The 55,506-nt window shown below is 50.4% G+C and overlaps 4 protein-coding genes across 8 annotated transcripts in view; all 4 read left to right on the top strand.

The window, feature by feature from the left end:
- Window positions 1-300, top strand: C2CD4D (C2 calcium-dependent domain containing 4D; the record flags this gene model as incomplete). The annotated part of the gene is made up of 1 exon (XM_011937962.1): window positions 1-300. A coding segment is annotated over one exon (300 nt), but the record flags the coding sequence as incomplete, so codon positions are not given.
- Window positions 301-6,446: 6,146 nt separating this feature from the next.
- RORC (RAR-related orphan receptor C) lies at window positions 6,447-32,384 on the top strand. Of its 4 annotated transcripts, XM_011937901.1 has the most exons (12): window positions 6,535-6,588; window positions 7,185-7,390; window positions 8,886-8,915; window positions 21,309-21,394; window positions 21,788-21,929; window positions 23,165-23,677; window positions 23,896-24,017; window positions 24,979-25,111; window positions 25,269-25,376; window positions 25,547-25,657; window positions 27,167-27,276; window positions 30,844-32,384. In XM_011937901.1, exons 2-12 carry the CDS (start codon window positions 7,225-7,227, stop codon window positions 31,003-31,005), a joined length of 1,683 nt encoding a protein of 560 aa, XP_011793291.1. In that variant the 5' UTR covers window positions 6,535-6,588; window positions 7,185-7,224; the 3' UTR covers window positions 31,006-32,384. The 4 variants fall into 4 exon arrangements, with proteins under 4 accessions (XP_011793293.1, XP_011793292.1, XP_011793291.1 ...); XM_011937903.1 differs by lacking the exon at window positions 7,185-7,390 and having other exon boundaries at window positions 6,447-6,588; window positions 25,269-25,340; XM_011937902.1 differs by lacking the exon at window positions 7,185-7,390 and having other exon boundaries at window positions 6,447-6,588.
- Window positions 32,385-33,007: 623 nt separating this feature from the next.
- Window positions 33,008-38,208, top strand: LINGO4 (leucine rich repeat and Ig domain containing 4). Of its 2 annotated transcripts, XM_011937900.1 has the most exons (3): window positions 33,174-33,220; window positions 34,379-34,385; window positions 35,751-37,535. In XM_011937900.1, the coding sequence occupies exon 3, from the start codon at window positions 35,754-35,756 to the stop codon at window positions 37,533-37,535; it is 1,782 nt and encodes a 593-aa protein (XP_011793290.1). In that variant the 5' UTR covers window positions 33,174-33,220; window positions 34,379-34,385; window positions 35,751-35,753. The 2 variants fall into 2 exon arrangements, with proteins under 2 accessions (XP_011793288.1, XP_011793290.1); XM_011937898.1 differs by lacking the exon at window positions 34,379-34,385 and having other exon boundaries at window positions 33,008-33,220; window positions 35,741-38,208.
- A 9,346-nt stretch (window positions 38,209-47,554) lies between these two features.
- Window positions 47,555-55,506, top strand: part of TDRKH (tudor and KH domain containing) — a 26,573-nt gene continuing 18,621 nt past the window's right edge. Inside the window, exons 1-2 of the mRNA XM_011937897.1 lie at window positions 47,555-47,754; window positions 55,144-55,292. Of these exons, the coding sequence (XP_011793287.1) occupies window positions 55,169-55,292 (124 nt within the window). The 5' untranslated portion in view covers window positions 47,555-47,754; window positions 55,144-55,168. The remainder of the gene's footprint in view (window positions 47,755-55,143; window positions 55,293-55,506) is intronic.

Genomic DNA, 55,506 nt, shown 5'->3' with positions numbered 1-55,506 from the left:
GGCGGCGGCTGCTGCGTGGTGCTGAGACTGCGGCCCCGTGTCCGGCCGCGGGAGCAGCAGAGCCGCGTGGTCAAGTGCAGCGCCAACCCCATCTTCAACGAGGATTTCTTTTTCGACGGGCTCGGCCCACGGGACATGGCCGCCCGCAGCCTGAGGGCCAAAGTGCTAGACAGGGGCGCGGGACTTCGCAGGGATGTGCTGCTGGGGGAGTGCGAAACGCCCCTCATTGCGCTGCTGCCCCCGCTGGGTGGGGGACTAGGTCCTGGGTCCTCCCTGGCGCCCACGCATCTCAGCCTGTAGACTGATTCTTTCCACCCTGCCTGGCTTGTATTTATTTTTGCTAATAAAATGTCCGCTTGTCCCTAACCAGATCTTTCCCCTTACTGGCACCTTACACGCTCGGGCGTAGAGCCTGCCCATCTTCCCTCTATCCCGGCCATACGCAGGGAGAAGATGCTCATTCAGACGGTGCGAGTAGAGCAGACCTTAAGCAGTGGTTCTCAAACTTGAAGGAACATCAGAATAACCAGACATCAGAAATCCTGGAAGAGCTTGTTAAATATGCAGGGTCCTGGGATGCATCCCCATGAGATGGTCCTTCAGTAGATCTGGGCCAAGTAGGTCCTAAGGTCCCCATCCAACAAGGCCCCCAAACTATCAGGGAGCCGTTCAATCACTGAGTCACTCTGACAGAAACCAACACAAGCCACCTTCCATTTGGGGGTCCCTTGAGGCTGCACAGAGGAAATTAACACTCCCCTCCTGTGCCCCTCTAAAACTCACATCTGTCCTGAAGACAGATTAAATTTCTGGGTCTTGGGAGTGAGTCAGGGGATGTCAGATGAGTACACTGTGCCCTTTAGTCTTCCTTCTTCCCTCTTCCACACCTGTGCCTCCCTTAAGGGGTGGGGCAAGTCTGGAGCCAAGAACCAGAAAGCTGCTTGGGTACCAAATGAATGAGATATAATGTCCCAGGGATTGAAAAGGGGGGAGGAGGGGTACTACCAAAGTGTGAGAACTGTTCTCAGGAATGCCAGAAGAGGCTCCTCCAGCCAGAAGGAGGTGGGGGTGGGGGGAAGTGGATAATTGTAGGTCACATCGTGTTTACCTCTACCTGAATGTCCCTGACGTCAGCAGTGACCTTCTTCTCTCTCCCTCCACCTTCCCAGGAGCCGGTTCCTCTGGACTCAGGCCAGGCTTGAAGGAGGGAGGGAGGAAGGGAGGTAGGCACTAGGCTAACCCAACTTCTTTCTCCCTTTCCCTTGGGCCCTTTCTCATTTTTCTTGGTGCCAGTTGTGGCCTGCATCAGGGCTAAGCTTTCTGGATCTGACAAAACCTCAGCACCTGGACATGTTAAATTCCAGCACAACACACACACACACACACACACACACAGAGCTTCATTTAGACAGCTCTCCAGTTCCTTCTCCCTTCCTCCATCGGGTCCCCACCACCCAGCCCTAGGCCAGAGAACTATTACTGCAGGTGTCCACCAGGTGGTGGCATTGACCAAACAATCCTAAGTGCTAACTACTACACGTGGATTATAACCACGTGAGGAACTGTTCCAACAATTAAGTCAAGCCATTTATTCCTCCCAGCACTTCCTATAAAGGTGTAAATACTATTGTTATCTAATGTGACCTTGGGCCTCACATAACTAGTGAAGGGAAGAACTAGGACTCACATAGCTAGTAAAGGGAAGAATTCAGGGAGTCTGGCTCCAGAGTCTGGACTCTCAATCACTTCACAATAATACCCCCAACTGCCAGCTGCAAAGGGGCCTCCTTCCCTAAGATGGTAACTGCAATGGTTTCGTACCCTGCTGGTTTAAAATCCCACGTTTGAATTCTGGGAAGTCCACCTACAGATTTAGGTCTACCCCTAGTACTGGATTTTTATTTCAGCCCCCAAATTCTCCTGTAACAACCCTTGGTGAGAAACTGGATTTGATGCCCATTTGGAAGTATCTGGAAAGAAAGTTAGAGGCCGTAGAACCTTCATTCATGCATTCCTTCAACAAATACTTTGGGAGGGTCCATCAGGTGGCAGGCATTGGATACAGCAGTGATTAAAACAGACATGGGGATCAGTAAAGTGACAAAATAAGCCATTAAAATGTAAAGAATACTACTTGGTGATATGTTACAGAGAAAAATAAAGCAAGAAAGGGAATAGAAAAGAGGGGTCAGATAAAGAGAAGGGAAGATTATAGGGACAGAAAGAGGGAGGGAGGAGAGGAAACTTTTTTTTTTAACCACGGTAGTTTGGACCAGGTCCTGAACTTTATCTGTGTTATCTCCGTTAGTCATCACAACCACTCAGCAGGGTAGGTATTATTATTCCCCTTTTTTTTGGGTGGTAGGGGACGGAGTCTCACTGTTGCCCAGGCTGGAGTGCAGTGGCGCAATCTCAGCTCACTGCAACCTCCACCTCCCGGGTTCAAGTGATTCTCCTGCCTCAGCCTCCCGAGCAACTGCGACTACAGGTGCATGCCACAACACCCAGCTAATTTTATGTATTTCTAGTAGAGACGGGGTTTCACCGTGTTAGCCAGGATGATCTCCATCTCCTGATCTGGTCCTGTGATCTCGGTCTCGATCTCGTGATCTACCCGCTTCGGCCTCCCAAAGTGCTGGGATTACAGGCGTGAGCCACCGCATCACAACCACTCAGGAGAGTAGGTATTATTATTCCCACTTTACAAAGAAAGAAATGGATCGGATAGGTTAAGTAAGCTTGCCTGGGGATCAGCTCTGGCTGGAGGGAAGGGTTCTGACCGTGACTCCACCCAGACACCCCCACTGCCACCCCAACTGCTTAGGGGAGGCTGTGAGGAAATCCAAGGCCACTCCTCCGAGGAACAGTTCACTCAGCTTTCACAGCCCTGAGGCTCTGTGATGGGGGCCCCAGCATTGCTGGAGGAATATCCTGGGTAACTAAAGTACCGAAACATGACAGTGAGGTGGACGGAGGGATGTGTGCAAAATAAGGTCCTAAGAACCCCTCCAGTGTGCAGACTGCTCTGGCCCCAAAGCACTTCTATAAACGCTAGTCAGAGGCTAGGTGTGGTGGCTCACGACTGTAATCCTAACACTCTGATAAGTGGATAAATGTGGGAGGCTGAGGCAGGCCGATTACCTGAGCTCAGGAGTTTGAGACCAGCCTGGGCAACGTGGTGAAACCCCATCTCTACAAAAAATACAAAAATTAGCTGCATGGGTGGCATGCACCTGTAGTCCCAGCTACTTTGGGAGGCTGAGGCAGGAGGACCACTTGAACCCAGGAGGTCAATGCTACAGTAAGCTGAGATCATGCCACTGCACTCCAGCCTGGGTGACAAAGTGAGACCCTGTCTCAAAAAAAAAAAAAAAAAAAAAAATCCACTAGTTAGGATACGTACTATTGCCCCATTTTTACTGATGTGGTAGCTGAGGGCTGAGATTTCCCTCAGGGCCCACAGCTAGTAAATGGCAGACCACCTTCTTACAAGTGATTCTGCTCCAGCATTTAAACCCTTCTTGCCTCCTCCAAGCCTGTGTGACTATAAATGTTAATTGGTAGAGGAGAGGTACAAGCAGGGTCACTGTGGAAAGTTCAAGGCCAAGAGCTAGGGTCAAACTCCCACAGTTCCCTCCACCCACAGTGGCCTTTGTGACAAGAAAGGGGCAGGGTGGGGACTGTGAGATCTGGAGGCTACCAAAGTTTATAGAGCCTGGGCTGTCCTTTTTTTTACTGGTTGAGGCATAACCCATCCCTGAGTCACTCCAATGAGTTGAGGCATCCCCAGGCATGGAACCCCCTAGAACCCAAAGAAAGGTGGTCCCTAATCACTGGATCAGGCATCCCAAGGAGAGGGCCCTCCAAGGATGGGGTTGGGGAAGTGTGTGCCACCACAGACTACCTGGGCTCCACATATTTTCCAACTTGACCCCCAGGCCCTCCCTGAAAGGGCACACTTGTGATGAGCTTTAAATGGTTTCTGTGGTTTGGGGGTGGGGAGGGAGGGAAAGAGATGTTGGGGACTGCTCCCCAGTTCCAAGCCACCACCGCCACCTCCCATCCCTTCCAGAGTGTTTGCCCCCAGCATGGAGATTTCCCCAATAAGGGGACTGGGCACGTGGGGATGAAATGATTCTCTGATCCCTATTAGCCCCTTCCTTACATAAGATTGTATTTGAAGAGGAAATGACCAGTGCCCTGCTTTGAAAGGACCGATTCCTCCAGACAAGGGACTGTGACTGCAGCAAGAGGGAGAAAGTTTAGGCAAGAGGGGGAACTTCCCAAAAGGATAACCAAGGGACCTTCTTGCCCTGGGGAGAAAAAAAACTCAAGCTATCCATGCTTAAGGCAGGGGAGAGGTAGAGAATGCCTAGGAAGCATGTGACACTCTTAGGCCGAGAGGCCAGGACTCTGTCTTCTCAATCTCCAGTCACTTCCTCCCCACCCTACACAGCAGCACAAAGTGGCACAACCGGGGGAGGCAGCCGTGCCTGCAGTGTCTAGGGATGCCCTGTGTCCATCTGCAAGCATTCGACGTGACCTCCACTCTGTGCTTGCGCTTGGTGGGTAGTAGGAGAGGTAGTCAGGAAGGGCCCCTGGAGACCCAGAGTCAAGAGGAAGAGAGACCTAAAAAGGAGAAAAGATAGAGAGGGGAGAGCTGGAGAAGAGCCACAGACAGGCAGGAGCCGGCAAGGAGAGACAGAGAGATGGGGGATAACTGAGGAGTTCTGGGCAGGAGGGGAGCAGAACAGCATCTCCCCTACACTCCCCTGCACTCCCACCCCTGACATGCTGGCTCCTCCTGTCAGCTGGAGGGTGCGGGGTGTGGGGGGGTACCAAGTGGGGGGGTTGTTGGGTGAGAGGTGCTGGGTGGGAGGGCTGCTGGGTGGGGGATGCTGCATGGGGAGTGCTAGGTGGGGAGTGCTGGGTGGGGAGTGCTGGGTGGGGGTGCTGGGTGGGGGATATTGCGTGGGGAGCGCTGGGTGGGGGCTGCTGGGTGGAGAGTGCTGGGTGGAGGGTGCTGGATGGGGGCTGCTACAAAGCACTTGACCTCTCACTCCAAACTTGCCCAAGGGGCAGAGCCCCCAGACCAACATCCTGTTCTGTGCAGAGACTCATACATGGATGTGTGCACCCACATTTACCAAAAGAACACAGAGATAATCAGAGCCTCAGAGGCATAGACACACACCCAGACTCCCAGTGCAGAAGGTCCCCAAAACTTCCCCTCCTCTTTCTCACTACTCATCCACTGTCAGTGACCCTAGCAGTTGAAAAGTCCTTCTCCACTTCTACCTTTATCCCTCAATCTGTAGCCATGGGGAGACTCTGGAAGCTACCTAAGAACAGAGGTGCTGATGCTAGCAGAGTGTGAAGCTCCAGGGTTGGGCAGGAGTGGAGGATGGCGAGAAGACAAGGCAGAAAAGGGAAGGGACAGCTGCCTGCCCTCTCCATGCCAGGTGCCACGTGCACCAGATGGGGGGGAGTGGGTGAGTCACGAGGCTGTGGCATGGCTGACTCCTGCTCTGCTGTTTACCAGCTGGGAACGAGAGCAGAAGGAGGTGCCAGGGAGCCTCTTGCTGCAGCCTGGCCCCTGGCCAGTTGCCTGTTGGGTAACCAGGAGAGCCAGGCCCAGCTAATCAAACTCTGGGCCCAGGCTGTGCAGGAGAAAAGCAGCACCAGGATCCCCGGAAACCTCGTCCTCCTGGCCTCCCTCAGAGCCTTCGCTGCAGGCCTCAATGTGGGCCACTCAGTCTGGGAGCCTTTCCTTCTCCCAACGAGTCCAGTGCAGGAGCTTTCCTCTCCTCTTCCCCACCAGGGCTTCTCTGCCTCCAGGCACTCCTCCAGGCCTGTCCCTTGTCCCAGCAGTTGAGGAGCACGTGGAAGCATCAGGGGGTCAGGGAGTCCTGGCAAGAGCAGCAAGGGTTACAGGCAGGGGCCAAGCAGGCAGCGGCCTCAGGGAACTGAACAGTCACTGGGAGGAGTCTGACTGCATCTTAGAGAAGAGACAGGGTCCCCCAAACCTGTCCCCTCTATCTCCCCTATGCCTGTCACCTGTCTTAGGTAGAAATCACAGGATTCTGAAGTCACAAAGACTTGGGTCCAAGTCATAGCTCACCCATTTATTGTTCTTGTGTGAGTCCTTGGGCAAAATCACTAATATCTCTGAGCATCCCTCCACTCATTGATCGATCTGGAATAATAATGTTTCCCTGTGGTGGGTGTTGTGAATATTTACACAAAGTAAAAGCATGGATTTACATAAAGGACCCTGCAAAGGACCCAGCACACAGTAAGTGATCAGTAAATGCTACTTCCCTTCCTTTCTCCTGTCCTGTTTCTCAAGGCTCTATGCGCTGGTCCACTGGTCTCTCCTCGTGTCCCCTCCTGGTGCCAGGACACTCTGCCAGCCACTCATTTTCCCTGCCTGCTGGAGGGCCAGGTGCTCCCGCCCTCCACCCTCCACCCTCCTCCCTCCCCTGGGCCCTGCTCCCTGCCCTCCTGGGCAGCCAGGGCAGCCAGGACGGCACCAAGGGAGCTGCCCCATGGACAGGGCCCCACAGAGACAGCACCGAGCCTCACGGGGTAAGAGGCCCATGGCCCTGCCTGCAGGTGCAAGAGACTGCCGGAGGTTCAGAGGAGGGGAGAAATGGGAAGAGAATGGGCAAGAAGTGAGGAGGGGAGGGAGGGACAAGAGTGCAGAGGAGGAAGGCCTGGGTTGGGGGGCAGTGCAGGAGGGTAAAACCGAAGGAGAAACTGAAGGAGGGGCTGGGAAGATGACAGGAGAAGAAATCGGAAAAGGAGAGAAATAGGAAGGAAAGGGAGAAGTGGGAGAAGGAAGGAACAGGTTGGAGGGTAGATGGGAAGAGAAGAGCCAAGTCAGGGGAGCCAGATCTAGATCTAGCAAGGGGTTAGAATGTGGACAGGCCCTCCCAGGTGTTGGCCTGCCCCAGGAGGCACGGGGACACTGCCTCCTTGATCAGGCCAGGACCCCAGGCAGCAGTGGCTGGGAGGCTGGCTGCTCCACTTTCTGTTCATTCACCAGTGGAGAAACCTGTCCTTTAGGAGTGACAGACTTGGGGAGTGTGGCAGGGGGAACCACACCCTGTCAGCTGCCCACGACCACATAGCCTGGCCCTTTCCTCCCACCCACCCAAGGGTGTGGGATTTCATCTCTGCAGAGAATGTGGGGGCACTGGGCCATCAGCAGGCAGGGACAGAATGTCAGGCCGTCCTTGGCCCCACCCATGGTCCAAGTCAGGAACCCCCTCAGAGCAGGATCCCAGGGCCACAGGCTTGGTCAGCTGTGAGCATGGAGGAGGAAAGTTTGAGGGCCAGAGTCACCAAGCTCCAGGGCCACCTGGTGGAGGAAGAACTGGCTGCCTGGGTGAGCAAGGGGAGCACCCCCACCACAGGACTGCTGTGAGGTGTAAGGCTAGAGGCCAGGAGCCGTTGCCACGTCAGGGAGGAAGCTGGGTGGGGCCAGGCAGGAGCAAGGGGAGGTGGACGGGGCTGGGTGGGGCCTCACCACCTTGGGGCAGTCTTTTCTCCTTCCTCACCCCAGCAGAGCCCAGAGCCCAGACCATCAGGACACTGGCCTCCACACAGCTCAGTGACCATGGCCTGCCAGTGGGGAGCATCTCCTGGGCAGAAGGGCATTGTGTGTGTGTGTGTGTGTGTGTGTGTGTGTGTGTGTGTGTGTGTGAGAGTCACGTGTTGAGACTGAACAGCAGAAGGAAGAAAATAACAGAACAGAGTCAGAGGTTAGGGAAGCTATAGGGGGTGTAGGGTATGGTTGAAGGGCTTTCTGAGACAAAAGACTGACCCTGTGCTCTGTGATGAGCTGCTATGTGGATGTAGGAAATGGACCAAGGTCTGGCAGGGGAATCCTCTTTCCAGGGGCTCCCTGGCTAGGTGTTTCATAGATGCTGACTGCATGAATGGGTGATCCCCTGCAACCATGCTCCAGCTAAGGCCCTCCCCTCAATGGCTGCTCCTCCTGGAGGTCCACGCATTCCTGTGACCTCCATCAACCCACTCATACTCCCTACTACCTAATCTCCACCCAGACCCAGCCACGCAGCAGCAGCAGAAAAGGGACGCCTTCCTTTTCAGGCTGGTAGGCCAGGGAAGCCTGGCCCGTGGAAGCCAGAGAGGGGTCTGTGTTTATAGCTCTCCCTTCCTCTTTCTCCAAACACTCTCTCCCCCTCCTCCCAACCCTCACATCTCTAAGCCCTGGTGTTTTCAGGCATAGATAAGCAACCAAGAGATTTCAGTCCCACGGAGATTTAGCTGTGGCTGTAGGATATTTCTTGTGCACCTCCAGTGAACCAGGTACTGTGGAGGGCTCTGGAAATTACAAGGTGAATCAGACTGACACGGTCCCTGCATTCACAGGGCTTTACAATTTGGCAGGGAAGACACATTTCATAGACAATGACACAATTACAGCAGTTAGGTGACAGGTGACATGGTGAGTGCCAGGAAATAAAATGCAAGGAGCTAAGTGTGTCAGCACAAGGGCAGGGGAAGGGGGTGTGTGTGACTTCTCCAAGGAAGAGACATAATCAGAGACCTGAGGGAGAAAGAGAAGTTGGCTAGATTAAGGGGTACAGGAGGGACAGGCATTCTAGGCAAAGGAGTAGCTTGAGGGAGCCCCAGAGGCAGTGAGGAGCCTGACAGTTCTGGGTACCTGGAAGAGGGTCAGCATGGCCCAAGAGCAGAGGAGGAGATAGGGGCACTGCAGGGGGTGGTCTGTCTGCCCTTCAGACACCAGGCTCTGAGGGAAGGAGTGCAGCAGTGGGATCCTAGGAGTGGGGGAAGTGTCTCAACTCCTCATGGTCTTCAACCTTTGACGTCCACCCCCTCTCTTGTCTTTACAGAGCTGCTGGCTGCAAAGAAGACCCACACCTGTGAGTAGGTGGTCCAGGGCAAGAAAATGGCTGGGGCACAATGAGATGGAGAAGAATTCAGCAAGTAATCTGGTGGGGGACTGAGGTTGGACAGAGGTGGAGGAGTCAGGAAGAAATGGCAGGCAACAGGAAAGCAAGGGGAGGTGCGAGGAAACCACAGATCAGGGCAATGGGAGGAGATGAGGAAGAAGCCTAAGCATGAAAGGAAACACTGTAAAGAAACCAGGAAAGAACAAAGGAAAAGGGAACCCCCTTGTGAAAAAAGGCGAGGAGAGATGCTGGACAGAGGCAGGGAGATGGGAGGGGGTGGGGGCGGACTGCCAGGCCAGGGAAGGAAGGAGATGGAGGTGGGGGAGTGTGCAGAGGCGAGGTGGCCTCAGGAACTCAGCGCTGCTGCCATAGGAGGCAGGGAGCCTGCACCAGGCTTTTTGTTGTTGTTGTTGTTTGTTTGTTTGAGACGGAGTCTCACGCTGTCACCTGGGCTGAAGTGCAATGGCACAATCTCAGCTCACTGCAACCTCCACCTCCCAGGTTCAAGCAATTCTCCTGCCTCAGCCTCTCGAGTGGCTGGGACTATAGGCACCCGCCACTACGCCTGGCTAATTTTTGTATTTTTAGTAGAGACGGGGTTTCACCATGTTGGTCAGGCTGGACACAAACCCCAAACCAAAAATGATCCACCCCCCTTGGCCTCCCAAAGTGCTGAGATTACAGGCATGAGCCACCATGCCCAGCCTGCACCAGGCTTTGTGGTGCTGAGCCAGGTTTGGTGTTCATCTCTGTGGTTAACACATTCTGAGGTGTGAACAAGCCTGAAGCCAGCCTGTGCAGGACTAGAGAGCAGGAGAGTTTTATCTCTGTAGGAAACAGACTGGACAGGGGCACTCTGTGTCCTGGGGCCCTGAAAGCCAGACTACAGCAGGTAGGAAGGGCACTAGAGTTCAGAGTGGACTTCCCAGTGGACGCTAGTGAATAAGCATCCTCTCTAGGAACCACTCAGCACATCAGCTCTCCTCTCCTAGTTTGTGGCAAAGGCTAGTCCCCCAGAGAATGCACACAGTCCCAAAGCTATACCCACCAGGGCCACGCATGCCCTTGTGTAAGCATAGGTCCCTGAATCGACGAGAATCCCTCCAGGGGAGGAGTAGCCACACCATTTCTCCGTGGCTGTCCATGAGACAAGTAGAGACATCTCAGAGAGCAAAGCATTGCCCTCCTCCCTGAGCTGGGCAGCCCAGGGCTGAGGGCCATCCAGGATGCTACCTCCTCCTGGGTGGGGGTTGCTTTGCTCAGCATAATCCTGATCAGTGTCTCGCCTGCCCCTAGCCACAGGGCCCCACGGAAATGCTGAGCAGGGCCCCAGGAGGAAAGCGGGTCAGGGAGTGACGCGGGTGAGCTGGGGGAGGGGGGTCATGGACCATATGTGGGTGGGGGGAGTAGGGGGACTTTCGGAGCAGTAGGAACTGCGAGAGGTCAAAGCCTATTCCTTCCTTTAACCCCTGACCTCAGAAACCTCAGCCAGAACCATACCTCCTTATCCCTTTCCCAACCCACCGATCCTCATGTCCCCACCCCAAGAGTCCTAGGGATCCAGGCTGACAGCCTCTCCCCAACTCCACAGCCCAGCTCCTGAAGCCCCAGGAAGGCCCAGGAAGGCAAGGAAAGGCCTGTGCCTGGATGAGAGGGTCTAGAGTCCCAGCAAGATTAGATACCTCTCAGGAGTTTGCCCCACAGAATCCAGGAGACATTAAGGCCTCTCCCAGGCTGGGAGACTCTGAAAATTGGCTCCTGAATTGAGACAACCCCAAGATGGGGGTCCCAGATGGGGAATCTGGGGGAACTCCCTAGACCAAGAGGGAGCCTGAATACTGAGGGGCCCTGAAGAGGGACTCTCAAAGCCAGCGTACAACACAGAGCACATAAGAGGCTGAGAAGGCCTCTGGAATTATTTGGCCTCTGAGAAGGACCTCCCTCCCCCAGGCCAAAAAACACTCCAGAGAGACTCACATGCCAAGGGACCTCCCGAACTGAGACACCGTCAAAGGCAAACTTGAACCAGAGAAACCCTCCCATCCTTCAAGTGGGATCCGAAGCCAACCCACCTGGGCTTGAATCCTGATTCTGCCGCTTACTAGCTATGTAACTTTGGACAGGTTCCTTAACCTCTGCGTATCTCACTTTCCTCCTCGAAGTGAGGATAATGGTAGCTACTTCATAAAGTTTTTTTTATTTTTTCTTTTTGAGACAGATTCTCACTCAGTTACCCAGGCTGTAGTGCAGTGGCATTATCTCAGCTCACTGCAACCTCCGCCTCCCGGGTTCAAGCGATTCTCCTGCCTCAGCCTCCTGAGTACCTGGGACCAAAGGCGCTCGCCACCATGCCTGGCTAATTTTTGTATTTTTAGTAGAGATGGGGTTTCACCATGTTGGCCAGGCTGGTCTCGAACTCCTGACCTCAGGTTATCCACCTGCCTCGGCCTCCCAAAGCGCTGGGATTACAGGTGTAAACCACCACCCCCAGCCCACATAAAGTATTTTGTGAGGATTAGATAATCCACATAAAACATTGAGAACCATTTCTGACACCTAATAGTAAGCACTATTATGATTATGAGCATGATGATGGTGATGATGATCATTATCTACACCCCAATTTCAGCAGTTTGGCTCCTAAGGAAATTTCTGATTTCCTTCTGCGGATTGTGGGTATTTGCCTGGTGATTATCACTGCTTCTATCGTTTCCACGTATTCCCTAGCACAAGATATACGTGGTGTCTGCAGGGAGGAGCATGGGCATGGGGGTGGTAGGACAGCCCTCCAGGCTGCACCACACTGGGCATGGCAGTTGGCAGTCCTCAGGGTGTCAGGTGGCACATGCCACCACCCCAGGCAGACATCCTGTGACTTACCTCTGAAAACATCCCTGTCCCTGAAGTCACCTGGCAAAGAGGGTCAGGCTCGGAAGGTCCTCAGGGGGAGGAGGAGTAGAAACCTGGCCTCAGGCTCGTGTGAGCTCCATTCCGGCTCCCCAACCAGAGCTACCCTGGCGGGTGGAAACAGCTTTTACCGCGTGTGGCTGTCGCATGTGGTTTTGGAATTTTCCAACGCCCCCTACGATTGGTTGCCCCTCCCCTCACACCCTGCCCCAGGCCCAGATTGGCCACGTGGGGCGCCTGTCATCCTACTCACTGCACCCCTTGGGGGTGGGGTGGGGGGTTGTCACTTGGCCACCTGTGTGGTGCGGAGCTTAAACCCCCCAGCCCAGAAGCACTGGGGGAGAGTTAGGTGCAGAGCTTCAGGCTGAGGCACTGCTGAGAGGGCCTCGCCCGCCTCTGCTGCCAGCTGCACCCCACTCTTGGACCACCCCCTGCTGAGAAGGACAGGGAGCCAAGGCCGGCAGAGCCAAGGCTCAGTCATGAGAAGTAAGTGAATGGGGCCACCTGGGGGCGGGGGAGCCTGGACCCTGTCGTCACCCCTCTGGAAAGGAGGATGTCTTGGGAGCAGTGTGAGCAAAGCTGAGTGCTCCTCCCTGGCAGGGTACGTCCTGGTCAAGGTCAAGATCTGTTGGGAGATGGGTGGAGCAGCTGGGGAGTCCTGCTGGCCAGGCAGCTCCCTGACAGCAGCAATGGTAAGAGGACTGTTGAGGATTTCCTGAGTTCCAAAAAGAACCTCCAAGAGTATCTGAGGTATCCGGGCCCCTCATTTTACAAAAAGACTGAGAGCCAAGGAGGCTGCATAGTTCGCCCAAGGTTACACAGCTGGTATCTGATGGAGGCTGGTAATTACTAGGGGCCCTGAACGCACTCTCCTGGCTCCTGTTACAGTGTTTCCCTCTGTGCCTGCAGCCTGCTTGTGAGGAAAAGGAGGCCAGAGCCGTTGCTGTGCTCTGAAGCAACAGGACGGCAAGAGTCAACTGAGGTCGGCAGGCAGCAGGGCTCAGAAACCCCGCATCCAGGCCTTAAAGCCACCAGGCTTTCTGCCCAATCCAGGGACATGAGGACTAGGTGGAATCCAGTCAGGGTGCACCCGGGCACATGCCTTTGTGTGTGTGTGTGTGTGTGTGTGTGTGTGTGTGTGTGTGGTTCTCCAGGGTCAATCCTGGAGAACTGTCAGTTCCACCCATTTGACGGGGGAAGCAAGGCAGTGGAGATGGGATTGGAAAGACCTCAGCCTCATCCTTTTCCTGGCTTGGAGCCCTGGGCCAACAATTGGTGGGCAGATGTCTGGGGTTCCTGTGCCTTCCAGCAGAGCAAGAGTGGGCAACCTCAGGAAGTCCCCTGTACTCGTTGTGAAGGGAAGCCAGGGAAGCCAGAGAAGCTCTCGGAGCACAAGGTGAAGGAGGAAAAGGGAAGCCCCATGCCCCTATGGCTGAGGCCTGAGGCAGCCCCAGCTTCAACCTGGGGTCTTCCCACAAGCCACAGACGGGAGGCCGTATTGAGTCCTGGAAAGACCCCTGGACTGACAGTGTAAGACCAGGCGCTTGTGCCCCCTGTCACTGGCTAGCCATATAGGCTTAGACAAGCCAGGTCCCTGGGCCCTGGTCTACCAAACGCAAAACAAGGGAGCTAAATTTTAAGATAAAGCAACAAAACCAACTATGGAGAGTCTCGCAGTTCCAAAGGCCCAGGGCCAAGAGAGAGCCCAGTGCCCTGAGACAGGCATCCCCAAGGGTGATGAAGGAGACTCAGCTCTCCCAGAAGTTAGAAGGAAGGGAAACCAAGGAAAGAAAAGAGTTCCACTTCTGTGATGGGGACTGAGGTCACAGTGCAGACATATGAGCTGGAGTGGATAAGGAGGGCTGGGGAGAAGAGCCAACAGCTTCCACACAGAGAAAAGGGCCCCTTGGAACTTCAGTGTCCCTTCTGGCTTCTCTCTGTTAGCAGCAAACGCTGGCAAACTGGTCTTCCCAGAGAGGGCCCCTAATGAGCAAATCAACCCTGGGATGAAATGACCAGGTGTGCTTCTAGCCCAGCAGCAGAGCAGGAGTCCCCAGCAGGGGATGAGGGAGACACTTGGCCAGCTCTTCATTATACCTACCCCCACCACACACACACAGCCCTACCCAGGCTGGGAGGTAGGAGAGAGGGCCTCCGACGACGAGGGGGTCAGTGCCACTGGTCCTTCTTACTTTGACATTTACGGGTATCTCATAGCCCCAAGTTATCTGACCCCAATGAATGCCAGCCACCACCAGCCTCTCCAACCACCGATGGCGAGAGTCAAAGCATGTGGGGTTTGGGACTGTGACACACCCAGAGACCAAGGGCCTGGCAAAAGGAACAGAAACAAATCAAGAAATAAGGAGAGATGCAGAGGCCCAACTCAAAGAGCAGGTTTCTGGAACATCTGCGGAGACAGTAATGTCCAGCTGGAGGTGTGGATGGAGAAATACCAATAGAGCCAAACACATGGAGGTGCGGCTGGGCGCAGTGGCTCATGCCTGTAATCCCACTTCGGGAGGCTGAGGCGTGAGGCCAGGAGTTTGAGACCGGCCTGGGCAACAAAGTCAGCCCCTGTCCCTACAAAAAAAATTTTTTTAATTAGGTGGGCATGGTGGTGTGTACCTGTAGTCCCAGCTATTCTGGAGACTGAGGCAGGGGGATGGTTTGAGCCCAGGAGTTCAAGGCTGCAGTGAGCTATGATCAATGTCACTGCACCCTAGCTTAGGTGACAGAGTGAGACCCCGTCTCTTAAACAAACAAAAAAACATGAAGATGTGAAGCCCAGAAACAGAGCTGAAGTGCACAAGATCACAAGGCACATAGACAAAGGGAGAGGTGGAGAGAAAAGATAACTGGCAGTAAAGGGAAGACAGGGAGACACAGGGTCTAGGAAAGTGATAAGGGGGAAGTACGGTGGCTCTGACAAGGATGGCACCAGTGCCCTGCCATCCGACCTGCTGCTGTCAAGTGGAGAGAATGTGTCTGTATGCCAAAGAGACTCCCAGCCAGCCAGAGGGAGGGTAGCCCAGACATCTTCCCCTAAGGGCATGGCCAGTGTGGCACCAATAGGCACTTAGGCCCTGGCATTTGGCCTGGATGGGGAGATGGGAGGCCGAGGGGTGCGAGATCACTGTGAGCTGATCTTTCTTAGGTTTGGTCATGATCATGAGGAACAGTGGGCCAGAAAGGACTCCAAGTCCCCAGGGTACACAGATATCACCCTGAGAGCCCAGGGTCATCTGAGGACTCTGTGAAGGGCTTCTTCCTTCCTTGCATCACTCCAGCACCCTTCTCTTTCCCCATCTTCCCATTCCTAACAGAAATACCAAACCCCCGAGCCCAAGGCACTAGACTCTGAAAAGACTCAGCTTGTCCCAACAAAATGAAAATATGTAGTCCCTACCAGGAACTCCTCCCCATCCCCTGCCTCTGTGTTGCTGACTCAAACTAACAAGTAACAGGACTTTCTAAGGGCTAAGGGCTCTCCCAGGCAGGCAGCCCAAGGCCCTTGCTCCAGTTTTCATATGGCTAGTCCTTTCTGAGGCCTCACCTTCACGCCTGCTGCTGCAGTGCAGCCCCTTTCCTGGGGCTCTAAGGCTCAGAAAGGATGGAGATGTCAATTTTGGAGGAGGGACAGTGACAAGGCAGGGCCTCAGGGCCAGAGCCAAGGTCTTTCTGGGTCCACTACACTCCTGGGCAGCAAAGGTGCTCTGGGAAAGGGGACAGACGGCCGTGGAGGCAGGGAAGGCGCTGATAGTAGATGGTAACGTCTGGGCTCCCACTCGCCAGAGCTTCCTCCTGGTGATTCATCCCCTCCCCCATTCACTGGTTGTTTTCACTCGCCTTTCTCCAGTCCCAGACTGCGGGGGTGGCGGAGGCACCAGGAGGGGGGGGTTTCGGGTGACTGGCTGGCTGTCATTCATGGCTTTTCAAAACCCCAGACTCTCCCTCGCCCACCTGAGTTTTAGCTTCACTATTTTCTCAGCCCTAGGATCTGGGTGTTTCAGCAGAAAATTCTCACCAGGAGCTGCGGGGAGGGCCCTGGCCTGGGCTGGGGTAGTGTTCACCAGGTAGAACCACTTCTTCCCCGGCCCCCATCCAGCCCTCCCGCTCCTGCTCCCCTGTGGTGGCACCCACCACCTCCTTGGTTTCCAGCTTTGCAGAAGCTGGGGGAACTGAGAGCTGAGAAAGGAGGGAGGCTGGTGACAGGTTGGGGTGTGCAAGGGACCCCTGCCCAGAGCTGTGGTCTCAGTGGGGATTGAGACAGAGAGTTCTGGCTGTGGGGAGAGGACGAGCCCTAAGCTAAGGAAAGAGACGTATTCCTCTTTCTCACTCATTCATTCATTCTGCAAAGAGAGGCATACCAAGATGTATGGAAACCTAGTCTATACGCTAAAGGGGCTGTGGTGTTCCCGAGGAGTCCCCCAGAACCCTGTTGAGATATATAAGTCGTCCCACTTGGCCTTAGAGAAAGGGGTAAGGGCAGGAGGAGGCTGGGACCTCAGAGGATGAGTTGGGACAGAGGGAATAATATCTCTTGGGATCTTTATACAAACAGGAGTCCTGGCTTTAGTTCTGTGGATTTTCTCTGTGAATTCTGTTCCTAGACGACCACACTCACCTCACACTTTTTCCCCTCCAGCCAATAACCATGTCCTCTACCCAGGTCTCCGGTGTGCATTTGGGCATCTTATCCTCGTAGGGTATGTAGCTTAAGGCTTGAGGGCACTGGCTCCAGGATTACAGAGATCTAGCTTCAAATGCCAGATCTGCCACTTCTGGCTGTGTGACCTTAGTCAAGCTGCTTACTCTTTCTAGGCCTCAGTTTTCTCATCTGTAAGATGAGGATGATACTAGCAGGGCCTACTTCACAGGGTTGTTGTGATCATTAAATGAAAATGCATGTAAAGCCTGGCACAGAGTAAGAATTCAGCCAATGCTTATGTCTATCATTATCCTTTCTCCTTAATCAGTATCCACTGGAGAAAAGGGAGAGAGAAAGAGGAGAGGAAAAGGCCCAGCTCTAGACTGATGAGGCACCAGGAGGAGATGAGGACCCCGGGGTTCCTCTGTGTGAACCCATTCTGTACCATGATGGTTGGGGGGTGGTGGTTCTGGGGTTTGAGGGGAGAGATCCCCCTGGGTTGCAGCCCCTCCCCTGCTCCTACCACTTCCTCTCTGTGGCATAGGGCACCTGGATGGGGCCCAGGGTTGGCTTCCTAAGCTGGCACAGGGCCAGGCTCTGGAAGTACTCAAAGAGCACTATCACTGAATCTCGCAGCTGTGAGAGGCTCAATTAGAGGAGGATGGAGGACTTTGCCTCTACCGTATTTCCCCTCATAGGAGGAGCTACTAGGTTGCTCCTGGGAATACTTCAGTCTCTAAAGCAATCCAGAGGAGATTCAGGTTCTTTCTCTAGTATTGTCTCAGAATGAAGTTTTAGAGGTCACACTGGATGGCAGAAAAAAATACAAGAATGAGCTCAGGAAAAGATTGCCAACCCTGGCCCCACTTCCTGGAAGGAGCAGCCTGGCAAAAAGGCAGGAATAGGGACTAAGTTCTTGCTACTAAAAGTATAGGCTGAAGACCAGCAAGCTTAGGCACCAACTAAGAGCTGACCAAAGTGCAGAATCTTGAGCCCCACCTCAGACACCCAGGTAATCTTGTGTGAGATGCAAAAAGCCATAGTCGTTAGATGTCAGTCATTAGATGACTTAAGGAGCTGGCGTGTGCATTTGGGCATTTGTCTCTCCTTTTGGAAGCATGTGGAATTGGAGTTTTCTTTTGGAGAAAGCTCTCTCTCAGGAGACAGCTACAGTGAGAGAGCTGCAGGTGAGATTTTCCAAGACAGCAGACGAGGGTAGAGTTAGGGCTGCCATGGGAGCAGTGGTGCAGGGGCTGGCTCGAGGTTCCTGACCTTTGCTTGGCTCTAGTTCCTGGCACTGGCAGGCCCTTAGATGGTAAGTTCCTGGCAGACCTGGCTCCTGGGCAACAGTTTGAGTAATCCTGTGATTACTCAGCTCCTTCTCCCCAATCTGAGTTCCCACCACCTGCTGCTTCAGGGACGTGTCTCCCAGGGGTAGCTTTTGAAGGTGAGTTATCATCAGAGGTGTTTTCAGCTCCTCTCACCAACCCCCAAGTCTACCAGCCCCCTTCCCGTTCTCCCCCACCCTTTCTCTACAAGTAACACACACATTTATGTACACAGCACTGGTACTTTCTTTCTGAGGTTTGGGTAGATGGCATTGAAGGGAGTGCAGGTGGCAGGGGAAGGAGGGGGTAGCAGAACTAGAGGGCCTGAAGTGCTGAGGGGGCTATGGGTTGGGCAAAGGCCAGGATACAAGTGTGGATTTTCTGTGTTTCAGTGTTTCTGCAGCCATCTCTCCATCCCTAGGTCTATCTCTCTGTTTTTCCTCGTCCCGAACCTCTTGGTCTCTCTAGCTCAATGAGGGTAGGGGGTCTGACATTCCAGCTCAGAGTCTTTGGCCCTGTGTGCCTGTCTCACTGGGTACCTCTGTCTTGGACTGGGAGGATGGAGGATGGGCTGACCAGGTGACTGGAGTCCAAGGCTTTGGTGTCCCCCAAACATGGGTATTTGTGAACGGGGTCCTTGACTGGCCGCATCTTCCTGAGAAGGTCAGGGTCCTGGTGACACTGTTGTGAGGTTCCTAGGGCCAGGAGCAGCGGTGGGTCAAGCACGGGGCAGGGAGATGTGTCTGGGGTCACCCATGTGGTCAGCACACACACGCACACGGATGTGGGTCTTGGAGAAGGGAAGAGGCAGGGAGGCCTGTGGTTGACTGCTGGGCCAGAGCCCGAGTTCCCACTGTGGCTTGGCCTAATCTCCCTCCTGCTTACTTTTTTGGGTGGCCTACGTTGGTTTCTCCCGTCTCTGGTCTTAGGCCACTGAAAAGAGAGATGCCGCAGTGTTGGAGGGGGAGGTGTTGGGCAAGAACAGAGTCCACAGGGCCTGAGTGCTCCTCCCAGCCTTGCCAGGCCCACTGGGCTTCTCAGCCTGACCTCTGCTCAGGAGTAACTTGAATACACAGTGCTTTCCATGGGTGATATCATTTCATTACTCTCTGTTACCTACAATCACCCCCGTGGACAGGCAATAATATTTTTATCCTGATCTTGCTGACAAGAAAACACAGGTCTAGAGGGAGAATCTAAGTGACTGGAAGTACGAGTGCCCTCACATTTTCTGCCCCCATTCCAGACACCAGTGCCCTTTTATTCTCTCTTCCCCTCCATGCATTAAAATCTGCTCTTAATTTACTGGAAAGAATCTGGAAAACTCACTTACCACCTGGTCCTGGGGGGACCACAGCTCACAGTGTGAGCACTGGAAGCTTGCTGCCAGGCAGGCACGTGTGGCTGGGGGTTGGGGGAGGAATCAAGTGCTAACAAAGGGATTTCAGATCCCCATGTGCCCTGTCCCTGTCAGGCGCAGCTGCTGCCTCTAACTCACTTCAAGGCTGGCCTGAGGGATGATGGTTTAAGAATGATGGAAATAATATTTTGGGGAATGGCAGGCAAGCCATGGTCTCCCTGCCCACTTCACGTCAACAGGCCCTACCTGTGACCAGTGTCCAGGCCAGGGACTGGAGGTGAGCGCACAGCAATGTGCATTCGCTCTCTAGAGAGGCTGCCACTTCTTTTTTTTTTTTTTTTTGAGACGGAGTCTCGCTCTGTCACCCAGGTTGGAGTGCAGTGGTCGGATCTCAGCTCACTGCAAGCTCTGCCTCCCGGGTCCACCCCATTCTCCTGCCTCAGTCTCCCGAGTAGCTGGGACTACAGGCGCCCGCCACCACGCCCGGCTAGTTTTTTTTTTTTTTTTTTTTTTTAGTAGAGATAGGGTTTCACCGTGTTAGCCAGGATGGTCTTGATCTTCTGACCTCGTGATCCACCCGCCTCGGCCTCCCAAAGTGCTGGGATTACAGGCTTGAGCCACCGCGCCCGGCCAAGGCTGCCACTTCTTTTGCCCCTTTGGTGGGAGACATGTCATAGATTAAAAGGGGCTTTGGCCCTTCTCTTCACTTTTCTGGCCTGCCCTGCCCCAGGGCTCTCCACTCAGAGGGGAGGCCGCAGGTCAGTGATGGAAAAGAGACGCGTATGCTCCGGGAAATGTTAAAAAAAAAAAAACAAAACCTACAGTAACCAGGGATCCCAAGCTTTGCCCAACTACCTTTCAAGGAAGAGCTGGGAGAAGGCCTCCTTGAAGCTCAGCAGAGAGCCGTGGACATTGACAGGGACAGGGCAAAGCAGAGATGAGCCTAGGGCCAGCAGCGAACCACAGGCGTGGGGAAGCAGGTACAGGTTACAGTGAGTTCAGTGGGAGAGAGAACCTGGGGTCCTAGTGCCCCATGAGCAGATGCTAACATACAAACATGCATGTGTGGACGCAGGAGTAACCAGATATTTCGTAGGCTCACAAATGACACATACTTTTTATGCATATGCACACGCACAAGCATGCCTTCAAACATACTCACTGATATGTGTACCCCAAAAGACAGGTACACAGAGCAGCATAACGGAAAGTTCAAGGCAACTGGGATATAGACCCAGGTCTCAGGCAAACTGGCCTATGACCCTGGTCCAACTGCCTTGCCTTATCTGGCCTAGTCCTTCATTGGTAAATGAAGAGGTTGAATGAGATGGTCTCTAGTCTCAGCCAGTTTTAACACTGATGATTCATATTCACACAAATGGATACGGATGCCCTTGTACAAACATAAGTGTTCACACTCAGACACATGGATGTACACAAAGCCACCCTGTCTCTGCTCTGGGGCCAAGAGCCTAAGAGCCCTGGCTAATTCTTTCCCTGGGCTCTCAGGCATCCAGCAGAGCTGGGGTGTTGAGACCCAGTTTCCTGGGCTCCTCCCTGCCACCCCCTCATCCCTTCTCTGTATAGCCCCTCCCTGAGCCTTCACTGACTGGCTGGGAAGAGCTGGCATCTCTGTCTATCCCCCACCCCTGGTGTACCACATCTTCCTGCCATACCCTACACTCTGCCCATGGGAGCTGAGCCCCAGTGGGGGAGGGAGGCACAGAGGAAGCCCCTTGGGCGGGAAGCAGGTGTTGTGAGGCAGTGAGCAGTCCTATGTCCCAAGGAGGGAGGGAGGCAACTGGAGCTTTTCAACTCGAAGGCTGAGCAGGTGGCCCCTCTGCAGCTGCTTTCTCTGCCTCCGTAGCACTGATACAACTCCCGGCCGCCCCTCGACACTCCCCTCCTCTGTGAAACAAACACAGCTTCCTCACATCCTTTGCTGAGAAGCATTTGGCATTTCACTTCCCCTTCCATTTTGCAAGGGGGAAACAGCAAGCTGGAGGTGGTTGGAGAAGTGGGGGAAGCACCAGGTACCTGTATCTGCAGCCCAGGTACATAGTGGTTAAATGCAGAAAAGGCTCCTGGGCTGACCTACTTCTCTTTCTCTCTTCCAGCACAAATTGAAGTGATCCCTTGCAAAATCTGTGGGGACAAGTCGTCTGGGATCCACTACGGGGTTATCACCTGTGAGGGGTGCAAGGTGAGTCATAGGCATGTGTACGCATGCATGTGTGCGTGTGCATACACACACATGCGCGCGCGCACACACACACACACACACACACAGCGTCTCCTTAGAGATAAACAAGGGGCTTAGTGGTCTTTGTTCTGACTCCAGGGATGATCTCCTGGGCAGCCAGGAAAATACCTGAGTAGTGCCTCCCTGGAGAACCCTCAACACTGGCAGGGCCCTGTCTTAAGCTAGGGAAATGACTGCAGGATAAATTGCAATTACACAAATAGATGGAGGCGACAGAAAACTGACAGGTCGCGGAATGTAGAAAAGCTGCCAGAGCTTGTGGGCTGGAGGCGTTTGTGAGTGAGCTGGGCCTGGCCAGGATAAGCAGTCTTGCCCTCCACCTGCTTTCCCCAGGGCTTCTTCCGCCGAAGCCAGCGCTGTAACGCAGCCTACTCCTGCACCCGTCAGCAGAACTGCCCCATCGACCGCACCAGCCGAAACCGATGCCAGCACTGCCGCCTGCAGAAATGCCTGGCGCTGGGCATGTCCCGAGATGGTGAGGCCAAGTCGACAGTCTCCTGGGGTTTTCCTGGTGTCTCCGGAGGGGCAGCCTGGCCTGCTGAGCTAGACAAGGCTTAACCCGCAAGACTGCCCGTCCTCTGGTCTGCTCTCCGTTCCTCCCCCTTACAACCCCTTGTCTCCTCCCCTGCCGGGATGGATGGTCACCCCATCAAAGTTCTTTGGAGTCCCCAACTTTAGGCTTTGCTAGAAGAAACCTCCTCTTTCCAAGGTCCGATACCTCTTCATCTCTTCTTACTTGGAACGAATTCTCCTCACTCTGCTTCCCTCTGGCCCAGCTCCCATGCAGCTCTGGCACCTTCCCCCGCTACCCCATTGCTGTAGTTCTAGCTCTATCTCCCTTCCTAGTCCCCCATTCCCATACTTGGACACGGGACTGTGGCCAGGAATGGAAACAGAATTGGCCCGAGAACAACCAGAGAGTGGTCGTGGGGGAGGGCTGGTGTGTTCCTGGTGCCTTATCCACCCTTCTCACCCACCACCTCCTCACCGGTCCCCCTCCGCACCCCCACCACAGAAGGAGCCCAGGGTGGAGCTGGGGGGGCATGAGGTGATGAGGAGCCAGAAGGAGCCCGTCAGCACTTTTCAGTGCCCAAAATAACAAAGCAAAAGGAAGCACGCAGGGGTGCAAAGGGGCAGGCGGGGCGAGGGGCTGTGCCCCCACACCTGGGAGGGGTGGCGGGGGGAGTAAAAAGGCAGGAAAGAGAGAGCAGAAGAGGATGTTCAGAAACAAGCCGCGGAGCCCGGGTTGGGCTGTGGTGAGTATCTAGGTCACCAGGGAGCCTGCAGGCCTGACCACAGGGAGACCTGTGTTCTCAGCTCTCCTCTTCCTCCGACCCTCCCAGAAAGGCGAGGTGACCCCAATACAGCCTGAGGCCCTCTGCACGACCACCCCCAGCCCCCAAATCTGGAGGCCAGAATCCCCAGCCTAGACTCATTGCTGGAATTTTGCCATGATTCAAAGCTGATTTAGAACTTAGAAGATTTTGCTTAGCAGATTGAAATGGCAGGCTGGACAGACCCCAGAAGCAAACAAGAGTGAGAGGTGGACGGGGTCTTGAGCATAAGTTCCCTAAAGGCTAGAGAAACTGTGCTTGGAGTCAGTCATTCAGAGAGCAGCAAGTTAATCCTTTAATGACCAAATGCCTGCTGACCCTGCCCTGTGCCATGTTCTCCTGCCTCATAAACCCCTGGTCCCCGGACCTCTTTCAGCTGTCAAGTTTGGCCGCATGTCCAAGAAGCAGAGGGACAGCCTGCATGCAGAAGTGCAGAAACAGTTGCAGCAGCGGCAACAGCAGCAACAGGAACCAGTGGTCAAGACCCCCCTATCAGGGGCCCAAGGAGCAGATACCCTCACCTACACATTGGGGCTTCCAGATGGGCAGCTGCCCCTGGGCTCCTCGCCTGACCTGCCTGAGGCTTCTGCCTGTCCCCCTGGCCTCCTGAGAGCCTCAGGCTCTGGGCCCTCATATTCCAACAACTTGGCCAAGGCAGGGCTCAATGGGGCCTCATGCCACCTTGAATACAGCCCTGAGCGGGGCAAGGCTGAGGGCAGAGAGAGCTTCTATAGCACAGGCAGCCAGCTGACCCCTGACCGACGTGGACTTCGTTTTGAGGAACACAGGCATCCTGGGCTTGGGGAACTGGGACAGGGCCCAGACAGCTACGGCAGCCCCAGTTTTCGCAGCACACCGGAGGCACCCTATGCCTCCCTGACGGAGATAGGTGAGCAGCTAGGGGGAAGGGAGAGGGTGGTAGAAATGAGGGAGGGGTTTCCACCAGCACCCTATATCAATCAAACATGAGCCTGAGGGAATTGAGGGGTCCGGATGAGGGGCTGAGGGAGGAGGCGGAGCAGGATAGGCCAGGCTGAGAAGTGCCCTTGCGTGAGTAGGGGTAGGAGCTGGCTGAGATCACGCCATGCCTTTCTTCTTCGACCCCAGAGCACCTGGTGCAGAGCGTCTGCAAGTCCTACCGGGAGACGTGCCAGCTGCGGCTGGAGGACCTGCTGCGGCAACGCTCCAACATCTTCTCCCGGGAGGAAGTGACTGGCTACCAGAGGAAGGTGAGGCCAGGAGACCTGCAGGCAGGGAACGCAGCCCACCCCCACGGGGAGCGCTCAGAGATGGCTACCTGCACACACCTGGGTATTGGGGCAGGGCGGCACGTCACAGACACAGTCTGGCCAGCAAGCATGTGCACACCCTCTGTGTACATTTGTGGATGTGTATATCTGTCTACACCCCAGCAGATGGATGAGCGCTTTCTCTTAGTCCTTGCCTATTAAAATTGTACCTGGCCTTCATCCCACCTCCTCTACAATGCAGACCTTGGTGCACTCTCCTTCCTCCTCTTCCATCAACAATAACAATAATCAGAACCCTGATTACCATTTGTTAAACACCCCTTCTCTGCCAGGCATTGTGCTAAACACTTAACGTAAATTATCCTCAGCCCCTACCACAACCAACCTATGAGGGTGGCATTTCTTCCTATTTTTAACAGACAGAAACTGAACCTAGAGGGGTTAATAGATTTCCGCAAGGTCACAAAGTGGTGGAACCAAAGTCAAATTCAGATTCATCAGGCTCCAAAGTTTATGCTGCCTTTTCGATCACACTCTCATGATACCACCTGCTCTGAACACACTCGCTTGGCACTTCACATTTGCTTCTCTAGGTTACTGAGATCTTGGGCATAACCTTTGTGGGGGAAGGGGCAGCAGTGTGTCCTTTTCACCTCAACGAGAGGTACATTGTTGGAGGGCAAAGCTGTATCTCATACTTTTTTGATTTCCTTACAACAGTTAACACGGTGTCAGCAGCCGGTGGGTGCTCAGTGTGTGGGACTCACTGGCAGGAATCGCCCTGAGTGCATTTGTGCTAAGACCAGGTTTTTGAAAATGCTAGTTGAGAACATAGGAGTTCAGAGCCTACCCCTTGCAGTTTATTAGGTGGGGCTCCAGGGCTCAGGATGATCACGGGGCCACACAGAGCGTACAGCAGGACCCTCCTCCCTCCCTGCAGTCCATGTGGGAGATGTGGGAACGCTGTGCCCACCACCTCACCGAGGCCATTCAGTACGTGGTGGAGTTCGCCAAGAGGCTCTCAGGCTTTATGGAGCTCTGCCAGAATGACCAGATTGTGCTCCTCAAAGCAGGTGCTCAGGGATGGGTGGGCAGGCCTGGGGGCAGGGGGACAGAGCACAGCACGGGCAGAGCCAAGTGGAGGGAGGTGGCTTAAGGAAATCAGGGGGACAGAGTCAGATCCTGGCTTTGCCTGACACTGTCCCTACATCTTCTCTCCCCACTGCCCAGGAGCAATGGAAGTGGTGCTGGTTAGGATGTGCCGGGCCTACAATGCTGACAACCGCACGGTCTTTTTCGAAGGCAAATACGGTGGCATGGAGCTGTTCCGAGCCTTGGGTGAGGGGCAGGGAGAAATGAGAGAGAAGATTCTGATGCCAACCCCGGGCAAAGCTTCATGACCCAGGGCACCCTCTTTCCAGGGCTCTGCTCTAAACACCATAAGGGCAGTGTCCTCGGGCACCACCGCTCCAGCCACTCTCTCACTTTTCTCATTTCCACTCCAACAGGCTGCAGCGAGCTCATCAGCTCCATCTTTGACTTCTCCCACTCCCTAAGTGCCTTGCACTTTTCCGAGGATGAGATTGCCCTCTACACAGCCCTTGTTCTCATCAATGCCAGTGAGTGTCGCTGGGCTTGGGTGAAGGACATTCAGGTGGCAGGGACCTGGCAGATACTGAAGAAGAGTCTAGACCTTCAGATGTTGTTAAATCTGGGAAATAGTTTTAAATAGCAGAATGAGCCCTACTCAGTATTGCTATAAAATAAAATGAGTTAAAATAAAGATTCAGAGGACTTTCAGAAAGGGACAAGAGCAGCATAATGTGGGGTTGTGGGAAGTGGAGAGAAATGAGGTTGAGAGGAAATGAGCCACTTTCCTGATAGAAATGTGTCTGATTGTTAGTCTATGGCAGTGACATCATTGTAGCACACATCAGAATCACCTGGGGAGCTTTAAAAACTATTGCTGCCTGGGTCCCACTTCCAGAGATTCCAGTGTGCATGTGCTTCGCTATTTATGATGGGGTTATGTCCTGATAAATCTATAAGTTGAAAATATGGTAAGTTGAAATTACATTTAACACGCCTAACCTACTGAACATCATAGCTTAGCCTAGCGTACCTTAAACGTGCTCAGAACGCTTACATTAGCCTACAGTCAGGCAAAAGCATATAACACAAAGCCTGTTTTTAAATAAAGTGTTGAATAGCTCATATAATTTGTTGAATATGGTTCTAAAAGTGAACAGTAGAATGATTGCATGGGTATTCAAAGTATGGTTTCTACTGAATGCAAATGGCTTTCTCACCAACATAAAATTTAAAAATAGTAAGTCAAATCATCATAAGACTGGGACCATCTGTAATTGATCAGGGGTGCACTGAATTTTAACAGCCACCCCCAGGCCACCAAGACTAAGAATCACTGCTCTGTGTGAACTAATTTTAAGGCTGTATGCCTATAATGGGAAGACTCTGGATAGCCTATCCACTCCCCTGGCATGGAGTAGCTGGGCTGAGCCAGCTGAATGCTAAGTATTCAGAGAACCTAGGGAAGTGGGTCAAGCTGCTAACCTGAGTTTGCAGATCGAGACTATCAGTCTTCTGGCTCTGCCAGTGAGTGGACACCTAAATATGCCCCTCAAACTAGAGATAAAAACTTTAAAGATGACTTCTGGGTAGTTTATAGAATCAGGGCAAAAGTTAGCCACAGATTGCTGCAAGCCCCCTGGTGCAGGCCTGGGCACCTTCAGGAAGGCCACCTCCTATCAGGAGACTTTTTCATACATTGGGGAGCTCTTTCCCAACTCTTGTTCCCCCTATGGCAGAATCCTAGTGCCTAGCATTGAACGAGCTATGTGGAATATCAGGTGACCAGGGAGAAGGTAGCGTGGAGTCAGGAGATCAGAAGTTCTCATACCTTTCATCTCTTCCCAGTTCTCCTTGTAGACAGTTAGCCAAGCCCGACGTCCCAGAGCTTACCATCATCAAACCAAGGCACACACATGCACACACTCAGCAGAGAAGACCTCTATCCAGCACAGATGTCCACAAAGATACACCCTTTTGTTGGGAGTTAACGTCCACCTTCTTTCTTGTTCTCATTACGGTCCCACCCCCTCCTCCAGACCGGCCAGGGCTCCAAGAGAAAAGGAAAGTAGAACAGCTGCAGTACAATCTGGAGCTGGCCTTTCATCATCATCTCTGCAAAACTCATCGCCAAAGCATCCTGGCAAAGGTAGGAGCAGTCCCTGGAGTAGAAGAGGCCAGGCCCATCGCCAGCTCTGTGACATCAGAGTTTGCGAGGGCCGGGTTCTGTGGGTACAGAAGAGGAAGTGCGGGAATACCACGCTCTGTTAGAGAACTTGCATCAGCAGTGGGAACTAAGGGAACGAACAGCTACTTCCATGTGCATGAAGACTGGAAAGTTAGAGAGCCTGGAATTGGGAGGGACCTCCAGGGAACAATTCAGTTTAATATAGCCAGCACTTACCCAGCACCTGCTTGTATAAGGCACTGTGGAAAGATACAGAGATTCGGTTGCTGCCCCCACCAAAAGATTTTAATCTGGTATAAAGAAGAGATCTGTGTATCACTAACTCTAACATAGAGTAGAATGTGGTATGTGATATAATAATAATGCAATTAACAGGGTGCTTTTGCTGACATGCTTTCTCATCCTCATGGCAACACAGTCAATAGGACAGGTGTTCAAATCTCCCTGTGTAGCAGCAAGGCGCAGTGGCTCACGCCTGTAATCCCAACACTTTGGGAGGCTGAGGCGGGTGGATCACCTGAGGTCAGGAGATCGAGACCAGCCTGACCAACATGGTGAAACTCCATCTCTACTAAAAATACAAAAAATTTGCCAGGCGTGGTGGCAGGCGCCTGTAGTCCCAGCTACTTGGGAGGCTGAGGCAGGATAATCGCTTGAAACCGGGAGGCAGAGGTTGCAGTGAGCCAAGATTGTGCCATTGCACTCCAGTCTGGGCAAAAAGAGCGAACTCTGTCTCAAAAAAAAAAAAAAAAATCTTGTAGCTATCAGGAGACTTCAGTGACTTAAATGAAGACTGAATCCCAGTGCTCTTTGTGCTTTTTCTATCCCTGTGTCCCCTATGTATAACTATAATAAGAGACACCAGAAAAATGTTATGACAGTATAAAACGGGGATTAAAAATAATTTGGGGGTAAAAGGAGTGGGTCATAAATACTTCCCAGGGAAGGTGACATTTATACTAGGCCATGAATGATGTAAGATTTTAACAGGCTATTTGCTTTATGGGGTTTGAGTGTGGGACTAGGGTACAATGAAGACCAAGAACAACAGGAGCAAAAATAAGGAGGCAAAATAGTGCATACGTGGAGAATAGCTCATGGTACATCCTGACTACAGCTTAAAATCAGGAGCTGGGATAGACCGATGGGGCAGAAGAGCACCAGATGACGAGCCTGAAAATTAGGTCAGGGGCAAATCAGAGAGGACTTTCAATGCCATATAAGAGTTAAAGCTTTATTTCTAGGCCACAGGGAGCTCCAAAGGCTAGAAAAATGACACAATCAGAGCTGTTATTTAGGCAATTTACTTTGGAACCAGTATAAAGGAACCATTTATGTAATTATTCAAGCAGGCCTTTGCTATGTGCCAGGCACAGGGCTCGGTGTTAAGGATACGGCAATGACTTACACAGTCTGTGCTCTGAAGAACTTGAACTTTAATCTGCTACAGGATGGATTTGAAGGAGGAGAGACAGGAATCTGGGAGAGCAATTGGAAAGCAAATCTGGTTGGATCTGCTTTCAAAATACATCACCTTCCCTACTATTACCACCACTCCGGCCCCTACCAGCTCTCAGCTCTCACTTGGACTTTAAGAGAGGCCTCCTAACTGGGCCCCTGTTCCGCCCTCGTCTGCCCTGTAGCAACCACACCACACCTACTCAGCACCCACGGTAGCCCTTTTAAAAATGCAGTCTCATCATGCCCACTCCTGTGGTTTTTTTCTTGCTTTGTTGTTGTTGTTGTTGTTTGTTTTGTTTGTTTGTTTGTTTTGAGGTAGAGTATTGCTCTGTCGCCCAGGCTGGAGTGCAGTGGTATGATCTCGGCTCACTGCAACCTCCACCTCCCTGGTTCAAGTGATTCTCCTGCCTCAACCTCCTGAGTAGCTGGGATTACAGGGGTGAGCCACCATGCCTGGCTAATTTTTGTATTTTTAGTAGAGACGGGGTTTCACCACGTTGGCCAGGCTGGTGTTGAACTTCTGACCTCAGGTGATCCGCCCACCTCGGCCTCCCAAAGTGTTGGGATTACAGGTGTGAACCACCATGCCCGGCCTTGACTCCTGTTCTCAGCCCTCCTGTAGCTGCCTGTCATGCTGAGAATCAAATCTAGAGTCTGTGTCATGGTCAAGTGGCTCATAACATGATCCCTGCCTTCTTTTCTCACCTGATCTTCCACTGCCCCTTCAAACACCCATTGCAGCCACACTTGCTTCCTTGCTATTCCTTGAACACATCAAACCTAGTCACAGGGCTTTTCTACCTGCTATTGTAGTCACCTGGAAGGTTCTTCCCCCAGCTTTCCAAATGGTTTGCTCCATCTCTTCATTCGAGAGAGGTTTTTCCTAACCAGTAACCCCATACAAAAAGCTTTAGTTTTCTTTAAAGAACTTATTATCTGACACATTACATATTTATTTTCTGGGCCTCTCACCAGAATGTAAATTTAATCAAGGTAGAGATTATACTTTATTGACTGATGTATCTGACATATCACTAGAGGCCATCACAGTGTCTAGCTCCAATTCAGATGGGTTCTCAACAAATATTTGTTGAATGAACAAAGGAAGCTATTGCCACAGCCCAAAAAAGCTCAGAATAAAGCAGTGGGGAGGAAGAGAAAGAATCCAGGAGATATGAAGGGATCATACCCTGCTGCCTGCTTTTCCCTGACTGCCTCTTTCCAAGGAAACTAAGCTAGGGGGAGGGAGGCAATGGCAGGCAACATTTTTAAGCCCCTTGGTTATAGAGGAGACTGCAAGAGATAAATTGTTCTTTCAGCCTTGCTCTGGTGAGGTCTCCCTGCCTCCGTCTGCTCACTGGTTTCTGCGCCTGTTTCACCTTCCCTTTGGCTGAGTGCTGGCAGCGTTGGTTTGACTTGCAGTGTTAGGCACCTGCTTAGAAAGTCTGTTTAGTTCAAAGAGTTATTAAGCATTTGCCATGTGCTAAGCATTATGATAGGCACAGAGGAGACAGGGAAAGAGAGACCCCAGCTAAGGAGCTGAAATCTAGGGTGGGAAGGCAGACAAATTGGACCGTTTTCCTGCAATGTGGTAAGTGCTACACAGAGGAAAGCCCAAACGAAGGACTTTAATCCAGATGGGGGCAGTTAGGGAAGTAGTCTTAGGAGAGGTGATACTAGAGGGTAAGAATTAGGAATGGGAAGAGGGGAACAACATGCACAAAGGCAGAGGCATGTGACAGCATACAAGAGTCACGGACAGTCACTCTTATAAAAGCATGAAGTGCACATTAGAGTCTTTGATAAGGTTCATTCTAGAAGTATCGGGAACACAAATTGAGGGCTTCACCCAGAAAACATTCACCTGTTCCCCACCCACTCTCGCTTCCCTCCAGTGTGCTGAACACACTCGTACTTCTACCAGTGGGATTTGGCTGGTACCAAAGTGCCAAGTACATAAGGGGAAGGCAAGGAGGGTTGGTCCTAGCCCAGGAAGAATGAGCAGGCTTCTTTGCTCTGAGAAGAGCTGAAGTATTGACCCTCCCTTCCCCATTAACCCATATCCAGCTGCCACCCAAGGGGAAGCTTCGGAGCCTGTGTAGCCAGCACGTGGAAAGGCTGCAGATCTTCCAGCACCTCCACCCCATCGTGGTCCAAGCCGCTTTCCCTCCACTCTACAAGGAGCTCTTCAGCACTGAAACCGAGTCACCTGTGGGGCTGTCCAAGTGACCTGGAAGAGGGACTCCTTACCTCTCCCTATGGCCTGCTGGCCCACCTCCCTGGACCCCGTTCCACCCTCGGCCTTTTCCTTTCCCATGAACCCTGGAGGGTGGTCCCCACCAGCTCTTTGGGAGTGAGCAGATGCTGCGACTGGCTTTCTGTCCGCAGGCTGGCCTGGCAGTGGGACAATCGCCAGAGGGTGGGACTGGCAGAACGCCATCTCCAGCCTCAGCTTTGACCTGTCTCATTTCCCGTATTCCTTCACACCCAGCTTCTGGAAGGCATGGGGTAGCTGGGATATAAGGACTTCTGGGGGACCAAGCCATCCTCAAGAAAACAGGGGCATCCTGGATGAATAGAATGCAATTCATTCAGAAGCTCAGAAGCTAAGAATAAGCCTTTGAAATACCTCATTGCATTTCCCTTTGGGCTTCGGCTGAGGGAGATGGATCAAGCTCAGAGACTGGCAGTGAGAGCCCAGAAGGACCCGTATAAAATGAATCTGGAGCTTTACACTCTCTGCCTTTACCTTCCTCCCAGCTCAACAAGGAAGTGTTTGGGCACCCTACCCTTTTCCTGGGGTCTAACCAAAAATGGATGGGATGAGGATGAGAGGCTGGAGATAATTGTTTTATGGGATTTGGGTGTGGGACTAGGGTACAATGAAGGCCAAGAGCATCTCAGATACAGAGTTAAAACTCAAACCTGTTATGTGCACTTTAAAAATACACTTTAGGGGATGGCACAAATCTGATCAGAGACACGTATCCACAAAGGGGAAACACACACAGACTCAACAGCAGTCATGTAATTCCAGAGACACAGGAACCTGACACAATCTCTCTCATCCGTGAGGCCACAGCTTGAAGGAGCCTAGTGGCCTCAGGGAAAAGTCCCAATCCTGAGGGACCCCCCAGAGATTTCCATGGTGCTCCGGTCCACTGATCTTGGGCCTGGGGTGATCCAAACACCACCCCAGCTCCAGCTGTCTTCTACCACTAGTAGCGCCAAGAGAAGCAGAGGTGGCTGGCACTGGTCAGTCAGAAGGCACGATCAGACCCTGGAGGACTTTCCTGGCCTGCCTGCTAGCCCTGCTCTTGTTGTGGAGAAGGAAGCAGATGCGATTGCATCACCCCGTCACTGGGCACCACTGACTCCAACATGGAGGACACCAGGGAGCAGGGCCTGGGCCTGTTTCCCCAGCTGTGATCTTGCCCAGAACCTAGCTTGGCTTCATAAACAGCTGTGAACCCTCCCCTGAGGGATTAACAGCAATGATGGGTGGTTGGGGGGTTGGGGGTGGATTGTGTCCTCTAAGGGGACAGGTTCATCTGAGTAAACATAAACCCCAACTTGTGCCATTCTTTATAAAATGATTTTAAAGGCAAGAGGTGTGTGTGTCAGGGGGTAGAGGAGATCCTTAAATTAGATTACCTGCATGCCTGCTCTCCAGTCTCATTCCTGGGTCAAGACTCAGATTTCCAGCTCAGCAATCCATCAGCATTATACGGATCCAACCCACCCTCACCCCACCCATGCAGTTTCTCCCAGGTGGAGCAGTCCCTCAGTGAGGACTGTGAATGAATCCTCAGGAACCCCCACTATTGGAGCCTCAAACTGAGCTCCGCGGGAGATGCTCTAGACTGAGAACTTCCCATAAATGATACCCACAGGGAACGTTTAGATTTAGAGGTTGTATAGAATTGCTCCACATCTGGGAGACCAAAAGACAATCCTCTGGAAGGTGGCTGGCCCGAGCTCCCCTGCGGGGGAATCAGGATGTCAGAGAGATCCTCTAGAGCCTGCTGCTCTTGCTATTGCATGACCCCTCCCTGGCACCAGAGCCTCCCTCCTGGCTCCCTCCCCTGTCACTCGCCAGCCTGTAGTGGTGCTTGCTGCAGCCCTCCCTGGTTGCTTTATTTATTTATTTTGCACCAACAGGGTTGCTGCAGACTCATTCTTGCCTGGTTTAAAAAGAGAGAGAGAGGAAAAAAAAAAAAAGGAGAAATGCTTTCTGGCTCTTTTCTCCACCTCAGTCTTGGCAGCAGCGGCCGCAGCAGCAACAGCAGCAGCAGTGGCGGCAGGCGGCAGCCCGGCAGCCAGGCAGCGGGGGTTGAGGCACACGGGGAAGGTGCAGGGGCCTGAGGTGCAGCTCGAATGGGACAGGGCCCCCAGCGCTGGACAGATGCAGTGCCAAACTTGATGCCACCTTCCAGCTTCTCCGGTAAGTGCCCGCACTCTCTGTCCCGAAGATGCAGCTGCCCTTTTCCATAACATTCTCAGAGACAGGCCAGACTAGTGTGCCCCTCAAGGCAAGAGGGTTTGGGCCCCCACCCTGTCAATAATTAATCCTGGCCCCATGGGACTTTGAGGGGGAAACTCAAATATCCCAAGTACCCCTGAGTGGAAGGGCTCCAAGGAGACCTCCCTTCCATCTCCCCAGTGCTCCCCTTCCTCTGGAAGGGTTTTTCTCCACAACCAGTGTGGATCTTCCAGAAATATTTCCCCCAGGAACCCTCTCCCCCCACAGTTCCCATTCGTCAGTGAGGTATGCTTTAAAGAGGATCCAGGATACCCAGGTTCAAAAGTGTCTCTGGACTGCCACATAAAGACAAGAAGAAAGCTCCCTACCCTTGAGGGGGTGATGCCCTCAAGAGTCATGTCTTGGTGATGTCCCCACCCCACTGAAGGGACAAAAAAGTGGTTCTGACCTCTCTCTTCCTGCAAAGTGGCCGGAAGCCGGTCCTGCAGCCATGGAGGTTGGCAAGGGAAGTTTGTGATTAAATTAGCCACCTTAGAAATAAAATAGGTTGCTCCAGCTCCCTCAGCCCCTGGCCCAGCAGGCTTTGGGACTCAGGGGAAACTCACCGGAGCAGGAAGGAAGAAAGCTGGGTTACATGCTTCGCTGCACTTTTGCTGAATGCAGAGCAGAGGATGGGCAGGAACTGCAGCAGTAGTGATGAAGAGCTAGCTGTCAGGTGGACTTCCCAGAACAAGCCCAGGGAGAACAAGGGAGGCTGAGCCATCTTTCCCAGGAGAGCTCCGGGCATGCCACAGAGACCTGTTAGGTCAGGATGGGGCAAGAGGAGTCTGCTCTGCAGTCTTTGCCCCACGTTATTCTTTCTCATCCCCAAGCCTCAGACCAGTTTTCGGCGTCCCTCTGCTCTTTTGGCCTCTTTCTTTAGTTTTCCAACTAGGACAATCCTCTGAAGTGGCTGTAGGATAGCCACTAGAATGATCCTTCCAGGGGGTGGAGAGTGGGAAGGAAAGGGGAAGAAATGACCGTCTCTTAAACTGCCTCTCCTAAGTTCCACATGAGAAAAAATAGGGCATGTAGTAGAAAGCTGACCCTGTAGAGCTCAGAGAGCCTGAAGCCCTCAAGCCCAAAGGTGATCAGGATTGCTGCTCAGGAGAGACTCAGACACCCTTTCTCTGAGAGAGCATCCGTGGGATTTTGCTCCTATCTCTGTAGACATCCCTTGCCAATTCCAGTACTTCCCCTCCCTTGGGGTCCCTGTTGACATCGAACAGGGTGAGTCAGGGGCCCTTACCACCTAGAGGGTCCCTTCTCCTCTGCCACCTCAGCCATTGTAGTCACCGTCTTCCTGAGAGTTCCCAGACCCTGGTACCCAGAAACCAACTATAAGTCTAAAGGTTCTACACGCTGCCTGTGCCCAGATATCTGCTGTGCCAACCGAGGGCTCCCTTCCTCCCCACCCTACAGCGCTCTGTCAGATGCTGTCTCTCCTCACTTATCTATGCTCCCTGGTTCACAATCTGTCTCTTGGGAATTTCTCAGGCAGCTCAGGACAAAAGGGAAAAGAGCTCTCCCTCAGATCCACACACTGGACCAGAATCCAAACACCATTAAGGAGGGATATGAGGGAAGCCCAAGACTGAAGACCAAGCAACAGAACTCAAAACCTGGGCATCCTTTGGGTCTCTCACACACCCCAGCTTCATCTGTAGTGGAGAAGCAGTTGCCCTTGGGCTCTTGCAGGGGATTCCCAGCTTCCCAGTCAAGTGCCCCCTGCATCCTATGCCATAGCTAATGTACAGCTTGGCCGTTGTCCACACAGGCATTTTGGGGAGATTGGATCTTGCTAGTCCAGGGCTCAGGCCCTGGGCCAGGCTGGAGAAGGGCTCAGCATGGGGGTGGAGCTGAGGCCTGCATGTTTCCCAGCCTTGGGGGAGCTAGTCAAGGTGAGGACCTCTCCAATCAGGACAGGGAACTCTGGGCCAAGGACATGATCTCCCTGAGCCTTAGGCAAAGCTGTGGGTACATAACATGAAAGAATAAGGGCGAGCAGAGAGGGACAGAGCAGAGCTTGGAGAGAGTAGATATCAGGGAGAAGGGACCTGAGATACTCCTGGATCTCAGAGACATCGGGAAACCCCAACTAAGTCAGAAAGACTTAGTTACCTCCCTGCTGTTCCCTGCCCCATTCCCATAAGTCTTTCCCCCACAGAAATCAGGCTTGGCTAGCGTTCCATGAGCCAGTAAGCACTTGGCTGGTTATCCAGAGCTGGAAGAGGGAGGAAAGCAGAGATTCCCCCAAGAGAAGCTCCAGGAAGCCCCAGGAGGCCCCAGGAACAATAATTCTTCCTGGTTCTGTGCCCTACTTGTTGGCAATGCTGAGACAGATAGCTCAATTTCTCTCCCCTCTAAGAAGGGCCAGGAAGTCCAGGGTCACCATCATCTGAAGCCACTTTTCAAAAAGGATCATGTCATCTTCTGTTCCAGGACTGAAGAGGGAATGGATGTGGCCACAGCTCCAAAGCAAGCCTGGCCCCCATGGCCCCCACTCCTTTTCCTCCTCCTCCTACCTGGAGGGAGTGGTGGCAGCTGCCCTGCTGTGTGTGACTGCACCTCCCAGCCCCAGGCTGTGCTCTGTGGCCACAGGCAACTGGAGGCTGTACCTGGAGGACTCCCACTGGACACTGAGCTCCTGGACCTGAGCGGGAATCGCCTGTGGGGACTCCAGCGGGGAATGCTCTCCCGCCTGAGCCTGCTCCAGGAATTGGACCTCAGCTACAACCAGCTCTCCACCCTTGAGCCCGGGGCCTTCCATGGCCTACAAAGCCTACTCACCCTGAGGCTGCAGGGCAATCGGCTCAGAATCATGGGGCCTGGGGTCTTCTCAGGCCTCTCTGCCCTGACCCTGCTGGACCTCCGCCTCAACCAAATTGTCCTCTTCCTAGATGGAGCTTTTGGGGAGCTAGGCAGCCTCCAGAAGCTGGAGGTTGGGGATAACCACCTGGTATTTGTGGCTCCGGGGGCCTTTGCAGGGCTGGCCAAGCTGAGCACCCTCACCCTGGAGCGCTGCAACCTCAGCACAGTGCCTGGCCTAGCCCTCGCCCGTCTCCCAGCACTAGTGGCCCTAAGGCTTCGAGAACTGGATATTGGGAGGCTGCCAGCTGGGGCCCTGCGGGGGCTGGGGCAGCTCAAGGAGCTGGAGATCCACCACTGGCCATCTCTGGAGGCTCTGGACCCTGGGAGCCTCATTGGGCTTAATCTCAGTAGCCTGGCCATCACCCGCTGCAATCTGAGCTCTGTGCCCTTCCAAGCACTACACCACCTGAGCTTTCTCAGGGTCCTGGATCTGTCTCAGAATCCCATCTCAGCCATCCCAGCCCGAAGGCTCAGCCCCCTGGTGCGGCTCCAGGAGCTACGCCTGTCAGGGGCATGCCTCACTTCCATTGCTGCCCATGCCTTCCATGGCTTGACTGCCTTCCACCTCCTGGATGTGGCAGATAACGCCCTTCAGACACTAGAGGAAACAGCCTTCCCTTCCCCAGACAAACTGGTCACCCTGAGGCTATCTGGCAACCCCCTAACCTGTGACTGCCGCCTCCTCTGGCTGCTCCGGCTCCGCCGCCGCCTGGACTTTGGCACTTCCCCCCCTGCCTGTGCTGGCCCCCAGCATGTCCAGGGGAAGAGCCTGAGGGAGTTTTCAGACATACTGCCTCCGGGGCACTTCACCTGCAAACCAGCCCTGATCCGAAAGTCGGGGCCTCGATGGGTCATTGCAGAGGAGGGCGGGCATGCAGTTTTCTCCTGCTCTGGAGATGGAGACCCAGCCCCCACCGTCTCCTGGATGAGGCCTCATGGGGCTTGGCTGGGCAGGGCTGGGAGAGTAAGGGTCCTAGAGGATGGGACACTGGAGATCCGCTCAGTGCAGCTACGGGACAGAGGGGCCTATGTCTGTGTGGTCAGCAATGTTGCTGGGAATGACTCCCTGAGGACCTGGCTGGAAGTCATCCAGGTGGAACCACCAAATGGCACACTTTCTGACCCCAACATCACCGTGCCAGGGATCCCAGGGCCTTTTTTTCTCGATAGCAGAGGTGTGGCCATGGTGCTGGCAGTCGGCTTCCTCCCCTTCCTCACCTCAGTAACCCTCTGCTTTGGCCTGATTGCCCTTTGGAGCAAGGGCAAAGGTCGGGTCAAACATCACATGACCTTTGACTTTGTGGCACCTCGGCCCTCTGGGGATAGAAACTCTGGGGGTAACCGGGTCACTGCCAAGCTCTTCTGACCTTTCCTTCCCCAGCGGGGAACCCACCAAGTCTGCTTCAGATACCAAAGGGGAAGACAGAACCAAGGCTACTTGAACCAGAACCTAGTCCTGAGCAGCACCGCTCTCCCACACCTCCAGCCTGCGTTGTGCCAGCAACTAGTGATGCCTCCTGCCAGAGAGTCTGCTTCCTGAGCTTTTCCAGTCTGACAATAGCATTGTCATTTCTTCTCTGAGGGTCCCAGGAAGCTGCAGATACAGACCCCGTCGTTAGTCCAGCCCTCCCTTCGTCCCCTCCACACACAAAACAGGAAACATAAAGCTCTAGTCAGCTAGTTTAACCACTAGGCTTTCTTCACACACGCCTATATCCTTTAATAACCAATTGCCAACCACAACTATGAGATTATTTCAGAGGTGGGGCTGGGAAGTGCCACTTGCTCCTTGGAGTCTCTGTTTGTCAACCTGGCAGAGTCCCTTTCTTTTCTGCTCCCCACCACAACCCTATCCCTAGGTACAGGATTAAGAGCAAAGGACCCTCAAGCCACAGAGAAGAGGATGGGGACAGAGTGTGGGATGGGGAGGACAGACCACACACTGCACTGTGTTTGCATGAGCCTCTACCACCTTCTTCTGTCTGCCAGATCATTAAACCTGCTGTCAAAGGGCCACAACAGTAGCAGCCAAAGCTAAATGTCATATCTGGAGTTTTCTTTATTTCAGTCTATTTCCTACCCTCATTTCTGTCATATCTCCCCGCTCCTTCTCTTTCTGCTTGCCCATTGATCATGTGTCCCAATGGCCTTGCCTCCATCTGACCTGCCTGACAAACAGGGTAAGGAGTGCCCCTCCCACCTCCACTCTCCTCACCCCCCTTCACCCCCACCCCCATGCCTGGAGGGATCAGCACTCCTAGCCCTGGTTTCAGCCTCAATCCTTTTCTTTTCACTCCCCATCTCTGGAACTGGAGAAGGAGCGATCCTCCACCTTCCAGGGGATCCCTACATAGAAATTCCACCTGAGACACCCAGCTGCTGCCCCTCTTTCCCATTTCTCCATGGGAGCTCCCATCACTTTTGTGTCACAGATCCCTAGTGCCCTTGGGGAAAAGTCAGAACTCCAAGATAATGACTAACAAACGCAAGAATCCGCAGTTGTCAAAGGAGAGAGACCCAGGACACTGCAGAGACTAGGCTTGGAGGAACAGGGAGGAAGGCACAGCAGGCCGTAGTGAGAACTGGAGGGAAGGGAGAGCAGCAGTAACTGCCTGCCTAGTTAATTGCCACCATCCTTCTGCAGCTGCCTCTGGTTCTGTGATTAGTGCAGCCCCAGTGGGAAGCTGTCTCCGGGTAGAGGTCACTGATTTACAGAGACCCCCAGATGGGGAGGTGGAGTGGGAGGTAAAACTGCTGAGTACCACTGACTGTGCTTCAAACAGAGGGCAAAGCAGAGCCCAAAAAGAAGTAGAGATGCTGGAAGCTCAAGGTACAGAGCAACAGCCTCAGCATGACTGGAAGGGAGGAGTGACAGGGAGAGGAGAGGAGTGGGAGGAGGGACTGAGAAGGGAAGAATCACGTGGCCCCAGGGAGCCTTTCTCTGCAGCAGCATCTGCCCAGCGTCCTTAGTTTCCTCCCACCCATCACTACACCAAACCAGATGCAAGCATTGTGAGCTTTCTAGTTGATTCCTGCTGCTGTTGTCCTTGCTCTGAGGAGACTCCACTCATTAGAAGATTCCCAGCTCAAACTGCCTGACAGGTGAGACACTCAGCACCACTGAGGAGGTGAAGCTGGACTTTACAGGCAGGCCGCTCTTTAGTGGGGCAGAGATAGGAATATGGGGGTAGGACCAGAGGTGAATGTGAGAACCAGGCAGACAGGAGAGTGAGGCTGGAGAAACTGACCTGCTTGAGAAATGAGTTTCCCTGAGCCTGCAACCTCCCCACCCACCATGCACACACAACTCAATTAGCATCCCAGCAACTTCCCCTTCTTTAGTGTATAATGTACCAGATAGATTTCCTGGGGCACAGCCCTCCCCCTCCTTTCCATAACCTTCCACCAGCAGCTTATTAGGTTGGGACTTGGAAGTCAGACGCTGAAGGTTCTAACTCTAGTTGCCCTCTCTGCAATGCGGAAGCAGCAATGCTGTTCAGAGAAATCTTCTCTGGGAACCCCCTGACGCAGTGGGGAACAGATGACTGTCTGGCGCTGGGACATGCTGCTGCCCAAAGTCTCTGAAGTCTCAAAGACTCCAGAACAGAGCTACCCAACAGACATAGAATCTAAGTCACACATGTAATTTCAAATTTTCTAGTAGCTACTACATTAAAAAATCAAAATGAAACAGATACATTTAATTTTAATACTTATTTTATTTAACACAATATACCCAAACTATTATCATTTCAATATATTATCAATACAAAAATCAATCATAAAATATTTAACATTTTTTCATATTAGGTCTTTAAAATCCATGTATTTTTTACACTTATAGTACATCTCAACATTGCAATTCAGTTACTAAATTTTCACCAGAAAAATCTATATTTAGATTTCATACAGGTCACTGTTGAGAAAGTAGATTCACACATCTAAGTTTTTTCAAACATAAAACATTTTCTGATAACTGAATCAAATATGTTTTAAATTTTAAATTAAAATTAAATAAATTTAAAATTCCATTCCTCAGCTGTACCACCTACCTTTACAAGCTTCAGTAGCCACATGTGGCCAATGGCTACCATATTGGACAGCAAAGCTTCAGACATCACGACCTGGGGCATAGACTAAGGTCTCCTTGGTAGTGGTGGGTGGACAAAGTATCCCTCAAGAAACATATTTAATCTCAAGGAAATGCCTATGGAGTTAGTCCCACCACAGCCCCTTTGTCTCCTTTCACAGCTTTTCCAGAATACTTTTGAGGGGTGAATCACATTCATGTAACAAGCTTACTATGATGAGTACTTCCACAGCTTGTCCAAGCGTTAGCATGCCAGTCCCTCATCTTACCTGTTGGGAAGACTGCCCTCAGCTCAGCTGTGACAGCACAGGCTGCTGTGTGTGTGCTGATGAGTATGCAAATGCAGCCAAGGACATGAGTGGGTGTTGTGTGCAGAAGTTTTGTGGACCATGTGCAGGGATGTATGGTGCCACACCATGGGGACAATCTAATGGAGGTTCTGCCCAGGGTGGGACAGCAGTTCAAAGAGAAGAACATAACATTTATTGAGGGCCTATTCTATGTCAGTGGCTTTATATATATTTTCTTATTTAATCCTTACATCAACCCTATAAAGTAGGGAAGCATCTTAGCTGAGGAAACTAAAGGTCAAATAGAGTAAGTGCTCAAGTGCGCAGAGCTAGTTAGTAAATAGTAACTAGCTATTTAAGCTCATGGCTGTCTGACTGAAAACTCCCCCTTTCCACCACACTGCCATCCTCACTGCCACGCCCTCATGGCTCTCTCTCCCAGGGCCTTTCAGTTGCAGGACATGACCTGTAAGAAAGGGGAAATTTTCCAACCCATCCACTCTGAACTTTCAGGGGGGACTGGGCTCAGTTATTGGTCCTCACCTTCTTCATTAACTCGAATGCACCTGATTCAGGAGGTTGGGGTTTTTCTTTGTTTTTACTCTTTCCTCTCTCCGAATGTCCTTACAGCCTTTGCCTCAGGGACTGCTAGAAAGGAGCAGAAATTCCAGGGAGCAAATGGACTGCAGTGAAATGCCTGGCTTCCAGCAAAGGATTCTCTGAAATGGAGGCCTCAGATTTCCTAGTTCTTTTCTGGGTTCTAACCTCAACAACCTCTGAGGTTAGAGAGAGGTTGCACAGATTGGTGGAACAATCTGTGAGCTACTTCAGATTGGAGAAGAATTTGACTCTGCCTACTTTCCACCCACCCCTGCTTGACAGAACCTTTCTGAGGGTATTCCATCCTGCCCTCCTTCCACCTCTCTCTCTTCCGTCTCAGACATGGTCTCACCTAAGCTGAACGAGAACTCTGGACCCAAAGATACTGTGGTACCATCTCAGCACTCCACATTTCGGTCCCCGATACAACCTTTCTCTATTTCCGATTTCTATTTCCTGTGCTGTGCTGGATCCCTGATTCAGGAGATGAGAGCCCAGCTAAGCAATGATCCTCAACTTTTTTGAGTCACAGACCCCTCTGAGAATTCCTGATGTAAGCTATGAACAAAAATGTTTGTAAACTGTCCAGTTATTCTGAAGCTATCACAGACTCCACAGAATATAGATTAAGAAATTCTGCTATAAGATGCCACAGGTTGCAGGGGAAACTCTGAGGCCTCAGGCCACCTTTGCTCCCCAGGGTCCATTAGAGGCAAAGAGAAAAGGCTGAGAAGGACTACAGTTCAAAGTGGATGTTAGCACAGGTAAGAGCAGGTATTAGAATAAGCCCAGCAAGAAAACACACAAAAATGCTCCAGCATTCTCTCCACCCCTGTCCCCTTCTCCCACCAGCACCCATCTGAGGGGGACTTTGGGTGGAACTCTTGCTGTAAGAAGTCAGTACAGTGGTGACTCAGGCTGGAGAGCATCTGAAACCAGGGACTCCTGGGTCCTGTTCCTCCAAATTGCTTCATAAGGGGAATTAAGTAGGAAGATAGAGCTGGGTGGTGATAGTCAGAGAGGCTGAGGAGAATTCTCTCCTAAGGCATCTGCCACAATTCAATCCGGTCTAAAGACTGAATAGTAGCACCAGCATAAGTGAGGACACTGAGGCTCACGCTCCCAGTCACTGCTTTCTGGTTAAGAGGCTTAAGTGGGGAGGAGGGGGGTGACTCCTACGATGGGCAACAGGAGAGATGAGTGCTGTTTTTCAGACTCAAATGGCTGAACGGCACTTGAATGGATCATTCGTCTGTTGTACAGGGAGGGAACTCTGTGGGCAGCCAAGGCTCTGGAGCCAGGCTCCTTGTATTTGAGAGCCCCCCTCACTGCCCAGATCCCTAGCTAAGATCTACTTTCCTGCTTCAGTTTATTAAAGGGAACACCTGTTCACTGAACCCTCTGGGCAACCCAGACCTTATCTTAACTCACTCCACCTAATGCCTCCCACAGCCTGTTCAGAACACCATTCAGGGAAAGAGAATAGACTTTTAGGACTGGAGATGAGAATAAAGAAATTACAGTTCACTCAATCCCAGCATCTCACAATTCAATCTTTCAATCCTGATTTGGGATCTGAGAGGAGAAATGAGATGACAAATCCCAAATGTACAGTGACTTGAGGTTAAGTTTGGCATCAGCTCACGCAAAGTTATTTCTTCTGCTCCCCAACCTCCCTACCCAGCAAGTTAGAATTCAATCTTATTTTTAATAAGATAAAATAAATTTTATTTAAAAATAAGATCATGGTGGCTCACACCTGTAATCCCAGCACTTTGGGATGCTGAGGCAGGTGTATCACCTGAGGTCAGGAGTTCAAAATCAGCCTGGGCAACATGGTGAGACACCATCTCTACTAAAAATACAAAAATTAGCCAGGTGTGGTGGTGTGCACCTATAATCCCAGCTACTGGGGAGGCTGAGACAGGAAGATCACTTGAACCTGGGAGGCAGAGGTTGCAGTGAGCCAAGATCGTGCCACTGCACTCCAGCCTGGATGATAGAGTGAGACTCCACCTCAAAGAAAAAAAAAAAAAATTCCAGAAAAAAGTGATGCCACCTGGTTTTTCACTGCTCTGATTAAGAAATTCCTCCTTTGAGGCTGAGCACACTGGCTCACTCCTGTAATTCTAGCACTTTCGGAGGCTAAGGCAGGCAGATCCCTTGAGCCCAGGAGCTGGAGACCACACTGGGCAACATGGTGAAACCCCTTCTCTACTAAGACAAAAGTTAGCCGGGCGTGGTGGTGCATGTCTGTAGTCTCAGCTACTTGGGAGGCTGAGGCAGGAGGATCGCTTGAGCCTGGGAGGTGGAGGTTGCATGAGTAGAGACCATGCCATTGCCTCAAGCCTGGGCAACAGAGCAAGACTCTGTCTTAAAAAAGAAATAAATTCCCCTTGTGGTTTATCTATAAACTGTAACCCCCTTTTCGGACTTCATTTCCTGTTTTTTGCCCATCCCACCTTCACTGGAGCTAGAAGATGGACCCATAAAGTAGGCATGTATTTTTATATAAACACTGGACACATTCTTCCTTGGATTTGAACTACCATTTTGTCCTTTTTAAAGTAAAAATAGCTATGGCAATCAAGGCACTCAAATACCTAGGAATAATTTTAACAAGAAGTATGTAAATTCTACATAATGAAAACTAAAATTCTACTGATGGGGCACCAATAACTTAAATGTATAGGAAGACTCTATATCATACATTCTCCTCTATATAATCTAAAAATACGTGATTCCAGTCAAAATAACAATAACAGAATAGAAAAGTAAATTATGGTTCAATATAGTCCCACAATATTATACTATACAGTAGTCAAAATGAAGGGACTAAAACTATACACGGGATGACTGAATCTCACAGAAATAATTTGAATAAAGGAAGTCAGACACAAAAGAGTAGATACTGTGATTCTCTTTACATAAAAAGCAAGAACAGGCAAAATTAGTTTATGATATCAGGAGTCAGAAGAGTGGTTGTCCTTGAGAAGAGCAGTGACTGCGAGGGAACACAAAGTGGCTTCTGGGGCACTAGTAATGTTCTGTTTCTTGATCTGCTGCTGGTTACACAAATGTATTCCATTTGTGAAAATTCATCAAGATATATACTTGTCATTTGTGCATTTTTCTGCATGTATATCATAAATTAATTTTTTAAATTCTGGTAAAAAAACGTACACAATTTAAAAAATTTTTAAATGATCAATGGAACAAAATGAAAAAAATCCAGAAATAGACCCAAATACATATGGCAATGTGGTATTATAAAGGTAGCATTCAAAAACAATGGAGAAAACATGGGTTATTCAATAAGAAGGATTTGGAAAAAACAGAACAAAGTTGGATCTCTATCTCACACCTTTACACCAAAATAAATTCCAGGTGAATCAAATATTTACATATACAAAGACACTATCAAAGTACTTTTCAAAAAACATAGGAGCTTTAACAATAATCTTAAGTAGTGGGAGACTTTTCTAAAAATTATATGAAACACAGAAGTTGGCCAGGCGCAGTGGCTCACGCCTGTAATCCCAATACTTTGGGAGGCCAAGGCGGGTGGATCACTTGAGGTCAGGAGTTTGAGACCAGTCTGGCCAACATGGCAAAACTCTGAGTCTGCTAAAAATATAAAAATTACCCAGGTGTGGTGGTACACGCCTGTAATCCCAGCTACTCAGGAGGCTGAAGCACAAGAATCTCTTGAACCTGGGAAGCAGAGGTTACAGTAGGCTGAGATCATGCCACTGTACTCTGGCCTGGGTAACAGAATGAGACTCTGTCTCAAAAAAAGAAAGAAAGAAACCCAGAAATTATCAAATAAAATACTGATAAATTCAATTACATAAAAATTTTTAAATTTTGCAAAGAATAATCATAAACAGGCTGAGGGCAGGGGCTCAGGCCTGTAATCCTAGCACTTTGGGAGGCTGAGGCAGGCTGATCACCTGAGGTCAGGAGTTGGAAACCAGCCTCAAAATATACAATATACATAGAACAAACTGGGAAAACGGAAAATACTTGTTCTATGCATAAACAATATACATAGACCAAACTGGGAAAAGGGACTTTTTTTTTTTTGAGAGCGAGTCTCGCTCTGTCACCCAGCTTGGAGTGCAGTGGCAATCTCGGCTCACTGCAACCGCCACCTCCCCAGTTCAAGCGATTTTCCTGCCTCAGCCTCCCAAGTAGCTGGGATTGCAGGCGCTTGCCACCACAACAGGCTAAGTTTTGTATTTTTAGTAAAGACCTGGTTTCACCATGTTGGCCAGTTGGTCTCGAACTCCTGACCTCAAGTCATCAGCCTGCCTCAGCCTCCCAAAGTACTGGGATTACAGGCGTGTGCCACCGCACCCAGCCGGGAAAATACTTTTAACTTATATACAAACAGCAAATATTAAGAAATGACCCTATAACCAATAAAAATATGAACAGAATATAAAAACAGAATTTACAAAAAAATTGCCATGTAACTATATTAAAAGATGCTCAACTTTACTTACAAGAGCAATGAAATTTTATCTTGCAATGAGATAGCATTTACACGATCAGATTGTCAAAAATCAAGAAGTTTAACAGCACCAGTGTGCTATCAAACAGGTTCTTTTCATACATTGCTAATGGGAGACAAAATTGGTAAAATTTCAAGGGAAGGCAATTTGGTAATACTAACTAAAATCATTTTCAAAAATTGCTTGTGGGATGAAAATTATAAAAATCTTTGTGGGAGGAAGGGAATTTGCAAAATTTTATCTATCCAAATGAAAAAACAATGCACACACTTCTTTAACTTGGCACTTGCATTTCTAAGTATTTATCATACAGATATGCAAGAAGGAAATGAAGTATCCTTGCATATCAATAAAATGTTAAAGGACTGGTTAAATATATCTTCATATGTCCCTCAGGCACACTACAAAACTATCACTATGAGGCAGATATGTATATGCTGCTACGGAAAGATTTCCAGACTGTATAAAAGAAAGTTGCAAAATAGTACGTATGTTATCAACTGGGTTAAACAAAATATATGTGTGTGTGTGTATATATATATACTTTATATATTACACATATACGCACATTAACTATAGAATATCTTGTGAAAATTTTCACAAGAAACTGGTAACCCTGGTTGCCTTGAAGGAAATATTTATTCACTATAATAACCTTGTTTCTTCTAAATTTTGTGGAATGTAAATGCATTACTTATTCAAAACGCATACACATTTTTATGAAACGCATACACATTAATAGAAAGCAAAACCTGAGGCCCAAAGGTATCTCCCTAATTGACAAAAGATACAACCTTGCGTTCTTTCAGCAAATGTTAATTGCTCATCACCTGCCAGGTATTGTGATGGAAGCTAGTGCGGAAGATCCCCCAATGACCAGGAGCGCCCGACAGCTGTCCCCAGGGTGAGCCCCTAGCGCGGGGCGGGGACAGGGTGGACCGCGTAGGGCGCAGGGTTGGGCTCGCGAGGCTCCTCGCCGCGCGAAGGCGGTAGCAGGACCCAACCGTTCCTAACGGTCCAGGGACCAGGACAGCGTCTGGAATAAAATCTTCCAAAGCAAACTTCCGCCTGCAGAGACCCGCTCCCTTCCTCGCCCCCACAGAAACGCCCCCCGCCACCCCGCGGCGTAGGACTTCACGCTGTCGCCTCGACTTATTTCCTCGAATCCCCAGGGAAGGGTGGGCCCCTGGCGCCCCTACGGCCCACTGCCCCCTTACCACTGCGGTCGGAGCTCGGGTCTCACTCTCCTGCCGCTGTTTCGGGCCACACCTTGTGTCCGTGCCTCCGCAGAGGAATAGAAGAGTGGGTCCTCGCTCTCTGCGGCGCACCGCTTGTCCCTTCACCTCCTCTCCATCTACAAAGCTTATTTCATGTTTTCCAAAAAGAAAACGTTTTCTGTGTCTCTTGAGTACTCGTCGCCATATGCGGAGCCAGACTGATGTACACAAAAGATCGCAAGAGAAATAACTAATGGAGCATCGCCCATCATGAGGCTGCTCTCCCGATGGTCACCGAGTAGTGTTGTGGCACTGTCTTTGTACAAAGACACCAATTTTGTGCGAACGGTGACACGCATGATTCAACACTCTCACGCCTGGGTCCCAGCAGCATGAGCGCCGATTTTCCCCCAAGGGTTAGGAGATAGAAAACTCTTCGGTAATTGGCCTAGAGGTGGTCTGCGAGGTCGCCGGGAAGCTTGTAATTGGCTGTTTAATTCTCAGCAGGTGCGGTCTCAATTAACAACATCTGCTTTTCCTGGATCTTATTGGCTGACAGGGTGGGCCTGCTTTGGATCCATCCGGGTAATTGGGCAGTGGCTAGCAGCAGCCACGTCGCTCAGGGGCAGCCCGCGGAAGGATTGGTTGTTACGGGAGAAGGCGATTGGTCGGACTGCGAGCAGGGTGTTGACTGGTGCTAGCGGGCTGCGGGGGCGGGGAAGTGGCGGCTGAAGCGCCGCAGGCGGGGCTCCCAGTCGCCTTGTGAGTGGGAGGCGGCGGCGGCGGCTGTGGCTGCAGCTGGGGTGAGGCGCGAGGCGGCGCGCTCGACGGCTGACTGGAGCAGCGGTAAAGGCGGGGATGGAGAGCGAAGGTTTGGGGAGTGGGAAAGACTGGGTCATGGGCAGCCCTGGCCACTAGGAGATGGAAATACGGGATCGAGGGAAGGGAGGGGTATGGCGTGCTCCCGGGCGAGGGAAGGATGTGGGGCGCAGGGGCGGGAGTCAGAGCCCTGGGCTGTGAGACGCCGCTCGGGGGCAACTTGACTCACTGGGAACTCGTAACTATATCTGAGGAAAGTGCTCCGGTCACACGCTTACGCCACAACGGACCCGGTGCAGGAGCGTTTGTGTTTGCCCTGAGTCAGTTCACACTTGTCCACTGGGCCTTTTTGAGACGGAGAGCTGCCATCCATGTATCACTTTGCCTTTAACTTTCCCCAGCTTTTTCTTTAGTTATCGCTAATAGGATGGCTGTTTACAGTCGTCAGAATAATACTTTGGGGTTTTTGTTTTTCCAGTATCCCTCCTTATTCTTTAATGCAGGTATCATCGTGGGGGTTGGCTGGAGACCCCCATTAGAAAGACTGACTTTTAGACCCTTTCCTTGTTTTGAGAGAAAGGGGTTGACGCTTTTTTTTCCTCCTGAATTTAAAATAAAACGTACCAAGGATGAGAACATTGAACTGCTTCGATTCAAGCATGTCACCATGTTGTAGGTCCTTGGTAGGTTCTGGTTATGAGGAGATTCTGGAATGAGTTATCTATGCTTTCATGAAGCTAACAATGTGATTTGACTCCTGATCACATCCTATTTGACTCTGTCATTTTAAATGATAAAGTAAGACTTAGCAATGCTAAGATAGTTGTTGGCAATTGTTCAGTACAAATGTCAGGAAATTTCAAAGATAGCTTTTACTGAAAACCGTTATCTAACCACATTCCTCACTCAGCAATGATCCTCATCTCCTTCTCTTCTTAGCTTCCCCTAGGAACTGTAGTCTTAAATTCTAGTCTCTTCCTCCTTCCCATTCAATTTTTAAGTAATAAAATCAAACACAAGCTAGCAGTCAGTACTACGCAGTTATCCCCGTTTACATTATATTATTTTCCATTTCTCTTTAAGAGAAACCTACAACTGAAAGGATATGAAAATTGTGAACAAAACCATAGTGACAGATCAAGTAAATTCTCATTTTTGAGACATCAGCTGATAACTAGCACAAATTCATTTGTAATGTCTGAAGACGGGTTAGTGAAATTTACCTTTTGCTTCAAATAGAAGTCGGCCAAAAAAAGCCACGTCTATAATCTCAGCTACGCCCGATGATTGTGGGAGTTCAAGGCTGCAGTGAGCTATGATCATTCACTGCATTCCAACCTGGGTGACAGACCAAGGCTCTGTCTCTATCCAAACAACAACAAACTCTCCAATTCGTCTGCTTTCCATCTCCATCATTGACACCTGGACTAGTCCCTGATTGGTCTCCTGAGGCTACCGTTGCTGCCTTCAATTCATTCTCCTCACCACGGACACAGATGTTAATCAAGAATGACAAGCATGGCATGTGTGAATGAAGGCATATTGGGGATCCTGTGGAAGCGCATAGCAATGTAACTCAACCCAGTGTAGGGGATCGAGATTGAGGGGCCTTGGCTGCAGAGGCCCCTCGGCACTTGATCTTGATAGTGTCAGAACTGGAAAACAAAAGTTCTGCTAGTCCTTTGGGCCTCTGTAAAGAGGTGTGATTATGACTGGCCATCAAAACAGACTTATTTCCCTTGTACACTGTATTGCGTAGAAATGACTAATTAGCTGTGTGACCTTAGATCAATCCTTTTCTATCCCTGAGCCGCAGTTTCCCAAATTGAACATTATTAATGGAATCAAATAAGTTCTGTAGTCCCTTCTAGTTATAAAATCTTTTGATTTCTCTGCCCCATAAGCATGAATTATGGCCAGAAAGGTGTTTTTAAAAGCAGACAGCATGAAAATACAGATCAAGTTTATTCTTGTTCACAGGGCTAGATTTCAGTTTCCCAAAGCCTTTAAGACCTAAAGACTCCTGCCTGTCAGGATCTTCCATGCCAGACAAGAAACTCCATGAAGGCAGCTGCCAAGTCTATCTTGACTGTTGTGTCCCCAGTGCCAAGCACACATCAGAACTCGATACTTATTGGCTTGAATAAATGTCCATTTACTGCAGTTCATTCATGTAGTATTGGTTTGCAGAAGGAAAGTGAGTTGTATTTTAATGAGATGATTTTCAGCTACGCACCATCCAAGAAATAAACCTTAAGGTTCTAGCTCCTTTCAGCTGTCACATTGACCAAGAATTTATACAGTCCCTCCCTTCATTATCTGCAGGGGATTGGTTCCAGGAACCCCGCAGAACCCAAATCCATAGATTCTCATGTCCCTTGTATAAGATGCATAGTATTTGTATATAATATACACACATCTTGCCCTATACTTTTTTTTTTTTTTAACCCCTTGAGACAAATTCTCTGTTGCCCAGGGTGGAGTGCAGTGGTGTGATCAGTTTACTGCAGCATCCACCTCCCGGGCTCAAGCCATCCTCCCACCTTGGCCTCCTGAGTAGCTGGGACTACAGGTGTGCATCACCATGCCCAGCTAGTCCTTTGGGCCTCTCTTAATCAATTTTTGTTGTTGTTGTTGTTTTTTCGTAGAAACAGTCTCACTGTGTTGCCCAGGCTAGTCTTGAATACTCGATCTCAAGCAGTCCTCCCACCTCAGTCTCTCAAAGTGCTGGGATTAACAGGCAAGAGCCACTGTACGCAGCCTGTTTTAGTGTTTGTTTCCTAGACTATGAAGGTTTCCAAGTAGAAATTCTTCTTCCTCCTTCTGTCCCCAACATGCTCAGCACATAAGAAAGAGCTAGCACTATTTAACCAAGACGCATTAATAATGGAGACAAGCTAGGAACCTGAGTGGTCATATAAGAAAATATCTAAGCCTGGCACGGTGGCTCACGCCTTGTAATCCCAGCACTTTGGGAGACCGAGGCGGGGGGATCACGAAGTCAGTAGTTTGAGACCATCCTGGCCAGTATGGTGAAACCCTGTTTCTACTAAAAATACAAAAATTAGGCAGGCGTGGTCGCGGGTGCCTGTAGTCCCAGCTACTCGTTAGGCTGAAGCAGAAGAATCGCTTGAACCCAGGAGGTGGAGGTTGCAGTTAGCTGAAATCGTGCCACTGCACTCCAGCCTGGGCAACAGAGCGAGACTCTGGCTCAAAAAAAAAAAGAAAGAAAATATCTAAAGTGATCAGGGGACAAAAGAAGTCAAATCCTTTCTAGACACCAAGAATAAACCATCTCAATATAGGAAAGTAGCAGTTTGGGAAGTATGTATTCAAGAATTACTTAAGCCAAAAATCTCCTTTATGAAACAACTTGTTTCCTTTGGTATATACAAAGATGCTTATATAATACCATCCAAATTTTTAGGGTGGTGAAGGGTTTTATTTGCAGCCTATTTAAAAAAAGAGAAGCTAATGTTTATCCAGTGAGTGGAGAAAGAACCTCATAAATGAAAGCAAACAGCCTACATTAAACTCAACCCTTTCTGTCCTACCTTCTAGAAAGGTCAGGAGAGAACAGTATTCCCTCAGATTGATAGTCTCTAAAAATGATATACTGAATTTACCGAGTAATGACCCAAAATAGACATCGCACTTGAAAAGAGGTACCCATCCCCCACCCCAGTAGTAAAAGGCGGTTTTATTTTTTGCTCAGGCCACGAGTTCGGGCAAGAAGGTGGATTAAATTTGTTTAAAACCAGAATATAGAAAAAATAGATTTGGCAAACTTCTGGTAGTTCTCTGAAGAACTTTATTCAGTTCTATTGATCAGTGAAACTCTGAGGCCAGATGCAAATTCTGGTCATCTGTATGACAGTGTAAGTCTCCCCTTTTCCGTGGTTTTGCTTTCACTTACCCATAGTCAATACTGGTCCAAAAAGATTAAATGGGAAGTTCCATAAATAAACAATTCTTAAGTTTTAAATTGTGCACCATTCTGACTAGCATGGTGAAATCTCCATCCTGATCCAGATGAGAATCCTGCCTTTGTCCAGCATATCCATGCTGTATATGCTGCCCGCCTCTTAGTCACTTAGTAGCCGTCTTGGTTATCAGATTGAAAAAACCTATAGTTTTCAGTACTCCAAGGCATCCGCTGGGGTTCTTGGAACATATTTCTCAAGGATAAGAGAGGATGACTGTTGTAAGAAACCTACCTCCAGCCTCCCTTACCTGACTCTATCTGCTCCTCAGTGAGATTTCAGTGCTAGATGTTCTCCTTTCTCTCTTCACTCTTCCTGATTGGCTGTGCTTTCCCTGAAAGCCTAAGTTTTATTCCACAGTAGGTTTTGTATTAGTGAGTATGTTTTTAGCCTTACCAGGATAAAGCCAGTTTTTCCCCCCAAGGTGAAATTTTTGTTTATTATAATTATTTGGGTTGAATTTTTGTACCTGGAGGCAAATTATAGCAAAGTTACATTTACTCATTTTTAAGCAAATCTCATTTAAAGCCAGCTTGCTTTATTCTACTTGATTGTAATACCTAGAAATACAGATATTTAGTTTTCAGTTTTTTATTACCTATCTTTAGTTTTTTTAGTCTTCAGTGTTTTTTTAACCACCTACAGTACTTTATCAGTACTAATTTTGAATTGGATATGTTGATCAAAATAAAGAATAAAAATACAGGTGCTGTTACCCTGAGAGTTTAGGTAAAAAGAAGGGTGGGAAAGGATTTCTAAAATCACTTTACAAGGTTTTTTACACGCAAATAATAACCCAGACTCTGGGTTAGAGATTAGATAACCTCTTCAAGCATGTGTACTCTTCTATAGGATGAATATTTCCTACTTTACAGGGTTATATGACTATTAAATGAAATGATGTAATGTGCCTGGCATAGTAGCTACTCAACACATTTATCTTTTCATTTTTGTGTCTTTAGTGCCACAGTAGCATCTAGCACATAGTACTTACTCCAGCTCTTGTGCTGAGAATAAACTGAATGGACAATGGCAAATGCAGGAGCGTCATTAGGCAATGCAGTAATCTAGGGAAAAGATGGTGTTTTAGAGCAGGGTCATAGAACTGCAGAGAGAAAAAGTGGTCAGATTCTGGATAATTTGAAGGTAGAGCAAATAAGATTTGTTGACAGGCTAAGTGTGCAGTGCTAGAGAGAGGATGACTAAGGAAGTGCGAGAGAGAGGATGACTAAGGAAGTAAGAGAATGCAGTCGAGGCGGCACACAGTGGTTCACCCCTGTAATCTCAGCACTTTGGAAGGCTGAGGTTGGTGGATCACTTGAGCGCAGGAGTTCAAGACCAGCCTGGGCAACATGGTGAAACTCTCTCTATATACAAAAAATACAAAAATTAGCCAGGCATGGTGGCATGCACCTGTAGTCATAGCTACTGGGAGGCTGAGAGGTGGGAGGATTACTTGAGCCCAGAGGTTGTGGCTGTGGTGAGCCATAGTTGCACCACTGCACTCCAGCCTGGCAACAGAGAAAGACCTTGTCTCAAAAAAAAAAAAAAGAAGGAATGGCCATTTGCTGAGATGGCAAAGATTATGGCAAGGGGGTGAAACGGGAGCCCAGTGTTAAGTTTGAGATGTATATTAGACATCAAATGGAGATCCATGTAGGCAGTTGAGAAAGGTCCTACATGGATCTATTAATTTGGAAGTTATCAGCATATAGATAGGAGTTAAAGCCAGTCTGTGAATGAGACTTGAAGTCTCACCAATGAAGTGAGGTAGAACAGAGAAGAGGGCAAAGGACAGATCCCTGAGGCACTCCAGTGTTTAGAGGATAGAAAAATGCAAAGAAACCAGCACCTGGGAGACTGATGGAATAGCCAGAAAGGAAAGAGGAAAACCAGGAGGGTGTGCTATGGAGAAAGTGTTTCAGGGAAGAGGGAATCACCAGCTGTGCCAGATACTGTGGGGACATCTGGTGAGATGAGAACTGAGAATCAGTCTTTGGATTGAGCAATGTGAAATCATTGGTGACCCTGATGTGAGCAGTTAGAGTGGATTTAAGAAAAGAACTTGAGGACAGATAGATTGACACTCAAGTTTTCCTTTAAAAGGAAGAAAAGAAATGGGAAGTAGTTGAAGTGAAATCCAGGAAGGGTTTTCTTTAAGAACGGAGAATGTTTGTCTGCTGATGGGACTGTCTAGTAGAAAGGAAAGAAAATGTTAATAATGCAGGAGAAGCAAGGAGAACTTGTGGAGCAGTGCTTTTATGAAAGACTTCAGTGCTAGGATCAGAGACAGTTCATCTGTGGTCACAGGAGAGAACAGCAAGCATTTAGGCACAGGTGGAGGTAGGTGGGAAAATGTGTGGAAGCTTGTAGATATTTTCTCTGAATGCTCTACTTTCTCAGTGAAATAGAAAGCAAGGACCTCAGTTGAGAAAGGTTGGAGGAGGCAGCATGAGAGGTTTGAGTGGAGAGGGATGCTGAGAAACTATGTGGAATAAGGAAATATAATGAGGAACACATTAAAGTTTGCTTGGCAGCAAAATGAAGATACGGTGTCAGAGAGAAACTCAGCACGGAAGCCTGTAAGAAGGCCATTACTGTGGTCTAAATAAGATTTGGGCTTCTGAATCAGGCCAGATGCAGCATTGTTGATGTCATTAACATGTAGGTAGTAATTGAACCCACATATGTGGATGAAATGGTCTAAAGAGAGCAGAGTGGCATTAACGATTGATAGCACAGGATGAGAAGCCCAAACTTGGAAGGACCCTCCAGGGAAATAAGAGGAAACCAACAGAAAGAGGGCACAGAAACCAAGGAAAGAGTTTTCTGGAGGGAGTGGCCACCTTCCTGCTACCGCAGAGAGATGGATGAGATAAGGCTCCATGCATGCCCTCTGGGTTGATTATCTGGGAAATTACAGTTTTGGTGATGGAGTAGGGAAGAACCCCATTTCACTGTTCATTAAGGAGTAAATAAATAGAAACCAAAAGTAGAGACAGTAAATGAAGACTGTACTTCCAACAAAGATAAATAGTAAGGCCTTTACTAAGCCTGGAATGGCATTACTTGCAGAGGCAGCAGCTTCTGGAAACCCCTGGAGGCATAAAAGGACTTAGATAAGTAATTTTAAATAATTTAATATGAAATCTAAGTATATATATTTTAAATATTTGATTCATTTAGTTTTTTTTTTTTTTTTTGGTTTGTCTTTTAAAACTGATCAGGGTGGGGAAAATGAAGTATGCTTCTCTTTAATTCTATGTGTACCTTAGCTAACTTTAAAAAAATACCCTGAGCCCTTTTTATATGAAATAAATTTTGAAATTGCTGAAGCTCTTGAAATTGGAAAGTAGGCAGTACTAGTCTTTTCAATAATAATGTGCTCCCATGCCTCTCTGCTATTCATACAAGTATTGGATGAAAGCTCCCTCTTTTCCCTGCGTTGCTTGTTTCAGGATGTAAGTCAGAGTACAGCAGAAAATGTCCACTGAACGAACTTCTTGGACAAGCCTGTCCACCATTCAGAAAATAGCCCTGGGCCTCGGGATCCCAGCCAGTGCAACAATTGCCTATATCCTATACCGCAGGTATAGGGAAAGCAGAGGTATGTGAACCCTATGACTGTGCATGTGAAAATGTTCAGACATGCTCTTGCCTTGTTAAATTGAAAAAAACTCTTTCCTTGCCAGGTATTGTGTGCGTTTTTTGTGGGGTTTTTTGTTGTTTTTTTGTTTTTTGTTTTTGAGACGGAGTCTTGCTCTGTCGCCCGGGCTGGAGTGCAGTGGCCGGATCTCAGCTCACTGCAAGCTCCGCCTCCC

Source organism: Colobus angolensis, unplaced genomic scaffold, assembly GCF_000951035.1.
Source record: "Colobus angolensis palliatus isolate OR3802 unplaced genomic scaffold, Cang.pa_1.0 Scaffold169, whole genome shotgun sequence".
Classification (NCBI taxonomy): Eukaryota; Metazoa; Chordata; class Mammalia; order Primates; family Cercopithecidae; genus Colobus; species Colobus angolensis.
Note: the sequence above shows the minus strand (reverse complement) of the source record. Positions and strands in the feature narration are given on the sequence as shown.

Coding starts and splice junctions, on each gene's coding strand:
- RORC (XM_011937901.1), top strand. CDS start 7,225: ATGTCAGGCCGTCCTTGGCCCCACCCATGGTCCAAGTCAGGAACCCCC. Junction 21,395..21,787: donor TCACCTGTGAGGGGTGCAAG/GTGAGTCATAGG, acceptor TGCTTTCCCCAG/GGCTTCTTCCGCCGAAGCCA. Junction 24,018..24,978: donor TGACTGGCTACCAGAGGAAG/GTGAGGCCAGGA, acceptor CCCTCCCTGCAG/TCCATGTGGGAGATGTGGGA.
- LINGO4 (XM_011937898.1), top strand. CDS start 35,754: ATGGATGTGGCCACAGCTCCAAAGCAAGCCTGGCCCCCATGGCCCCCA.